At 47.1% G+C, this 71,236-nt stretch overlaps 3 protein-coding genes and 1 long non-coding RNA gene across 4 annotated transcripts; 1 reads left to right on the top strand and 3 right to left on the bottom strand.

The window, feature by feature from the left end:
• Positions 1 to 36,936: 36,936 nt before the first annotated feature.
• On the bottom strand, positions 36,937 to 41,228 carry LOC137913853 (BLOC-2 complex member HPS3-like). The gene is made up of 14 exons (XM_068757483.1): positions 41,032 to 41,228; positions 40,507 to 40,588; positions 40,262 to 40,419; positions 40,080 to 40,141; positions 39,668 to 39,771; positions 39,383 to 39,588; positions 39,136 to 39,313; positions 38,847 to 39,062; positions 38,413 to 38,634; positions 38,108 to 38,290; positions 37,931 to 38,035; positions 37,625 to 37,831; positions 37,458 to 37,545; positions 36,937 to 37,374 (listed from the first exon to the last, which is right to left on the bottom strand). Exons 1-14 carry the CDS (start codon positions 41,226 to 41,228, stop codon positions 37,247 to 37,249), a joined length of 2,136 nt encoding a protein of 711 aa, XP_068613584.1. The 3' UTR covers positions 36,937 to 37,246.
• Positions 41,229 to 45,295: 4,067 nt separating this feature from the next.
• On the top strand, positions 45,296 to 47,202 carry LOC137913860 (uncharacterized). Its single transcript, XR_011106392.1, has 3 exons — positions 45,296 to 45,356; positions 46,943 to 47,031; positions 47,177 to 47,202. It is a non-coding gene; the product is annotated as an uncharacterized lncRNA (long non-coding RNA).
• A 4,418-nt stretch (positions 47,203 to 51,620) lies between these two features.
• On the bottom strand, positions 51,621 to 52,896 carry LOC137913851 (BLOC-2 complex member HPS3-like). Its single transcript, XM_068757481.1, has 6 exons — positions 52,818 to 52,896; positions 52,511 to 52,693; positions 52,334 to 52,438; positions 52,028 to 52,234; positions 51,862 to 51,949; positions 51,621 to 51,778 (listed from the first exon to the last, which is right to left on the bottom strand). The coding sequence occupies exons 1-6, from the start codon at positions 52,875 to 52,877 to the stop codon at positions 51,651 to 51,653; spliced, it is 771 nt and encodes a 256-aa protein (XP_068613582.1). The 5' UTR covers positions 52,878 to 52,896; the 3' UTR covers positions 51,621 to 51,650.
• Positions 52,897 to 58,378: 5,482 nt separating this feature from the next.
• Positions 58,379 to 65,358, bottom strand: LOC137913850 (BLOC-2 complex member HPS3-like). The gene is made up of 24 exons (XM_068757480.1): positions 65,320 to 65,358; positions 64,737 to 64,822; positions 64,574 to 64,645; positions 64,410 to 64,503; positions 64,268 to 64,341; positions 63,985 to 64,197; positions 63,561 to 63,680; positions 63,373 to 63,487; positions 63,080 to 63,221; positions 62,914 to 62,996; positions 62,575 to 62,749; positions 62,260 to 62,341; positions 62,015 to 62,172; positions 61,833 to 61,934; positions 61,388 to 61,496; positions 61,103 to 61,308; positions 60,856 to 61,033; positions 60,549 to 60,782; positions 59,877 to 60,074; positions 59,572 to 59,754; positions 59,395 to 59,499; positions 59,089 to 59,295; positions 58,922 to 59,009; positions 58,379 to 58,838 (listed from the first exon to the last, which is right to left on the bottom strand). The coding sequence occupies exons 2-24, from the start codon at positions 64,785 to 64,787 to the stop codon at positions 58,711 to 58,713; spliced, it is 3,117 nt and encodes a 1,038-aa protein (XP_068613581.1). The 5' UTR covers positions 64,788 to 64,822; positions 65,320 to 65,358; the 3' UTR covers positions 58,379 to 58,710.
• Between the last annotated feature and the right edge of the window lie 5,878 nt (positions 65,359 to 71,236).

Below are 71,236 nucleotides of genomic sequence, written 5' to 3'. Positions count from 1 at the left end.
CAAATGTGAGAAGCCAAAAACCAGTAAATTGAATTTGCTTGACTTAAAAGAAAAGTCTATATTTATTTAAACATTTTTAAGTTTGCATGTGGGTCGCACAAATATGAAATATGCAGCATCCCATCTGATTTCTGGAATATTTGGACTGGATTTAAATCCACCTCAGACAACATCAAACGTAATGTTTGGCCTCCAATTCAGAGGTTTATTCTGTATCTGGCTTCTCAAATCTCATTTCAATCTTTCACTTTGTCTTTTCCATTCCAGTAGTCCGAGTTGACCCTGCAGTTTATTCTGTTGAGTCAACAGAAGGAGCGCCGCTGCTAGAAAGCAGCTTCATCGAGCACTGCTTCTCTTTTCACATGACTAAACCTTTTTTAATCTGCGCAGCCTCAAATCTCTTTTTGAATAATGCAAGAATGAAATGCAGCCACTGTTGAGCCCAACGATAAAATGCAAGAAAACAAGTATTAAAGTCTCAAACTGACCTAAAGATCATGAAGTAAAATGATAAGTTGTTCTGATGGTGGGCGTCTGGAGGATTTATGACCTCACAGACGAGTGTGATCAAACGCAGCAGGCTCCCGCCTCTGAATAACTCACTGATCATGGTGGTGCCTCCGGCCAACGCCGCTTTGGTGCCCTGGTAGAAGTCGTCAGCTGACGCCATGCCTCGATCGGGCATCTGGAAACGTGTATGCACGTCAATGCCGCCCGGGATCAACATGCGACCCTGGGCATCGATGGTTTTTACTCCGCCGGGCACGATCAGGTTTTCCCCAATTTGTCTGAGAAGATCATCAGAAAGAAACCAAAATAAAAATGTCTGCTCTGACTGTAAAGCACGGTGAAATCTGTGACTTTATTCGAGTGTCTTCAACAAGTCAAACCCCCAAGAACTCACTTGATGACCCCATCCCCCATGTAGATGTCAGCGCTGAAGGACTGGTCATCATTCACAATCTTCCCTCCTTTGATCAGGAGACGATCGCTCTGCGAAGCCAAAAAGATGATTACGAGCCTCCGTGAATTTCACAGCAGTTAGAAGAATTCAAACGCTGCCAGTAAAGCACACGCTCATAAGGGTGAAGCAGATTTAGGAGCATTTGATGGAAGACGTTTTAGGAAATGTCACAGAAATTGATGGATGCATGCTCTAAAGCAAAAAATGTGTACATTAAGCACATTGAAAGTCCACTGCACCCTCCGTTTGGCCTTTTAAGGAGGCATTGTGATAAGGAGAACATGGCTGTGCAGCATCCTCTGGCTGATACTGGCTTTCTTCACCTCCTCACATATGCATGCAGACACCTATAAAGTCATGACACACACTCTTAAAACACACTCATAATCCAAGGCGGGGAGCGAGACGCAGGCGCTATCCTGTCACGTTTGGATAAGCACCAGGTTTTTGTGAGGATCTGTGAATAATGACGCTGTTTATAAAATAAGAGAGCGAATAAGAGAAAGGGAAGGCTGGAGGAGGAGGAAAGGGGAGAAGTGGAATAAAAGCTGTGGATGGGAGGAGTCTGTGTGTGTACAGTCTGGCTGCAGAAACACAGGCTGGAGAGTTGATGACTAACGGCGACTGAGCTGCAGTCCGTCTCAGACGTTCTGTCCGTCCTGTTTTACTGCATTCTCTCCCATTGTTGCCCATTTAGAGTGATAAACACCACAATAATATCGCAGGAAGTAACGAGCCAAAGAAAGGAAATGAGCATAAAATACCCAGGATGCCACAGCGGCAAAAGCCCTGAACTGAACCAATGATGGGAAGTCAAGCAACAAAAGTCCATCAGCAGCAAAAGACACTTCTGTACTCGGCTGTCGGTGGGGGGGGGGGGGGGGACATTCCAAGAAGGAGTTGAAATTCAACTTGTAACCATGGAGATGGGGAGGAAAAACAACAACAGACAAATTCCTGAAGGGAAGAAAACATTACTCAGGCCCCACTCGAGATGCATTCTCATGGACGCGTTCATTACGTCAGAGAAGCCAACGCCTGCAGCCGAGCCGATTATTCTTTCATGCACTGTTCACGAATAGAAAGTCCATCCATTTAGGCCCGGCTCAACCACTGGAGTTGAATTACGAGTCTAATCTGTTTCTCAACCCAATTAAGAAAGTATAATTATTTATTTCTGTACAGTATGTCCCGATTGTTCCATATCATATATTTATGGGAAGAAAATTGTGCTTATATATTCGGGACCAAGCCAATAAAACTTGTTCATGAAAGGAGAGTTTTTCCTTGACGTTTGTCTCCATCAGGGGTCCCCAAACTATTTCCTGTGAGGGCCAAATAACTTTTCCCTTCTCTGATTGGGGGCCGGGGTCAGTTTGTAACGGAAAAAGTGTGATGATCGCAGAGGTGCGTAACATAAAACTTTATCGTTTTCCAGCCACACATAACCAAATAACCCTCAATGGGTTCTTCACAGAAAAAAGTCAAGAAATAAATAATAACACTATGAAATAAACAATAACCAAATAAGCCTCCATGGAACATTAACTTTCTGTCGTGCTGTGCACAATCTTAACAGAAAAACTTCAGCTTGGTTGTCAGAGCAGAATATCTTACTTATATTACTCATATGAGCAGCCACTCAAAGTTCTTGTGTTCATTCCTTATAATCCATTTGTAGGTTCCAGTAGGCTTGTAGCCACTGTTTGCAGCTCTCTCTCTCATTCCTGTGAAAACCACAAAGCAAGCAGGCTGAGAAACCAGACTAAGTGATACAGCACAATACATTTCACTACCAGTGTGGTTGTGGAGATGGATTTTACTATGTTTATATTTGTTCATACTCAGAATGACTCATTCAAGTCAGAAAAGTGAGCTTACCTTTGTATGTTTATCAGTGTGAGCTGTGGGCCTGCATCTGGCTGGTGAGAAGCTGAATGTCAGGTTCCATTCTGGTCACAGCCAGTCTCAGACACTGAGGCAGATGTTCATCAGTCAATCTTGATCTCATCGGATTTTTCAGCAGTTTCATGCGTGAAAAGGTTTGCTCGCAGACATATGTGCTGCCAAAAAGTGTGGACATCTTCATAGCGTGTTTCTTTATGTTAGGGTACGTGTCATTTGGGAGGACAGCATAGAAGACAATGAGACTGTTGGGATTAAATGCGTCTTTGAGAACATCACAGTTCTGCAACTCGGCTAACTCAAACTGATAAGAAGGCTGGGCTTCATCAATATCGGCAACAAAGGGTTTCTGGAAAAGACGGATTTCTTTTGCATTAACATGAAGTTCACGGAATCGCACACCAAACTCCTCCTTCAGCATTTCCAGTGCTCGCACACACCTTTCAGCTGGGAACGGGACGGCTGGGTTATCTGCAGAGAAGCTCTGTGTGACAGGGAGATGGATGAAGTTGTGCTTTTTCACTTGTTCCAAAAGCCGCACCAGTTTCACCTCGAATGCTTTTATGTGGGAATACATGTTGCAAATGAGTTTCCCCTGGCCTTGTAGCTGCAGGTTAAGGCTGTTCAGCATTTCTGTCATGTCTGTTAAAAATGCGAGGTGCCATTTCCACTCTGGGTCGATCAGCTCTGGGACCGTTTTGTCTTTTGAATGAAGAAATGCATTAATTTCGGGTAGCAGCTCGTAAAAACGCCTCAAGGTCAGTCAATAATACAGTAATCTCGAGCAAAGAAGAGATTACCTATTTGGGCCGTGTTCCCCCAAGGGTGGAACTGTGACTCCTGCCCTCAAAACATGCACCTCTTTGGCCTCATTCAAAACGGCCCTAAAAATACACCTTTCAGGGGGGCAGGAACAGGAACAGAAACAGAATCAGAATCAGAATCAGGTGTTTATTGCCATTGTCAGTGAAGGTTCACAGACTAGGAATGTTTCTCGGTGAAGTCGTGCTACATGTAACAGTAATGACGAATACACAAAAAACATAGAAGTACAGACACATCACAAAACAGCAGCAGCAAGAGTGGATACACAGATATATTATTATATTATATTAGCAGCAGTAAAACTAGCGTAATCGCGCAGTGCAAAGAGAACAGTGCAAGTTATCAGTTACGAAATGTTCAAGAGTCCGGGACAGAATTATTTTATTATTCTTTTTAATTTGTTATTTTGCGTCTGTGGTGTAATTTATTTTTATTTTATTTGTATTGTTAAATGTCGATGATTTATGTACAAAGGACTTTCAACAGAACCAAGACCGCAAGGGTGTTTGACTGTACGTGGACTCTAACATGCTATCTAATAAATATATTCATCATCACCATCACTGATTGATTATTAAATATAGATCAGAGCTGATCATTCATTGACGTTTCAGATATCATGAAACCAGGTGCAGCGGGTAGCACAGTCTCCTCACATCAACAAGGTTCGGGGTTCGATTCCTATCACTGCAGAGTTTGTATGTTCTGTGGGTGTGAGCGAACGTGCTGGCGACGCGTCCGGGGTGTGCCCCACCCCTCGTCAGCTGGGATAGGATCCAGAAACACGAGTGACCCTGGCGGCTGCAGACGAGACAAGGCCGACTCGTCTTACAAGAAAAAGGGAAGGACAAAGATGGCTGATATTTCCCAGCAGCCTTTGCAACATTAGGATTGATACAGACATTTTGATCAGCATGTTAAATGAATTTATTATTATAACATTCATTCATATTTAACCGTGAAGACGTAGATTTCTTTGGTATGATGCTAAATTAAGTCAGGGGTACGGCGATATCGCTTAATGTGACGGCATCACGTCACTGATGAAATTGCTGCCATACTGCGTTACTGTGCCTTTGATGTAGCTTGTCATACAACTGTCTTTGATGTACTTATTGAACTTTGATGTCTATGTCTTTGAAGTCATTGAGTGGGAACCTATTTATACAAGCAATCCTCTCAGTATATTTCTCAACACTCAAGTATGTACAACAAAGAGATGCAAGCACCCGTACGGCCCTCCAAGGACACGGGTCGGGTCCTCCCAGGAAAAACGACAAGTCTGCTCCTCCCAGCAAAAGTTACGAGTCTGGATCTCCCAGCAAGAGCGAGGAGTCTGGTCCTCCCAGAAAAAACTTCGTCCCTTCTCGGTGAGGTTTTCCAAGAATTTCTTGGGAAACTGTCCAACAAAGAGTGGGACGCCCTGCAGTCAGGGACCGCTGATAAGAAGACAGAAGCACGTCTTCTGGATATGGGTGCCGATATAATTAAAGTAGTGGCTGACTCAGTGACTCAGAAAATCACTTCCCCCCTGACATCAAAAACGTTAGGGAACAGCCTTCTTGTTGATTTAGAGAAAGTCCAAGAAGCGCTGGATGAAGTCCTTCCACCGGTCCTTGCCTCGACAATGGGCGTTCCAGAGGTGGTTGAGATGTTGGCCCCATACGAGATATCACGTCTGGTGTCTAGAGAGGTGATAAAGACCTTAAGCAGGAGCCCCAAAGAAGCTACAATCACAAGTGGGCAGATCTCCATAATGCGGCACTTCAGAAAGCTACTGCAGAGATTTGCTCAAAAGAGTCGCACATTTCTTTGCTGGTTGAAAGAGGAAGAGTCGGCAGCGAAGGACCTCGTCTCTCCGGAAGGATCCGAGACCGAGGACTCCATGATGGGAGATCTGATCCCTTCAGAATCAACCATAAACAACGCCGTCGATAAGGACAACATCGTCTGTGAACCCACAGAAGGCGAAAAGGAAATTCTTCCAGCGCTACCAGAGGCCCCTGCCATCATGGAAGGGGTGCCTTTGGTAGCTGTGGAAGAGGGAGACCTCCCCACTGCAAGGGTCTGTGGTCAAGAAGACAGGAGTGATGTCCAAACTGCATCGTCGCCGGAAGGCTTGGAGAAGCAGTGTCGCTGGATCATCACGGTGCTTCTCGCAAGGATCTTCCAGGGCAAGAAGATTCCTGTAACGGACATGATGGAGATCAAGGAGATGATGACGAGTGTGCTCGTCTCCAGTATCCAGGAGTCGTCCATCACTCTGGAGATGGACACGAAGCAGGTCGACAAGCTCGCCAGACGTGTCCTTAAGAAGTTATGCAAACTGATGGGCAACCATTGGACAGTTTGCATAAACATGATGGGGAAGAGGACGGGAATTTATAAGATCGTCATCGACACCCTAATCAGATGTCTGGAGAAAACAAGGAGACCGAACCCATTTGTTCGGGTCATTCGGTCTGTTTGTGGCCTCTTTCGCAGGTCCAAGAGCTCCGAAGAGCCATCCAAGTCCTGATGAGACGTTCGTGGCGTGAACGCCCGCTTCCCCAGCTTGCAGGTCGTAGGTGTTGCAGCGCCTATGACAGCTGGCTATGGGTGAGAGGCGGGGTGCACCCTGATCAAGTCGCCAGGGCACCGATACCGGACTGACTACAGATGAGTCCTTGTTTTTGACTCTCCTCTGACCTGCCATTCTCTCTCTCTCTCCCAACCCAGCCGGTCAGACAGATGGCCGTCCCCATGAGCCTAGGTTCTGTCCAAGGTTTCTGCCTGATAAAGGGCAGTTTTTCAAAGTGCTTGCTCTTGTGGGTCAAGTTGGGTTCTGTCGTTTCCACGTGATCGCGTCACGAATTCACGAAACACAAATGAATTGAATAAAACATTTAAAGGTTGCTATTATCGTCTCGTCTACTATATTGTTCTGTATCTGTAATAACTACTTGCAGTTCTCTGGTGGTTCTGCTGGATCCTAATGGGCTGTCAAAGTCTCGGCTCGATGATGAAACCATTAGAGGCGGCTACACCCTGGACGAGCCGCCAGTTCATCACAGAGTCATTGGCATGTTCTCCCCGTGTCTGCGTGGGTTCTCTCCGGGGTCTCCGGGTTCCTCCCACCCACGAAAACATGCTGAACATAGGAAATAAACACTTTGTTATGTTAATACTAAACCCGCTAATTAATATTTATTTGAATTAAACAGCTGATGAACTTCAGATTTTCTAATAAACCTGAAACAATCAAGTGGGTCTGAATAATTCCGCCCCGGACTGGAGGAGCTCTGGAACACACAAGTTGGACTTCTGTTCACTTTAAACTTTAAACTACCCTGCAAGTACTTCATTGTTCCGTTATCATTTGTATTTTATGTTGTTTTAGACACCAGACGGAGCTGCACTCCTAATCTCATTGTGTAGCTACTATGCCATGACAATAAAGGCTTTCTATTCTATTCTATTCTAGCCGCCAGAACTCAACGCTAACAGGCTAGCTTAGCAGCGCGCACGACCCGAACCCGAGTTCGTTATTAGCGGGTCCGAACGACACGGAAAACGGCGAGGAGGCGTCGGAGAGGTTTAACCGCCAGAAGCCATCAGCAGCAGCGGCGCTACACAGCACGTTAGCATTTAGCTGAGCAGCTTACCAGAGCGGCTAAATGGGTCGAATCCCAAAAGCAACACTTAGACAACAACCAAAAGACGAGTGTAGATTCAATAGGCGCGTTTACATGGACACGTGAAATCAGATTAAAATCCTGATCGGAATGAAAATGCTTCATGTACACACCCAAATCGATTAGTCGGACCCAATCAAGCTCGATCCGATCACAATTCTATTCCGATCGAGAGGGGTGGTTTACACCGATTTGTGATCCGATCAGGGCGCATGAAAACGCTTATTCCGAAGTATCGGTACAAGCCGCCCTTACTGCGCACGTCCGTGACGTCAGCTACACGCGCTGTAGACATGGCGAGCGGGAGGTATAATTGCTCGGTGTCTGCAACAAACACGTTGCTGGGTGTCCTACGATGCTTTAACATCGACACTATCAAAAATAAAAGTGCGGTCTGGAGGACACAGCGAAGCTCCGTTTGGAAGAGCGATGATTTGTTTACAACGGAAGTCGCTACGGCTTCTTCTATTATTTCCGGTGTTTTTGGTCAAACTGCGCATGTCAAAATAATGTACTCCGATCAAAAGTGTGATGCATGAACACGCAAATCCTAACCGGATCGGATTTTTAGGGTCCATGAACACGGTGCATCCGGTCACAATTTTACTCTGAACTCTGATCGGATTAAAGAAATGTTGTCCATGTAAACGCACCTTATTGCATCGGTTCTCAACTTACACCCCGGTAGAAGCAACGGCGCAGCTAGCTATTAGCAGTTAGCTTCCTTAAACCACCCAGTTAGACCACTTCTGTTAGCATTAGCGTTAGCCAGAGGGATAGCTATTCGCGTGCATGAGAAACCAGGGCAGCTTCTGGGCACTTATTCGCCGCCCCACTTTAAATGTTAACGACTCGCGTCAAGTTAACGGAGGGCGCTGCCACAAAACCGGGAAACTAGCGCGCAGCAGCGCCGAGAGAAAAGTACTATGCTTGGACTATGCTGGAGCTCTGTGGGTTCTGGGTGAGATGGACTAAGACTTTGCTGTAATGGTGCAGGAAGGTCAATAGAAAGACGATTAGGGGCATGAGTGATGGGTGGAGCCTCTGTCTGAGCCAGACTAGGTGGCTGTGTAATGCTAACAGCTGTGGCCTGTGCAGGACATGGGGGCAAGGCCACAGTGGGACTTTGTGGTCTTGAAGTGTGTGGGATTAGTTCCTCCTCCTGAAGCCTGCAGGTGGAGCAGACAACCTCTTCAGACCTCGCCCTGCCCTCCCCAGCCTGGACAATACACTCTGAACGGACACACCTGTAACCACACACAAAAATAACACTGGTATGCCTTCTCAGGAAAACAGCTGAGCCTTCAGGGAAATGTTCTACAACTGTTTCCTAATTAAGACGGTCGAGCGGGGGTTTCTGGTGGAGGATTAAAGAACGACTGCACCTACCGAGAGCAGCGGAGACAAGTCACATAGCCCTGTGGCGTGTGGAGGTCAGGGGCATGGTCACAGAGAGGGCAGGGCAGGGCAGGGTCACATGACTCGCACAGAAATGGGTGATTGGCCCACTGGCCAGAGGGGGGTCCAGGCAGCTGCCGTGGTAACGGTTACCACAGCTACAACACATCAACAGAAGGCTGACATCGCCACCACCCGAGCATGACCTGCACTGAGAGGACGCTGCAGAGAAAACGTGGCAACAGGTGACGCGTTAGTAGGGCGGAGCTCAGGTTTGGTCGGTCCACCTTAAAACAGGAAACAGTACGACGGCCGGTTGTGTCACAGGTGACCCTCTCATAGTGCAAGGAGCCAAACCAGCAGGTTGTGTGTACCTGCTAGTGTGTGTCTCTGGGTCCGGTTCTGGTGAGCTCCGGCAGCAGCAGCACAGGGAAGGTGGTAGCTCCGCCTACAGCTCGTCTCCCGGCAACGCAGTGACGCTCCAAACCGTCAACAGAAAGCACAAACCTGTACAGGAAACGGATGGGGCGGGGCTTAGCGAGGCTGTACGGCTGCGCTCCCTTTAAAGGTGTGACCAGATGCTACACACCGACCTGCACGCTTCCCGAGTCGATGTAGAGCAATGATTGGCCCTCGCCTCGACACACCCCTTCTGACCACGCTGCACACTCCAGGCGAGCACAGCACTGACCTACACACACACACACACACACACACACAGGTTTACACGGACCGATGCCAAGAGGGAAGCCAGCATTTAAAGGCGGGGTTAAGTAGCGCCGTGCTTCCTATACCTGTGGGGTCGAACAGTGATTGGACGCTGACGTCAGGTGGAAGGCCGATGGGTCCGAGCTGCTCCACGAACTCCGAGGAAGACTCCTCCTCTGAAACGTCAGACTCTGATCAGAGCAGGCGTGAGTTTTTATTGATTATTGATTTATTTGTCCAAAGTGGATGGAGAAGTTGTTTTCTGTCATATATAAAAAAGATATATTCATCTGTGGAGATTTTAATATAGATCTACTTAATCCAACTAAGCAAAATACCACTGATTACTTTCTTGACTCAATGTACAGTATGTCACTTTACCCATCTATTACCAAACCCAGTAGAATCACTTCTCACAGTGCTACAATAATTGATAACATTTTTTCTAATAACATGTTGAATCACGCACTCAGTGGCCTGCTCATTTGTGACATTACGGACCATTTACCTATTTTTACTGTTTATGACTGTGAGATTATGAAGATCAAGGAAAAGAAAAAAGTTAAATATAGACGTTTAAGAACAGAAGAAACGATCGCTGCTTTTGATAACAGTCTCATGTTACAGGATTGGGGCTCTGTCTATTGTGAAAATGATGTGGACAATGCATATAATAATTTTCTTGATATATTTATTTCGCTCTATAATAGATGTTGCCCTCTTCAAGAACACCATCAACACAGAAAATATTCTAAATGCCCTTGGTTAACCAAAGGACTCCAAAACGCCTGCAAAAAGAAAAATAAATTGTATGGAAATTTTGTCAAGCTAAAAACTGAGGAAGCAGCATTAAGGTATAAGGCATATAAAAATAAGTTAATAGACATTATCAGAATTAGCAAAGAGTCGTACTACAAAAAACTGCTATATGAAAATAAAAACAATATAAAAGGAACATGGAATATTCTAAATACTCGGTTCATCATACAGTTCATCACAGAGTCATTGGCATGTTCTCCCCGTGTCTGCGTGGGTTCTCTCCGGGGTCTCCGGGTTCCTCCCACCCACGAAAACATGTTGAACATAGGAAATAAACACTTTGTTATGTTAATACTAAACCCGCTAATTAATATTTATTTGAATTAAACAGCTGATGAACTTCAGACGGTTTGAATAATTCTGTTCCGGAACACACAAGTTGGACTCCAGCCGCCAGAGCGCAACGCTAACAGGCTAGCTTAGCAACGCGCACGACCCGAGCCCGAGTTCGTCATCAGCGGGTCCGAACGACGCGGAACTCGGCAGAAGATCAAACGGCGAGGAGGCGTCGGAGGTTTAACCGCCTGGGTCCTTCTGTCAGAAGCCATCAGCAGCAGCGGCGCTACACAGCACGTTAGCATTTAGCTGAGCAACTTACCGGAGCAGCTAAATGGGTCGAATCCCAAAAGCAACACTTTCGTGAGACAACCACCAAAAGACGAGTGTAGATTCAACGCGCCGGTTCTCAACTCACACCCCGATAGTAGCAATAGCTAGCTATTAGCAGTTAGCTTCCACAGACCGCCCAGTTAGACCACTTCTGTTAGCATTAGCGTTAGCTAGAGGGCTAGCTGTTAGCGCGCATGAGAAACCAGGGCAGCTTCTGGGCACTTATTCGCCGCCCCACTTTAAAGGTTAACGACTCGCGTCAAGTTAACGGAGGGCGCTGCCACAAAACCGGGAAACTAGCGCGCAGCAGCGCCGAGAGAAAAGTGAGAAAATGGTTCGATGCGATCCGCTTTTTCCTCTCCAGCTTTCCAGACAACTTAAACCGATCTCACATCCGTTTCACAAGGCTGGCACGATAAAGCTTCCCGACGAAACATGAGCGAAAAATGAAAGTTGAAGCGGCCGCTCCATCATGGAGGCCATGTTTAGGAGCGACCGAAGCACCGCCTGTCAGCGACAACAGGAGAAGTAGGTCCGGGGAACCCCTGAACTACTACACCGGAACAGGAAGTTCCACCGGGCAGAGTTGATTGTTTACGTTTGTAAATGCTGACTTTGACGTCTAATAGTTTAAAGCGCGTTCGTGTTTGTGTGCGCGTGCGTCAGAATGGGTTTATTTGTTTGTGTTGTTCAAAAAGTGTGTCTGACCTCGCGGAGCGATCTGTGGGAGGACCAATCCGGTGAAGCGGTCTCCGTCATCAGGTCTGAAATCCCGGACCGGAGCGGCGAGGAGCGGAACCGCTGCCGCACGTGATTCATTCTGATTACAATAATAACGAGGAAAGCGCTCAGACAGCACAGACCTCCGCCGAGCAGCTCGTTCCCATCCTAACTGGATCTACACCGTCCACATGGTGATCTGGATCAGCATCAAAAGGTTCTAGATCGTTCTTGGTGTCTTTATACTCCAACCATGAAGAGTAAACGTGAATCAGAGTCGATGTGTATTTTTAACTGATTTTTGAATCCATAAATGGAATAAAATGAAATCTTTTTTTATACTGACTCCATTCTGGATCCGATCCAGATGAGATCGGCTAGGATTGTTTCTTTTTATTTCTTCCTATCGTCATTGAGAATAATAGTTACATTACTCAAGTGAATTATGATTTAACTGTGAACCAACATCAGCAGCTGTGTTAAACCCGGCCAGCTGTTCTGTCGCTACAAGCTCTCCCTTGATGGCTGCCACCGGCCGGAGGTCCTCTTACCGAACTGTAGAGTCAATAGCAGGACAACCGATGCGAGCCTCGGCTGCAACATCTTTGTTCCTCTTCAACGCGAGCGATCTGAAGGTTCGAACGCAACCTAGAGCGTCTGCTGGTTGACTCTGACCCCTTTCTACAACAGATAACGCCCGGACTTTAAAATCTCCCAGCATGCAAGTGCAACAAACCATCATAAAACAACCTCCTCCAGTATACAGTAGTACCTCAGCTCACGAATGTCCCTACATCCGAAAGTTTCAGGTTACGAAGTATCTGAATGGGAAAATATTGCCTCTCGTTACGGAGGCGTTTCAGGCTACGAAGTCAAAAATAGCTGCTCGTAGCTGCTCTGCCATTGGCTATCGCCTAAAATCTGCCTGGCAACCCGTTGCGTATGCATGTATCCCAGCACGCTATTCGTGTCCCCCTCGTGTCACCCGGAAAAAGTGTTGACAAGTCGGGCTATTGCTCATTATGATGACGTCTGCCTCGCACATTTCCGACGGATTGTCAAAAGCCGGCAAAAGCAGACGTCATTGGATCAGTTTTTCAAGAAACGCGAGGCAGAAAACACCGCAAAGGACCAGTAAACAAAGAGGACAAAAAGTAACAGCTAACAGGTAGATTAATATTTTTAAAAAATATCATAATGTAGCGTCCGTCGGACGCTGGAATAAGCACACGACGGGTAACTCTCTGTGTGTGTGGGTGCCGCGAGGAGGAGGAGGAGAACGGGAGAGCTGCAGCTCTCCCGTTCTCCCACACACACACCGCCCCTCCTCCCTGGATGCCTTTGCGGACTCTCTGCAGCGTAGGAATAATGAACACTCCTAAAACATGAACCGTTACAATACTTTTGCGGGGCTTGGAACGGATTAGTGCATTTACATTCAAAATGCGTCTCTACTTACGAAGTTTTCACGTTACGAAGCTACTCCCAGAACGGATTAAATTCGTAAGTAGAGGTACCACTGTATATGGGAATGTATTGCACAACACCTCATGCAGATGCTACTTCCTTACAGTAACTTAGGGCAGCTCAAGATTGGGAAGTCTCCAGTTGCATTGGAGTCATTCTGGCAGAATAAATAACAACATAAAGCATAAGGCCGGTCAAATATTCAGACATTAAGCAATAAAGCAGACTGAAGAGTTGCTCTATTATTAACACATTCATATATATATGTAGAGCCGCTGCTCCTCCGCATTGAGAGGAGCCAGATGAGGTGGCTCTGGCATCGATTCAGGATGCCTCCTCCACCGGGAGGAGACCACGGGGACGGACTGAGGACACGCTGGAGAGACGATGTCTCTCGGCTGGCCTGGGAACGCATCGGGATCCCCCTCGGAAGAGCTGGAAGAAGTGGCCGGGGAGAGGGAAGTCTGGGCTTCCCTGCTTGGGCTGCTGCCACCTCGACCCCCCCGGATAAAGTGGTTGAAGATGGATGGATGTTACGTTGAGGGTGTCCCTCTTCAGTTTTGAGTGCAGCTCCTTAAGTTTCTGCCAGCATGTTAATTCATGACTTTTTTTTGGCAGAATATCTGTTTAAATCCTTTAACAGCAGTTTCCTGCAGCAGCATTTTTTTAACTCCATTGTAGAATACCTGCCCAGGTTATAACCGAAGGGTAACGACGCACTGGATTACATTCGGCTGAAAGAGATTGAATGGTAGTGACGGTCGTTTCGTTGGTGATACTTTTTACTTCTTTTGTGTTCAAATCCCTCGAAGCGAAACGGAAATGTTGCAATTGATTTAGAACACAAGACCCGTCAACCAGAGCATATGAGGCGTAAACCATCGCAGCACACCGAAGCGTACCCGCTGTACTGGGATCCATTTCAAATCGCCCGATTCTGGCCGGGGACTGATTCTGAAATTTGTCCGCCTACTGTTAATCATTAACGATCATCATATTCATTTGGACTCACTGACCCATATTTAATAAAGACCATTAACAGGATGCTCAGCAGCCACAGACAGGAAAACAAACGGCAGTTGTCACAGAGTAAAGTAGGCATCAGGGTACATTAATTATAATAGCCAGCCCAATGCTGGGCTATTGGAGTGTTGCCGGTCGTTCTCGGTTCGACGCGCTCTGTGGCTACGTCTTGGTTTCGCCGTATCCAAAGAAAAGGAGAGTCCAGGAGCGGGTTTAAGAGAATAAAATGTCACTAATTTATTACAAAATACAACAATCCCGATATATTCAATAATCCCGAACATCTGGGTGCAGCGATTCCGCCAGAGCGGTCAAAACCTATGTGCCCTTCCGGGTCAACACCTGTTCACCCCCTGATTGGCCCTGCCTTATATACCCCACATGGCCACAGTGCCACACAGTGCACAAAATAGGAACCGCACTCCATCAGTTGCATTTGGCTTCTACACACCGGCCCCTAATTGGCATGGTACCACACATGGCAATTCTCAACATTACATAAAATACAACAAATATTGAATCATCACAACAATAACTAGACCTCATACACCAGACACAGTTTGGAAATTGGTCTCTCCTCTGGCTGACATCGTCCCAGTGTCCAGCTCATCATTCCCATCCCTAACAGGAAGCACTGACAGCATGGTGCGACCTCTGCCGGCCCCTGTATGTCCATAAGTCGTATGAAAGACTGAGGTGGGTTCTGGTGATTCCAGTCCATCTTCTAAAGCAGTGGTCTGTCGATCTATGTGCAACACAGTCGGATGATATTGATTACAGATCTCACATCGCAATCTTGCTTCACAATTACGGCTGACATGGCCTCGACAAAGGCATCCAAAACACACTCCCCCTTTCCTCAATATGAACACTTTGTCTGTGTGTCTCTTCTCCTTAAACTGCTGACAGTTTTCCAGTGCGTGTTCCATAGAGCAGCAAACACAGCGTTCGTTCTCCTTGATTGGGCGTGACGGCTTAACTTCGTTGTGAGAGCCCATAGCGGTCACTGTGCTGGCGACCACATGCCCCTTCTCTCTATGGCTGGGTTGTGACTTTGGCTGGTTTAATGTTGTATTAGAGCTGTATTCTTGCAGATCTCCAAAAAAGGGATCTGAACGGATCCTCACATGACGCTCCATGAATCCCACCAGATCATTAAATCTAGCTCTGTGGCCAGTAGACTCCATGATGTCATGAGCCCTGCTCTGCCAGCGTTCTTTCATCCTATACGGGAGCTTTGCAAGGATTGCCCTCATATTCACAGGCATATCCAGTTCCTGCACATATTCCAGTTCCTCCATGACGTTGCAGCAGCCACGCAGAAATAGCGCATAGCTCTGAAGTGCCCCGGTGTCGTCTGCTCTTATAGTCTGCCATGACAAAGCCTTGCTGATGTATGCAGTAGCTGTTTTGTAAGGATTTCCAAATTGATCTTGCAGTAGAGCCTTGGCCACCACGTAGCCACGATCTGGGTCCATATGTTGGCAACTCCGCACCAGTTCGAGAGGCGGGCCTCTGGTGAATTGCTCCAAATAGTACAAACAGTCTGCTGCGGTTGCTTTACTTTCCACTCCTTGCTCAAATGTTTTTATAATAGGTCCTGTAATGCAAGGGATCGCCGTCAAAGATTGGAATGTCTCTTGGTGGGAGCGTCATTGACCGCTGCTGGTTCATTAAAGCTGCTATAATCTCAGTTTGTCTGCTCATGATCGTTAGAAGGTCTCCAGGTGTCTGCATAGCGGTGAGCGACTGACGTTGTGTTTCATTTTGTGTAAATCGATCATTTGTTTCCATCCTGTTTCTATTGCATATACCCTTCGTATTTGAGTACGCTTGTGACTGACACTTTTCTTCGGCATCATAAATTTCCAACCTTGCTTCAGATGCCGCCAGTTCAGCCTCCAAATCAAGCATCTCCTTTCTTCTTCTCAATTTTGCTTCCTCTTCTTCAATAACATGTCGCTCCTTCAATATTTTAACTCGAGCCAAAACTGCAGCTCTATCTGCTGCCGCCCGTAGTTTAGCAGACGAAGCACTAGACCTATTACTCCTTTGACTGCTTCTGCGACTTATATTTGAGATGCTGTCTTCAGGAGAGAGTTCATCGTTGTCACTATTTTCATTCATATTTGGCTGAGGTTGGGTTACAGTTTGAGAAAGCCATAAACTGACATTGGCAAAACACTCATTGTTTGGGATCATTTTTGCCTTAAACCATATTTCATGCTTTTCAGCCTCTTCAGCCGGCAGTAAACCCATAAATGACTCATGTACACCTTTAGCATCATCACAAATCATTTTCAATTCATCAAAAGCATTTATCACCTTTGTTTTATCACCATCAGACATTAAATCATCCAACTCCCTTCTAATGCTAGATGCCTTATTTAACTTGGACTTTCTAATATGTTGTAACTTGTCAAACTTCTCAGCTAAAGCCTTTTCTGTTAATTTCACAACACGTTTCTGAGTTACACTGTAGCAGGGGACACCACAGGGTGAATGTGCTGGAGGCCACCACAGGGTGTCGCCCTCTCCTGGGGCGCTTCTCCTTAAAAAGGGAGCGGCTGTTGGCCAAGATGATGCCAATTTCCTGTCGGGTGACCAGATTGTTTGCTGGGCCCACATGCATGGTTGAAGCATTTGATGAGCTAAGCCGGTGAATATTTTAATACGTTGATTTTATATATCATGTTTTAGGTTTTAAGTGTGTTTTACTTGATAGGGTCTGTTGAAGACCGGAGTGATTCGAGCTCGGGTTCGTAAGGGTTGAATGACTGGGCGTGGGAGAACGACGCCTCAGGTATGCGGTCTTTTAAAGTTTTAGACATATCTTATTAAATGTGTTTTAACAAATAATAATGTTGTATTTGTTTTGGTTATTTCAGTGTTCATGTCGCCGCTGCCTGCTGTCTTTTGTATTAAGTTTAGTTTGAGTTTTGTTTTGAGTTAGTCCGCTCAGTGTCGTACATCTGTGTTTTGTTTATTGTGTAAGCTTGTACGAGCGGACTAACTCCATTACCTATTTTTATTTTTTGTTTATTCTTTTGTTTCATTCTTTTCTTTTGTTTTGTCACTTCCCTCCCTTGTATCCCGTTAGCACTCCAATACCCACCATACCCGATCCTATTTTTACGTGTGGTTTTATTAGTGCATGGGTCTGTGGTGTGTTGCTTTTAAGTTTGCAGTGAGTTGGAGTGTTGACGTTGCGGGTTTCTTCCGCCTTGTAGTGCGGTGCTATTCGGGGTGGACTGGGGACTGGCAGGCCATACGGGATAAGGTGAAGAGTGACTTTCCACCTGTCATTATGAAATAAATACTTGTAACCTTTTGTCATTGTGCTTGTCCCTCTGTGCTCCCCGTAACATTTGGCGTTGTCGACAAAGCAGGGAGATCTAGTATACACACAAAATCATGCAGTTAGGGGTCGGAATAAGATTCAGGACTTTTGGGACCCAGCTCCATATCAAATAGTCCGTCCACCTCCGGCTCGAGGAGTAGTGTATTCTATAGCACCTGCAGGTCAGGACGGTCCTCTGCGACAGATACATAGGGCTGAGATGAGGAGTGTGCCTGAAAGTAGAGGGGCGGAGGAGACTGGAGCCGGGGGGATAGAGAATCCTCCCTCTGACGAGAATCCTCCCTTTGATGGTAACCCGACCAATGTTGTCATAGACCAGGATGAACTCGAATCCCTCCCTGGATCAGAGAGTGGAAACTGTAATGCTGGAAATGTGTCTGATCAGGTTCCTTCAGACCAAGAACCCATGGGAGAAACTGACACATCTTTAGTTTCTGGGCCCAGAAGGTCTGAGAGGAGAACAGCTGGGCAGCATTCAAATCCGCATCGGCTGCCTCAGTCGGTGCAGGTCAAGCCTTGAATAACTTGCTGATTGAGTACATCGTCGGGTCGCCGATGCACGCTGAGGGGGAGGAATGTAGCAGGGGACACCACAGGGTGAATGTGCTGGAGGCCACCACAGGGTGTCGCCCTCTCCTGGGGCGCTTCTCCTTAAAAAGGGAGCGGCTGTTGGCCAAGATGATGCCAATTTCCTGTCGGGTGACCAGATTGTTTGCTGGGCCCACATGCATGGTTGAAGCATTTGATGAGCTAAGCCGGTGAATATTTTAATATGTTGATTTTATATATCATGTTTTAGGTTTTAAGTGTGTTTTACTTGATAGGGTCTGTTGAAGACCGGAGTGATTCGAGCTCGGGTTCGTAAGGGTTGAATGACTGGGCGTGGGAGAACGACGCCTCAGGTATGCGGTCTTTTAAAGTTTTAGACATATCTTATTATATGTGTTTTAACAAATAATAATGTTGTACTTGTTTTGGTTATTTCAGTGTTTATGTCGCCGCTGCCTGCTGTCTTTTGTATTAAGTTTAGTTTGAGTTTTGTTTTGAGTTAGTCCGCTCAGTGTCGCAAATCTGTGTTTTGTTTATTGTGTAAGCTTGTACGAGCGGACTAACTCCATTACCTATTTTTATTTTTTGTTTATTCTTTTGTTTCATTCTTTTCTTTTGTTTTGTCACTTCCCTCCTTTGTATCCCGTTGACACTCCAATACCCACCATACCCGATCCTATCTTTACGTGTGGTTTTATTAGTGCATGGGTTTGTGGTGTGTTGCTTTTAAGTTTGCAGTGAGTTGGAGTGTTGACGTTGCGGGTTTCTTCCGCCTTGTAGTGCGGTGCTATTCGGGGTGGACTGGGGACTGGCAGGCCATACGGGATAAGGTGAAGAGTGACTTTCCACCTGTCATTATGAAATAAATACTTGTAACCTTTTGTCATTGTGCTTGTCCCTCTGTGCTCCCCGTAACAACACCATTAGCAAGTTGTTCATTTCCAGCATTTGGGTCCACGTCCAAAGCGCACGCCTCCATAGTTCGTATCGCGAGATTCAGCTCAAGTGAGCGCAAAGGAAAGTAGGTCAACGAGTCACGTGATCCAGCGCAATCTGCGAAAGCGCAACGCTTCAATGCGTAAAACGCGCTCAATGTTCATCAATGCGTTGGATTTAATGTGCGCGCACAATAGGCCTTTGGTGGTGGAGCGCTACACGTACCTCTCGTCGGGCGCCTTTATTGTAAATCCACGCGATGGTGTTCAACGCTCCAGTCCAGCTCCGTAATCCAGCTCCGGTCCACAGCGCTCTGCGGAACAGCTGACTGCTGTCAAATCTATCTTCGTGGGCCACTTCTCCACGCCGCAGCTCACACGATCATCACTGGCTGTCTCCCAAAGACAGGTCTCCTGAGGTTCCGAGTTTACTCCAATCGGGCAGGTTTTGACAGTATAATAGCCAGCCCAATGCTGGGCTATTGGAGTGTGTTGCCGGTCGGTCTCGGTTCGACGCGCTCTGTGGCTACGTCTTGGTTTCGCCGTATCCAAAGAAAAGGAGAGTCCAGAAGCGGGTTTAAGAGAATAAAATGTCACTAATTTATTACAAAATACAACAACTTATAATATTCAATAATCCCGAACATCTGGGTGCAGCGATTCCGCCAGAGCGGTCAAAACCTATGTGCCCTTCCGGGTCAACACCTGTTCACCCCCTGATTGGCCCTGCCTTATATACCCCACATGGCCACAGTGCCACACAGTGCACAAAATAGGAACCGCACTCCATCAGTTGCATTTGGCTTCTACAAAACGTAAACGCAGCTTTGATACAGTAAACGTGTTGAACTGGCATCTAACAATAAAACTGTGTCAACGCTTTTGGTGCAAACAGCTGCTTGTGCACGTGCGCTGCCTCCACCTGCTGTTTCTGTTGAAGCTCATGGCGTGTCAGGCCATGTGCCGGGAATGAATGAATTCATGGAAGAACGAAAACACGTTCATAGACCAGCATACGGATTTTTGTGGAGGCCACTGAGAGGTGATCATCTTATTAGCGGATGATATGGCCCAATTCAGCCTTTTATCATTATCAGTGCAAGCAGGAAGTGACTGGCTAGAAGTGCTGTGAATTAAGTATTGGTTTTCTTTACATCGATTTTTAAATCTATAATTGATCTCATTTGATTACGGCTTGATTCTAGTATTAGTACAACTAACCATCATGCTAAGGCCCAATCAATGCCCTGCATTCGAGCATGTGACGGCAGCTGCTGCCGTTAAATCCTACCAACAGTGTTGGCAGCGATGTGCTAACGCTAAACTAACCCAAGTACCACAGCTGATGGTGATTGGATGACAAAAATCATTTTGTGCATGTTTCAGAAATACATTAAACTGACTTTTTAACTCTGAATGTGTGTCAAAGGTGACTTTATATTAATTAGGCTAATATATTCTATCTACATGCATGGATCCATTTGTTCTCTTCGTATTCCACTCTGTGATTTGGAGGCTCCATCAGACCTTAAACTCAGACATGGGCAAACCACGGCCGTTATGCTTTTCAATACGGCCCGCCGAACTTGTCCAATTACCAAAAAATTCAAGATCATAACTTTCATTTTGTCCCCGCAATACCCGTGTTTCACCAGCAGATGGCGCACTGACCACCGGTGGCGTGTAGCGTGTTACTCTGCTTTCGTTTCTTTTTCCCCATTGCTATCTGAACCCCACTGGAGAAATGAGCGGACCAAAGAAAAGGAAAGTAGACGGTGAGGGCCGAGTGATTAATAAAGAGTGGACAACAAGATTTTTTTTCACCGAAATCCAACCTACGGCTGTATGTCTGATATGCCAAGAAGCCGTTGCGGTTTTTAAAGAATATAATATCAGCCGGCACTTTGCCACGAAGGATGCAAACTACGCTAGCAAGCAATCAACGCAAGAACGGGAGGCTCCTGCCGAGGTCTGCCGTCGCTTCTCTGATTTAGAAAGAATTGACGCATCACTCCCCGTCCCCTTATTTACATTTACATTTTACATTTCTCCTCACACTGTTGTGCTATTTTAATCTATTTACGTTTCTCCTCACACTGTTGTGCTATTTTAATCTATTTACATTTCTGCTCACACTGTTGTGCCAAAATATGTGTAAATGCTGCATCTTGCATATTCATTGAGACAAACGTACTACCTGGATAAAGGCTATTTTGCACATTTGAAAGACGCAGTCCTTGGTACACACTGTTAGTAAATCGGGTTGTACATCTATCTGTGTGTGTACTGTGCTATGAGGTTTGCACACTACACACAACGCTTTAGTATATCTGGGCCAAACACTCATCCAAATGCTTCTGGCCCGGCCCCTCTGTCAAAATTTCAAACCCAATGTGGCCCGCATGTCAAAAAGTTTGCCCACCCCTGCCTTAAGCTCCTTAAAAAGACCTTAAAATTTAGAATAATCTACCCTAATCGTCGCTAGAGCGCCCTCATGCGGCCACGGAAGGCACGGCACCCAAGACTGAGCCTGCTGCTGCTATGAGCCTGCTGCTCTGAATGTGCCGGAAAGAACTGTTGTGCACCCGATGTATAGAAAAGACTTGAAGATTAGTGGTCAAATTGGTGAACACGATCAAAAGGATAAGCTGGGATATGCAAGTTTGGACAGGCAAATTACAAAAGCAATGAAGAAAGGATATGAAGAGGGTGAAATTGTTGATGCAGTTATTCAGGCCATTATCCCTGGCACAAAGCTAAGAAGCTACTTGGAAAGTGGGGACGATCTGTCAATGCAAGCACTAAAACAAATACTTCGGACTCACTTTGTTGAAAAAGATGCGACTGAGTTGTACCACTTACTCACCCGTGTTGCACAAGAGCCCAGAGAAACTCCAGTCCAGTTTTTGGTTCGAGCGATGGACTTGAGGCAGCAAACACATTTTGCATCCGAACGAGCAGACACTGGATTAAAATACAGCCCAGAACTTATTCAAAATCAGTTTTTACAAACGATTCTTACCGGACTCCAGGACGACACCATCCACATGGACTTAAAACCACACTTACAGAATCCAAGGGTTGCAGACAAAGTCCTGCTGGAGAAAATGACAGCTGCCTACAACATGGAAACTGAGAGAAAGAGTAAGCTGGCGATAACATCCAGAGTTAAGGTGTCGGCGGCGAGTCATGAGTCCAGTACAATTTCTTCAGAGAGCTGTAGTTATGACAGTAGCCCTACGAGCACCAAGAGTCAAGAAAAGCCCCAAAAACGTGACACATTATTGGAAAAAGTGGATCAAGGAAATAAAGCTATATGTGAGGCCATACAGAACCTCACTGCACGCCTGTCGAGCCTGCAGCAGCCAGCATCGCCTCCCAGGGGACAAAGTGGCGGTAACTTCCACAGATCACAGAGAACACGCCCCAGCAGACGGTGCTTCCAGTGTCAGCAGACGAATCCACGGGGGAAATGCGACCACTGTTACAAATGTGGGAGCGCAGACCACTGGGCTATCGGTTGCCGCAGAGTACCCAGGAACATGCCAGCCTCCACCAACAGGATTAAGAGTGGCAATCCTGGAAAGGAAATAGATCTATTCTGCACGACAGCACCCCTCACTAGTAAACAACACCAGATTTTTTATGGGTGTTGTCTGGTATGTGAGGATTCTCATCGCTCCCCACCTCAGCCTCGAGAGCCCAGCTGGGGTTTACGAGGAGCAGGTGGTTGCCGTGGTGACGTCTCGGGGGCCGATCGGAGTTCCATCCGACCGCCAACTCCTCCGAAGCGGAGCTCACGACAACGGCGAGCGCTGGACGTCGAGCCGAACTGATTTCGGAGATGTTCTGTGTTCTCCTCCTCCATTCTCCTCAGTTGCCATAGCGATCTCCATCCTGCGACCCTGAGGGCCCCCGCCTCCTCTGAACGGTGACGGAGTGAATGGAGACTTCTGTCGGGTTGCACAACTAAATCTCATTATTTATGGCCGTATTAAACTCGGAGGGCTTAAAGCTAAACATGCTAATGTTCCCGTGGGAACAGCAGCACCGGCTTAGGGGATTTAAACTACCAACCTTGAAAACGCAGTCTTGGATTTGGGCTAATTGCCTCTTTCACTGGGGTTTATGCCTCAAGTAGGGAGCGATGCTAAGCTACGCTAATAAACTGAAGTATCAGCATGAAAGGAACGATTTGTACGTTTTAGCTACAGTTCAGTCCGGAGACTGTTGGTGGACGAAACAAGCGCACCTCCGCCAAGGTAACATGTCTGAAAAAATGTTGTGTGTGTGCGTGTGTGTGTGCGTGTGCGTGTGCGTGTGCGTGTGTGTGTGTGTGTGCGTGCTCTGACCTCTCTGGGAATTTGTCAGTGGACTCAGAAAGGCAGGCCTGATGTGTGTTATGGTGGGGGAGGAGAGAGAGAGGGAGGGGGGGGGGGGGGGCAGAGAGAGAGCAAGAGAGAGGGAGAGAGAGAGAGAGAGAGAGAGAGAGGGACCGTCTTACTTCAGGCAGCTCAACCATCATATTTCTGTCAGAGGAACTCGGAACGCTGAATTTCTGCGGCTGCTCCCGTTCGGTTTGGCTTTCTGCTAACGTGGATCCTCATCTGGATCAGAACCTTGAATTGGCTTTCTGCTAACGTGGATCCTCATCTGGATCAGAACCTTGAATTGGCTTTCTGCTAACGTGGATCCTCATCTGGATCAGAACCTTGAATTGGCTTTCTGCTAACGTGGATCCTCATCTGGATCAGAACCTTGAATTGGCGTTCTGCTAACGTGGATCCTCATCTGGATCAGAACCTTGAATTGGCTTTCTGCTAACGTGGATCCTCATCTGGATCAGAACCTTGAATTGGCTTTCTGCTAACGTGGATCCTCATCTGGATCAGAACCTTGAATTGGCTTTCTGCTAACGTGGATCCTCATCTGGATCAGAACCTTGAATTGGCTTTCTGCTAACGTGGATCCTCATCTGGATCAGAACTTTTAAACCTCCACTGGACAGAACCAAGCAGAAGAAGACGCAGCATCAGCACCGTCCCCACCGGATCATTTGAGGTCGTCGCGCCCCCTCCCTCGGGGACCCTGTAGGGGTTATTCCCCGACACACTGTGTAAGAAATAATTAAACGCACACAAAATGAATCGGGCAGACAAACTTCGATACTTTACCGGTAAGGAGGGACCCTGCTCGCCCAGCGGCTGCGACCAAAAGACCCCCCCCCCCCGAAACCTCGCGGTCTTTTTATTCACACGGTGAAAGTAGGTTGTCCCAGGTATTTACATAGATCCCTACCCCCTAGAGACAAAGGGATCTCTACCTAGAGAAACACTCATGGTCACCTCCATCTTAAAAAACTCTACAATGAAACAATGAAAATACAACTCTACTCTAACATTTCCCTCCTGGAATTTTCATTTCACATGGCCTAATACTTATACTGTAACACCTTATCTCTATGGTTACTACAAAACATTCGGTGATAACTAAACATGCTTCAAACACTATCAGAAAACAATCACAGAACAAGATCAATACAATCAAAATCAATACCTGAGTTATTACATTCATGATCTGAGTTCTTACATTCAAGATCTGACCTGAATCAGGGAGGAAGGCGAAAAACCCGTAGTTTGCAGATTCCATCTTCATATAGCATACATCTTTCAAACGGGAAAATTCCTTCCACAATCCAGCTGCACCTGCGATTATCTTAATGACCCCCAATTCAGGCATTTTAACAATCCTCCTAATACAATATCAAACATCTCATTCATCGTCAACAAGGAAAACAAACATGAAAAAACATAAAATCAAATCAGTACAAAAACAAACAACATTCATTTCCACAATCTAAATGTTACTGTCAAACCCTTTATTCACAAACCCTACGTTAGAGCATTACGGATATTTCTCCTAGTTTGAATTACTTTAATATTTTACCAGCATTATCTTTTCTATACTGTAATTTGAAAACAGTGACATGATTATTTTATCTTTATTGCTCCAAAGTTTTAACACATCTGGACCATTCTGAACTCTAAATTAAATTATTACAATGTCTATATTATGGATGGATAATCCTAACAATCTTTTACTGTCTTATTAACTCAACTTGTCACTATAATTTAGCTACTTTTACTTACTCTAATGTTATCAAAAGTCATATGCTTATACACTTTTACGTTGTTGTAGACTTATTACTTCTATTTTAGTATAATTGTTAACCTATCTTTCTATTAATTTCATGCCTATTGGAATATCAACAAATAGCAATTGTTTAGTTAAATTTAGTTTATGAATTTAAATCTACATCCTGCTCATTAGTGTTATTTGATCTATTTTAGGATTCTAATTGCATCGTACGCTTCTCCACTTAATCATAAATTACTGACAGTTGCAATTAATACAGTATAACGATACCAGGTGTTGGTTAACTACTCCTATGAAACTCTCCTAATCTGCATAGATTACTTTATGACGTTCTTCTAGTCACACATCTCTAAACAAACATTCAAACAGATTACACTTTGGGAAATGCAAACTGTTCTCGGTGTTAAGTCAGTCTCCTTCTCGTTCCTTGTCCATCAGCAAATCTTCTTGAAAGTGATTCAGCTTCACTGTCAGTGTTCTTGTCCTGCGTTACACTGTGAGGGTCTCTTCCTCACAGATCTTAAAATGAGTGTGATTCAATCTCTCACCACCTCTCTCTGATCAGACTTCCTGTCTGCATCTCTGGATCAGTTTGGCAAGAGACGTTTCCTCCTACAGTGCAACGGATGGATTCAGGAGGAACTCTGGATGTTCACGTCTCGTTGGGGTCGTCAGCATGACCCTGAGTGGTCCTCCGTTCCTCGGTCCGGACCGTCTGCTGCTTCCTGATGGTTTCCATGAAGACGCCGACACCAAACACGCTCTGTAGATTCGCCCTCCTGTCGGGACAAAGAAAAACTTCGGCAGATCATTTGCTCTCTGGACATCGTTCAGAAAGAGTGTGCTTCATCTTTTCACTCAACGCTTCCTCTTCATCAAATCGATGTACTGCATCCATGGCTTTTGGTTTCTTCCGTGCATTGGCCAAACCTCATTTTAGCCTTCTCTACACTAGCCTAGCGCTCTGATATACAGTGACATCTGATCTGCGTGTTGTTTCAAATCTTACCACCTGATTCACAAAATCATTACCGTTATAACTAGTTATTATGGCTACTGGAACAGGATTTAGTGATTCTACACATATATACAGCAAACAATTTTTTTTTTAGTATTATTTTTATTCTTCCAGAGTAATTATTGATTTAATTACTGCTGTGCAATCCCTCCTGTTTGAACTATGAAAGTATTCCATGGTTCAAACTCGCTTCCATTAGTAAATCTAGTCTACTCTATCAGCATTAGTCTAACTTGTTTAATACAATGTCTCAAAATAATTCCTACTCTTACATCACATTCACAACATATTATATACATCACTCAATTTGAGATGAAATAAGTTCAAAAGAGTTTCCATGTGCCTCTCACCCTATGCTCGTCTGAGATGCTCCTATTGAGGGTGCCATGTGTTGGCTGGAAGGTTCATCGCCTCCAGTCCGTCAGGCATCCCCTCTGCTGTTGTCTGAGATGTTCCTTCGACCGTACAGCGCTTCCGTTGGCTGTCGTTTCTGCATCACAGCTTAGCAGTCTCTCCTGGTGTTCCTGGAGCTGCTATCTGCATTCGCAACTCAGAACAAAACACATTTCTTTATTGACACACGATAAAATCTTTGAACCTCTTCCTTCCTTCCTTTCACGTTTCACTATTGAGAACCCATATGTTGGCAGAGTTTATCTGCTCCCAGTCCAGTCCGGGATCCCTCCTGCTATGGTAGAAAAAGCATTAAATTTACATGTTATATTCACAAATGTCAAGTTCCCAATTCACATCTGAATTGATTCAAGTCTGTCTCTAGTCGTCTCATCTTCCTTCAGTCTGAAGTCAGTCTCTAACCTCCTTATCTGTCTTGTACCGTAGTCAAAAGTCCCTTTAGATGTGTGCGTGTGTTTGTGCAATTACCTGTCCGCCGTTGAATCATCACCAATTATTTTAGATTTTATTTAGATCCTGAGATTACTTTAGTTTTTAATCTATCAACAAACTCTGAACTCCTGCTACATGTCTTCATGGATTCAGCTTTTGTTTCAGAAGACCTTTTGTGGCTATGCATTCCACAAAGCCATGGACAATGGGTCTACAACCAGCCGGTCTCTCTCAAACAAAAGGTGTCTCCAGAAAAATTTGCACATCAAATGGCTGTGCCGTAAGAGTTAGCTACGCTCTCACAGCACAGACATGGATGGTTCTGTCATGCTAATTTGGAATTCACAAAGACTTTTTCTGCTTAAGCCTCCATTTTGTGGTTGTCCTGGTCTCCATCTTGGAGCTCCCATGTGGTCTCAGCATGCCGTTTCGCCATGCTGCGTCTTTGTCTCTTCTGAAACGCTCAAAACAATCTTTACACATCATATTTCTTACATGTTACATTTCCAACACTTACCACATTCTGGTTTCTTTTCCTCAACTTAGCTGTTCCTCCACACATTTTCAATACTTTCCGTATACTCACCGGTTCCTGCTTCTTCCTTCTGACGTTCTTCTCCACTCCTCCATCTAAGCGACCTTCTCAATCCTTCTTAAATCTCCTCCATCATTAAACTTCCTCTTGTACCTTAATTACTAAAACATCACTTTTTCCTTCTTCTCTGCTAGAAATAATCTATTTACAAACAAACAGTCTACCTTCCTAGATGTCTATTTTCAACAGGGAAAGATATCCCCCCTTGCACGAACGTCCAGTCGAGGCCTGCAGAACTCAGAGACATTCTGCAACACGTGCAAGCACTTTGATGTGTGAGGTCTCCATTTATCCTGGTCGCCATTTTGGAGTTGTTGTCTGCATGAGGTTTCTGCGCAGCGTCCATCTTCAATTCACCATGCGGCGTGTCTTTGTCTGCTTCTGAAACATTCTCCATCATTTTGAAAACTGTTAAACATTTTTTCCTCTTTTTTCTTTTTATGGCATGATCTTGCAAAATGTCCTCTTCGGTTACAGTTCCAACACTTTGCTTCACTTACCTTGTTCTTTCTCCCATACTTACTGGTTGCCTTCTTGTTCCTTATTCTTTGGCGTTCTTCTTCCACCTCTCCATCCAAATCGTGCCAAAATACTTCACCTTTTCCTTTTGTTGCATTCTCCATTCCTGCATCAATTCTTACCAACCAACAATCCACTCCTGCTTTGCCACTCTGCTCATTTAATTTTAACATGTTGTGTGTTCTTTCTATCTCCTCTTTAATCCACAACTGGTGTAAACCTTCAACTTCCTCCTTCACTGGTTCATTTTCTGTTCTGACTCTCATGTGGATATGCATCTCCCTCAATGGTTCTACTTTCAAATGACCAGTGAATCCATAATTTGCTTCCCAAGGGTTTACATTCTCAGAAGAATCTGGGTAGCGATATTTCATATATTTTTTGTCCCCTGTTGGGATCTGTTGCTCACTAACAACAGGCTCTTTTTTCTTTTTCCCGTTACAAATCCCCATTATGCTAAATACAGAGTGTGGTTTATCAAAATACAAAGTTCTCACGGACCAATATTCAGATTCTGAACAGCAAGCTAGCCAGATGAGGCCTCAAATTCAGCCTTTCACCGGAGCTTTTGCTCAGAACTAATATTGTTTTCGATGCAATTGATAACCACCTAGATTCCTCATAAGCCAAAACAATATCAAGCCAAAATGATCTTCAGCCATTAACGGACCGTCAGCCAGATGACCAATAATGCTCAGACTTCATTCACGCAATATGCATTCAAAACACAGACACACTCCCCACGTGGCTAACCGCTCGCTCGCTCTCTCGCTCTCTCTCTCTCTCCCTCCCCCTCTGGCCAGACTAGTTCTCACTTATTTTTAAGGTAAACATTGTAATAATGATTCCTTCTTGCGCGTAACTTTTCATGCACACGACCGGCGTGAGCGAAACTCATACGCGTGAACCCGCACGCGCGTAACTATTCATGCACACGACCGGCGTGCGCGAAACTCATACGCGTGAACCCGCACGCGCGTAACTATTCATGCACACGACCGGCGTGTGCGAAACCCATACACGTGAACCCGCACGCGCGTAACTATTTGCGCGACCAGCGCGGGTTAAAGCAGCTGCAGTACTTTAACACAAGTTTGTCTTACCTTCTTTAAAACGTGCGTAGGATCGCTGTTCGGGCTCGTCAAACCGTCCGTCGGCGAACTGAAAGAGAAAGGCTGGCCAGTGAAGAAGTTGCTCCACTGGACTTTAGATCCGCTCCGTCGGAGCGCGTGCACGTTCAGCTTCCTCACCGCGGCTCGGAGACGTCGGTTATATTGAGCTCCGGCACTTCGAAGGACCAACTTATGTAGGGGTTATTCCCCGACACACTGTGTAAGAAATAATTAAACGCACACAAAATGAATCGGGCAGACAAACTTCGATACTTTACCGGTAAGGAGGGACCCTGCTCGCCCAGCGGCTGCGACCAAAAGACCCCCCCCCCCGAAACCTCGCGGTCTTTTTATTCACACGGTGAAAGTAGGTTGTCCCAGGTATTTACATAGATCCCTACCCCCTAGAGACAAAGGGATCTCTACCTAGAGAAACACTCATGGTCACCTCCATCTTAAAAAACTCTACAATGAAACAATGAAAATACAACTCTACTCTAACAGACCCGCTCGAGAGATGCGTTCCCTAAACAGAACCTTGTCTCTGTCTGTGTTCCCCAGGGAACCCGCTGCCAGCCCGGACGCCACCGTGGACTACGTGAAGGTAGGAACAACGAGCCGATTTCCTGCCTTTGATGTCGGGATTACGTGTTTAGCTAGTTTCATCTGGATATTCCTTTCCTTCCTGATGTTGACGTCGAGACACAAACAGAACATTCGGTTGAGCTTCCGGAGCCGCCGGATGTGATACGAGATGTTTTAACCCTCTGGGATCCAGAACCAGGGTGTTAACATCACATAAGTAGTCTCTCTCTCTCTTTCTCTCTCTCTCTCTCCATCCATCAGTCGCTTTCCTTTCTCATCCATCGCTCCATTAGCTTGAACATTTTTTGGATGCTGCCACCTCGGTCTGAAAAGCAAACTCCGTTGTTCCCACGAAAACGCATGTGGTGGAAAACCACACACACACACACACACACACACACACACACACACACACTGGATGCATGCACAAACAGCTTTTGTGTGCATTTCTTTGGTCAAATTAGCATTGTGACAAATGTCAACAGGGCGTGTGTGCTGACGGCCGGGCGCTCCAGCTGTGTGTGCGTTTCCACCGTGGAATGGCGTCCGGTGTTTCCACACGCATTTAAGATTTAAATATGAAATGATTCATTGTACGAGAAGAGGAAATGAAAATGAAGCCCCCCCCCCCCCCATTTACTGCTGCAGCATCTCCCAACCTTTTAAAGCTTGGTGATAAATAGAATCAGGATATTCACACTTCCCTTCGCGCGCGCACACACACACACACACACACTCTAAGGATCGCTGTGTTGTTAATACGGTTCTTACTTCATGACTTCTCCACAGTCTTGGTCCCCGGGGGATGAACCCGAATGTTCATCGATTCTTATCGAGTCTAAATCTTTCTCACAAACACACACTTTCTCACAGACACACACTTTCTCACAAACACACACTTTCTCACAAACACACACTTTCTCACAGACACACACTTTCTCACAGACACACACTTTCTCACAGACACACACTTTCTCACAGACACACACTTTCTCACAAACACACACTTTCTCACAAACACAAACTTTCTCACAGACACACACTTTCTCACAAACACAAACTTTCTCACAGACACACACTTTCTCACAAACACACACTTTCTCACAGACACACACTTTCTCACAAACACACACTTTCTCACAAACACAAACTTTCTCACAGACACACACTTTCTCACAAACACAAACTTTCTCACAGACACACACTTTCTCACAAACACACACTTTCTCACAGACACACACTTTCTCACAAACACACACTTTCTCACAAACACACACTTTCTCACAGACACACACTTTCTCACAAACACACACTTTCTCACAGACACACACTTTCTCACAGACACACACTTTCTCACAAACACACACTTTCTCACAGACACACACTTTCTCACAAACACACACTTTCTCACAAACACACACTTTCTCACAAACACACACTTTCTCACAGACACACACTTTCTCACAAACACACACTTTCTCACAGACACACACTTTCTCACAGACACACACTTTCTCACAAACACACACTTTCTCACAGACACACACTTTCTCACAAACACACACTTTCCCCTCCGTCCGACCGGAATAGACAGCGGCTCCGTGTTTTTCCAGGACATTCCTGGAGAGACGGCTGCGTGTATTTTAAGGTGCACTTTTAGACGAGCTGGTGATTTGGGGCCGCTGCGGCCACACGACTGTGCGTGTGTAACCGTGTTTGTTGCTCCGTGGTGCCTCGGGGGGGGGGGGGGGGGGGGTTCTGCGTGGAGTTCCTTTGTGGATCCTCAGAGAGTTCCTGCTGTAATTAGAGGCCCCTGCGCACGCACACACACACGCACGCGCATGAGAACTGGCGACATTAAATGTTATTGGCTCCCACTGGATCATGTGGCTCTTCCCTCACCCATATATGGGTTTTGGTTTGTGGAGGCGGGGCAGTGGAGCGGGGGGGGGGGGGGCATGCGAGGGAGCATCTCGCTGGGTGAGCTGCAGGAGAACGACAGGAGGAGACGGAGGGACGGAGGAGGAGGAGGATGAGGAGAGGATGAGGATGAGGAAAGGATGAGGATGAGGAGGAGAGGAGAGGATGGTGGAACCCGGACCCACTCCGGTCGGTGAAACTTGTTTAACTGAGGTTGAAGACTTTCCCCGGACGCTGTTGATGTTTTGATGCGTCGTCACGGTAACCGGAGGTTGGATTCTACGGTTCAGGATGTCGGAGCGATGCGACCTGAAGACTCACCCAGCAGGGCTGATGACGTCATCAGTCGATGACGTCATTAACATATTTGGGTTTTCCCAAATGACATGAAAAGTGTTCACTGAGCAGGAAGAACAACGCTGCCCTTACAGATAATCGATTATTGATTTGAATGAACTTCCCTTAATGTCAGTTAAACTTTTACAGAATCACCAAAACCCGCAGTCAGTGTTATTATTATTATTATTATTGTTATTATTGTTATTATTATTATTATTATTATTATTATTGTTATTATTATTATTATTATTATTATTATTGTTATTATTATTATTATTATTATTATTCAAACATGTCTGCGCCCCATCCTGCTGGCGGCGCAGCGACGCACTAATCGATATCACATGCAGGTCTTGTGAGCGACGGCAGCGCGATTCATTCCAGTTCAGATGGAAGTATTTGCGATTCCAATGGCTCTATCTAATCGATCTAATCGATCTAATCGATCTAATCAGAGAATAAACATTTATTTAAGACAACATACCAGCAGACCGATTCCGTCTCTCCTCCTACTCGGCTGTTTCCGTTGTTTTATTGATCGGACGCTGTGAAACAGGAAGCGTTCTGTCAGCTAAAGTCCCGCCCACTGGCGGATTTTCATTGGTTCAAATTCTAGCACAAGATCACGTCTTACTGAGACATTCCACACGAGGGCAGGAGTTTCCACGGATCGATCCAAGGAAAGTTCATGTCGCTTAATTTAGGGTCGATTCGGTTCTCATTTCACTCTAAAACAACACTCTGCTATATCTGAACTGTTGTATTAAAATAACAGTTTGATTTATTTGATATATATTTTCTGCACCAAGTTAAAAATTCAGTTATGAAAACACTCCCCCCCCAGGTACCCCTTCCCCTAGATCAGGGGTCGGGAACCTATGGCTCTTTTGATGATCGCACATGGCTCGTGCTCAGATTTAAAAAAAAAAAAAAAAAAAACTTTTTTTTTTTTTTACTCCCCTTGCCCGTGCTGACCGCAGCTGGTTTGCGCGCCCAGGTCGTGTTTCGTGTTTTTTGTTGTAAGTAACTTGTTCACTTGTGTCTGGATCTTATGTTCCGTTTTCTTTGCGGCACCAGCCAGTCGCCGTCTGTTAGTAGAGCTTGTGTTGCAGGGGCATTTTGCACGGCTGGCATTTTGCTGTGAAAAATCAAAGAGCGGAAGCACGCTGTCACGGTTCCGCCCTAAGCCTGGGCTGCCACTTTAAAAGTAGGCCGTCATCCCGCCATTAGGGGTGGGCGTGGCCAGCTGTGTGCCCGGTGGCAGAGTGGACTTTGTTTGGCTCCACCTTAATTTCCAATTTCCCTGAGAATTCTCCAAATACACAGTTCACAACAAGTTTTTTTTATTATTTTTTTATTTACAAGTTTACAAAAAATAAACAAAAATAAAACATCGGGTTCTGACTCCGGCTTCTATTGTGATGAACGAGGGAGCAGACGTTGAAGGTGAAGAGAGCGGCTGAACACATGAACACAGCGTGAACAGCAACAACACACACTCTGAGCAGCCCCAGGGGGCAACTAGTGCGCTGATGGGGTATTAGCAAAACGCCGACTGATCTCTGATCCTCTGAAGATTGGAGTCACAACGACTTTTATCCAGGACAATCTAATTATCGCCACAGATTATTTTTAGCTCTCTTTAACATCAGAGGTGCTTTTTCTTCAATTAAACACTTTATTTGCTCTTTTTTTTTTACTTTGTTTTTTGTGCATTCATATTCTTTGCTTCTAAAAAGCACGTCCAGGCAAACAAAATAATGGCAGTCTTGAGTCTTGTGATGGAACGACCAGAAATAATCCAGCACGAGAAAGTTATTTGGTAATAAATGTGATCGTTATGAGGGTTTAGGTTTAATTTTACAGTTAAAGTGACATATATTATCTGTTTAATGTCATTTAAGGCGGCAGCTAAATGATCATTTTGTTGCTTCTTTAAAAGAGCCGTCATCAGATTGCTTCTTGTGTCTGAGCAGCACTTTAAAACCCAAAGAAATGCCATTAATAATGAAGCAAAGCTGAGATGTGAGGAAGTCGACAGACTATAATCAGAACTTTTGAGTTATGAACTGTTTGTCAAACGAAACAACAAGTAATTCCGAGGTGGCACTTTGGACTTAACCCTTTAATCTGATAATAAACATTTTCAACTGAGCTCTGAAGAAATATTTCAATCTGGCATGTTCAATAGATCTGAAAGTAATAGTAATTTGCTATTTTTAGAAGAAAATAGCGTGGGCAGATCTTCTGAAATGATTCCCACGTTGATCTAATTTAATGCTTCTCACCTGTGTGGGTTCTCATGTGGAGTGCCAAGCTACCACTTTCTCTGAAATGTTTCCCACATGTTTTACAATTATAAGGCTTCTCACCTGTGTGGGTTCTCATGTGGACTGTCAATGCACCACTTTCTCTAAAATGTTTCCCACATGTTTTACAATTATAAGGCTTCTCACCTGTGTGGGTTCTCATGTGGCGTGCCAAGTCACCACTTTCTCTAAAATGTTTCCCACATGTTTTACAATTATAAGGCTTCTCACCTGTGTGGGTTCTCATGTGGGCTGTCAAGTCCCCACTTTCTCTAAAATGTTTCCCACATGTTTTACAATTATAAGGCTTCTCACCTGTGTGGGTTCTCATGTGGACTGTCAATGCACCACTTTCTCTAAAATGTTTCCCACATGTTTTACAATTATAAGGCTTCTCACCTGTGTGGGTTCTCATGTGGACTGCCAAGTTACCACTCTGTCTGAAATGTTTCCCACATTTCTTACAATTATAAGGCTTCTCACCTGCGTGGGTTCTCGTGTGTTTTAGACAGTCACTATTTCTTGTGAAAGCTTTGCTGCATGTTGTGCAAACATATGGTCTCCTTTTTCCATCCTTTTTGCTGTGGGTTTGAAGTGTGGGATCACATTCTACATCCTCTTGACCTGTTTCTCTTCTTTTATCATGGCTTCCAGATGCATGACAGCTGTTCGAGAACAGCAGCTGGTCAATGTCTGCTGCTCCTACCACAGAGGTAATAACTGGCATGAGAACTCCAGACTCTTCATCTGCATCTTCATCAGCTTTCAGGAACAGAGTCTGATCTTTGCTGTGGTCTGTTTCTCCACGAGTCGGACTCAACATGAAGGTTCCAGTCTCCTGCTTCAGTCCAAGCCGCTCTCTCTCCTGACTGGTGGGGATTTCTTCCTGCTCCTCTTTCACGCGTGGAGGCTCTGGCTCCTCTTTGACAATACTGGAGTTCATCTCCTCCTTCCAGAGCTGCTGATCAGCAGGAACCTCCTCCTCCTCCTCCTTACAGACATGTTGCTGTGGACAATCTGGAGGACAGATTGAAGGAATTGGACGCCGCTGTGATGAAGCAAGCATGCGAGGACAAACATACATACTTATTCTGGGTGATTTCATTCCGGGTCTCCAGGTGATATCTCGCAGTCTTCGCTGATGATCGATCTTCACTCCGTTTTGTTCACTCGGTTCTTTACAGGCAACCTTTGGTCGCTTTTTAAAAAGGCATCCAGTTCAGCTGAAATACCTGCAGACGAAACAAATGATTCCCTGTTATCTTCTGCTACAGCTGATTGTACCGTTAATTTAAAATCAATAGAAATGGAGAATCGCCTCCCTTTATTCCTCTAGAAACTACAAATATCATTTAAAGAACAGGAATACCAATGCAAAAATAAATGTCATGGAAAGCAGAAATATACATAAATACATGCAATATAACCGGAAAATACGAAATACTAATGACATCACTGTCTTTTAAACCTATTATATAAGGAATCGTCTTTTGTCTAAATATAATCTCAAAGCCTAAAAGTAGAATTTGTTCTTTAAAGTGTTCATGACACAAAATTGAGATTTTTAAACATAATAGATAATAGAGAAATCCGACCCCAATGAAATATTTAAAAGTTACAAACACACATTGCGTCATCCCACTGAGAACAAAGAACCGTTCTTGTGACTAGCATTTTAGCGGACTAGCATTTATCCCACTGAAAGACATCGACCCGGATATGACGTCAGTGACAGAACGAATCTCGGCTTCGTTTTAGTGTTGGGCAAATAACACCTAGTTCTGATCAAATAAACCAATCGGAGATATACCAGATATTTAGCAGTGCAATGGTATAGTTTATATAATCGAATGTGCAAAGAATGATTGGAAAAAAAGACGCTAATAGCGTTAGCGCGAAGCTAACGGCTAAGTTCAATGTCAAATTCAATATGAATGCTAACAGAGCAGCTGCTATCCAGTTAAGCTAGCTATCGCCCGGTTAAACTGTGATGACGCGATGCGGCATTAAAGACGCATCACACGCAGTTCAGTAAATTTTGAACGTTAAAATATATCCCGGTTTGTAAAGAGGATCCCGGTCAAGATGTCCAAATTCCATAAACCGGTTCTTCAGTTTTGGAAAATATCGTTAACGGCTAGTTTCCGACCCACCGTCTTCAAAAACCCAACAGAACGAACTCGGGCGTTGTTATAACGGAACATTCATTTCCCCAAGGACCCCTTAGCTGCCCAAGGTGCCTGATGTAAAAACACTAAATTCAGCGTTGGACAGTTACGGTACAAAACAAGCAATCATAATACAGTAGTCCCTCATTTTGGGGGGTTACGTTCTAAAAATAACCCGCAATAAGTGAAATCCAGAACGCAGAAGCAACGTCAGTCTGCGGCGGCGTTATTACGGCGTTATTACGCAAAGCAAGTCTGCTGCCAGAAGTTTATAACGCTGCAAGGAACTAGGTCAGAGTCACATGATGCAAATCGACTTGATAAAGAGATATGAAATATTAAGTTTACTAAATAGATTTAAGAGTGAAATAATTTAATCCTGTTTACAGACAACCAAAACTGAATTGTTCAGGTAACGTCAAGTTCCTGCGAGCAGAGAAAATCCAATCACAATCTAAAATCACTGTTTGTCATCTCGGTCATTTTGTAGAACAACAGTATCGGGTTGTCATGGAAACCACGAGTGATATGATCAATACTGAGCTCACTGGATGAAAGACGGATGCGACGGACCGTCCCGCTGTCAGATATTCTACTTTCACAGTTCGCTTATTTTAAAACTCTTATTGGACACTTTTCAACAATCTCAGCGACGTCCGTTCAGGTCCTTCGGAGCCGATCGGTGAGCCGATCGATTGATCCGGGGCAGCGGTTCCTCTGCTTCAGGTCAGCAGGTGTCTCTGGCAACATGTCAACAGGTGAGGCAGGAAGTACGAGGCGGCGCCGTCATCCGGGATCAGCTCAAGGAACTCGGCTGGGCTCATCTCCATGGCAACCACAACCACCGTCTCTATCGGGACGAGGGTGGAAATAAAAAATCCACGAGCGTTTAAAATCGGGGGGCGGGGTTTAAACACAGAGGGTCACGTCTACCTTTGAGAGCAGCCAATAGGATGCCGTTATCCGCTGCCGCTCTCGTCCTGTTGCAGAGCTCAGGGAGCAGCTTCGTCCACCACAACACCTGCACAGGTGAGACAAGGGGGGGGGGGCGATGCAGCGTGAGAAGGTCCACGGCGCGGGGGCGGGACGCCGCCGCTGACCTTGTCTTCGTCTTGGAAATGATGGTTGCCGTAGGCGACGATGGCCTGAGGACATCGGTCCAGCAGCTTTTCAATGCAGCTGTCGTACTGCCCCCTTCTGGTGGCGCGGAGCAGGTGCAGGCTGAACCCCCAGGAGGTCTCCTCCGGCAGGCCGTCCAGCAGGGGCGAGACGGCGCCCACAGACAGGGACGGTCCACACAGCAGGGACTGGAGACGCGGACAGAGACGTCACGAAAACGTCCCCGCTCATTTCCAGAGCTTCTTTAGCACGTCTTTGTATCGCCCTTCCTCCATGTTTGTACAGACCTGGAGTTTGTGTGGCGCCTCCTGGTGTTGGGCGTTGGACGTGCGAGCGGGATTGAGAACAGTCAGCCACGGGTAAAGAGCGCCGTAATGGCAGCACGAGTTGATCTGAAACGCACACAAACGTCTCAACATGGCCGACAGAGGGGGCGAGGGCGCTAAATCAAACCGTTCAGCTACCAGATCGTCGGCGCTCTTCAGCGGGCCGCGCCCCCGCGGAGGGTCCGGGCGCGCGTCCGTCAGCCGGTCGATGTAGACGGACGCCACCCTGAACAGAAGTTCCTGAACGACATCTTCCTGTGAGGAGGCCATGAGTATCGCCTCCCAGAAATCCACCTGGAGGCAGCGCTCGCAGCCCAGCGCCTACACGCACGCACGCACACACACACACACACATGCACACACACGCACACACATGACGGGAACGCTCTCAGACCCGGCGCCCGCTGGCCGTGGGACCGCCAGCGGGTTTGTGAATCGCACACCTTGAACACGTGATCGGCTTGTTGCAGCTGGACGCCGCCGCTGGCGTGTAACGCCACCATGGCGGCCACCAGCAGCCCGGGTTGGGAGTTAACCAGCTGGCGAGCCAGCGCCGTGGGACGGGCGTGTCCGTGTTGGCCTCCGCCGCCGCCGCCGCCGTGCAGCAACAGCCTCGGCTCCTCCATGAAGCCGTACACCAGCAGCATCTGAACACACACACACACACACGCACACACACACACACACACACACACACACGCACACACACGCTCACACACACACAAACACGCACACACACACGCACGCGCGCACACACACACGCAGTTTCATACGTTTCTATAAAAAGCACGCTCACACACGCTCACACACACACGCACACATGCTCACACACACACACACACACACACGCTCACACACACACACACGCTAATCTAACCTCCGCGTGTCTTTCCATCAGCTGTGTGAACTGCGGCAGCTCGTCCAGGAGCAGCATCATGGTTGCCACGGACACGCCAGCTGTAGCCTCCGCACGCTGTAAGGCCTGCAGCGTCCGGGCAGGACTCATGTTCGCCATGGCGGGGCCGACACACACACCCACCAGCTGCGAGGGCTCCGATTGGCTGAAGATCGCTACGACCTCGTCGGCTGCTTCCTGGAAACGAGATCGTTCTCTCTGATTGGTCTCTGGCTTCAGATTGCTTCTGTCCACGCGGTTGGTGCGTCACCTGACTCAGCCTCGGCGCCGTTTCCTCCAGCAGGTGGTGCTTCAGGTAGAACAGGAAGCCGGGGCCGTGGGAGCGAGGGCTGCTGGGAAGTGGGCGGTTCCTGGAGACGACCTCCTCGACGGACAGGCCGGACATCCTGTAATACGGCAGAGCGAGGTGGCAGTCCTTCTGACACGCCCTGAGAGCAGAATCAGCCTTTCAGTCGCTTCACATCAAAGAGGATTGGGATCCTGATGTGACCTCTGACCTGCTGAAACTGTCTCCCAGCTGAGCACAGTTCTGTCTGAAGGCGTCGTCCAGCTCCCGGCCGCCGGCCGTCCCCTCGGCCGCTCCGCCCTCCCGGTTCTGCTGCTGGAGCGCGGCGGCGCGGAGGAGGAGGTGCGCTTCACTGAGGAGGTGTCGGAGGCTTTGGGCCTGGGGGGTCGTCGCCACGTACCGCCGGCTGTATTCAACCTGAGGCCCCCCCGAAGACAGCCACGAGAAAATAATAAGAGTCATAAACGAAGACGCTAAAGAGCGTGCAGAGCGTTACCAGCTCTCTGTAAAGCGTGAGGGGCGGGACGGTGTCGATCACGTAGAGGTTCCATCCGTGTCCCGCTGCGCTGCTTCCTCTGGGGGGGGGGCTCGCCGCGATCGCTGCGATCAGAAGAAGGGAGGAGCAGATACATCATTTAAAATGCACACAAAGTTAGATTATTACACACGCACACGCACACACACACACGCACACACACACCGAGGGATCAGGCAGGTTACTGTCGGGCGAGTTTCCCTTTCAGACCAAGCTGTACATCCACGCAGTGAAGGCAGGGAGAGCCAATCACAAGCCAGAAAACCTTTCTGTGTGTTTTTATTTTGTTTAGTGTCCTGGTGTTGCAGCTTGGCCTTGAAGAGGCAACAGACAATTGGAGGGGGGGGGGGGGGGGGCTTAGGGTTCGTCTTACAGGAGGGGGCGTGATAGAAGGCTCCCCAGAGCCGGTGTGGTTGTGGGATCGATTCCCACCGCCTGGAAAATGCCAGTCAGCACATTGTGCTCTCTGAACTCACTAAAATAACGACACACACACACACAGTGAGCAGGTGTGTAAATGTGTGTAGCCCCGCCCCCTCCTGTGATGTTGCTTACAGGCTCCTGCGCTGTGGCGTGCGCCCACTTTCCTCCGGTGCCTCCATGTTGGCGGTGGACAGCAGGACGACGCGGCGGCCGTCGACACACACCGAGCGCAGGCCGATGAACAGCTGCATCCTGAGCGCACACGCCTCCAGGCTGCAGGGGGGGCAGGCCTTCAGCCAGAACACGGCGTCGGTTAAAGGGGGAAGCGGCGAGCAAGTGGGCGAAAGGAAGACGGCGCCGCGCGGCGAGGCTCGTACCTTCACGGTGGTGTCGATGTACGGGTCGTCCATCCTGGCTGCTACGGCGGCGCAGCGCACCGTGAAGCACTGCAACGCACTCCTGCCACACACACTCACACACACACGCACACACACACACACACACACACACACGCACACACACACACACACACACACACACACACACGCACACACACACACACACACACGCACGCACACACACACGCACACACACGCACACACGCACACACACACACACGCACACACACGCACACACACACACACACACACACACACACACGCACACACACACACACACACACACACACACACGCACGCACACACACACGCACACACACGCACACACACGCACGCACACACACACACACACACACACACGCACGCCGGCGGCGTTCAGAGGCGTTGCACAAAGCGTGACTCTTTACCAGAAAGCCCGCGTAAAAGCGGCGTGATTAAAACAGAAGGCTGCGGGCTACGCCGCGTCGCTCCCCCTGCTGGACGGAGGACAGAACGCGCGCCTACCTGGTGATGACGTGCAGAAGCTGGTCGGTCAACGCCGCCGCCAGCACCCGCTCTGGGTACTGATAGACCGACAGGCGCTCGACACAACCCTTCAGGCTGTACAGATAACCGGAGGAGGGCAGGGAGAAGAAGCAGAAGACGCAGGCCGGGCCGTCCGGGGGTGCCGACTGGTGTCCTGCCTCTAATGGTTTCATCATCGAGCCGAGACTTTGACAGCCCATTAGGATCCAGCAGAACCACCAGAGAACTGCAAGTAGTTATTACAGATACAGAACAATACAGTAGACGAGACGATAATAGCAACCTTTAAATGTTTTATTCAATTCATTTGTGTTTCGTGAATTCGTGACGCGATCACGTGGAAACGACAGAACCCAACTTGACCCACAAGAGCAAGCACTTTGGCGACGGAGCCAAGGAAAAACTGCCCTTTAACAGGCAGAAACCTTGGACAGAACCTAGGCTCATGGGGACGGCCATCTGTCTGACCGGCTGGGTTGGGAGAGAGAGAGAGAATGGCAGGTCAGAGGAGAGTCAAAAACAAGGACTCATCTGTAGTCAGTCCGGTATCGGTGCCCTGGCGACTTGATCAGGGTGCACCCCGCCTCTCACCCATAGCCAGCTGTCATAGGCGCTGCAACACCTACGACCTGCAAGCTGGGGAAGCGGGCGTTCACGCCACGAACGTCTCATCAGGACTTGGATGGCTCTTCGGAGCTCTTGGACCTGCGAAAGAGGCCACAAACAGACCGAATGACCCGAACAAATGGGTTTGGTCTCCTTGTTTTCTCCAGACATCTGATCAGGGTGTCGATGACGATCTTATAAATTCCCGTCCTCTTTCCCATCATGTTTATGCAAACTGTCCATTGGTTGCCCATCAGTTTGCATAACTTCTTAAGGACACGTCTGGCGAGCTTGTCGACCTGCTTCGTGTCCATCTCCAGAGTGATGGACGACTCCTGGATACTGGAGACGAGCACACTCGTCATCATCTCCTTGATCTCCATCATGTCCGTTACAGGAATCTTCTTGTCCTGGAAGATCCTTGCGAGAAGCACCGTGATGATCCAGCGACACTGCTTCTCCAAGCCTTCCGGCGACGATGCAGTTTGGACATCACTCCTGTCTTCTTGACCACACACCCTTGCAGTGGGGAGGTCTCCCTCTTCCACAGCTACCAAAGGCACCCCTTCCATGATGGCAGGGGCCTCTGGTAGCGCTGGAAGAATTTCCTTTTCGCCTTCTGTGGGTTCACAGACGATGTTGTCCTTATCGACGGCGTTGTTTATGGTTGATTCTGAAGGGATCAGATCTCCCATCATGGAGTCCTCGGTCTCGGATCCTTCCGGAGAGACGAGGTCCTTCGCTGCCGACTCTTCCTCTTTTAACCAGCAAAGAAATTTGCAACTCTTTTGAGCAAATCTCTGCAGTAGCTTTCTGAAGTGCCGCATTATGGAGATCTGCCCACTTGTGATTGTAGCTTCTTTGGGGCTCCTGCTTAAGGTCTTTATCACCTCTCTAGACACCAGACGTGATATCTCGTATGGGGCCAATATCTCAACCACCTCTGGAACGCCCATTGTCGAGGCAAGGACCGGTGGAAGGACTTCATCCAGCGCTTCTTGGACTTTCTCTAAATCAACAAGAAGGCTGTTCCCTAACGTTTTTGATGTCAGGGGGGAAGTGATTTTCTGAGTCACTGAGTCAGCCACTACTTTAATTATATCGGCACCCATATCCAGAAGACGTGCTTCAGTCTTCTTATCAGCGGTCCCTGACTGCAGGGCGTCCCACTCTTTGTTGGACAGTTTCCCAAGAAATTCTTGGAAAACCTCACCGAGAAGGGATGAAGTTTTTTCTGGGAGGACCAGACTCCTCGCTCTTGCTGGGAGATCCAGACTCGTAACTTTTGCTGGGAGAAGCAGACTTGTCGTTTTTCCTGGGAGGACCCGACCCGTGTCCTTGGAGGGCCGTACGGGTGCTTGCATCTCTTTGTTGTACATACTTGAGTGTTGAGAAATATACTGAGAGGATTGCTTGTATAAATAGGTTCCCACTCAATGACTTCAAAGACATAGACATCAAAGTTCAATAAGTACATCAAAGACAGTTGTATGACAAGCTACATCAAAGGCACAGTAACGCAGTATGGCAGCAATTTCATCAGTGACGTGATGCCGTCACATTAAGCGATATCGCCGTACCCCTGACTTAATTTAGCATCATACCAAAGAAATCTACGTCTTCACGGTTAAATATGAATGAATGTTATAATAATAAATTCATTTAACATGCTGATCAAAATGTCTGTATCAATTCTAATGTTGCAAAGGCTGCTGGGAAGTATCAGCCATCTTTGTCCTACCCTTTTTCTTGTAAGACGAGTCGGCCTTGTCTCGTCTGCAGCCGCCAGGGTCACTCGTGTTTCTGGATCCTATCCCAGCTGACGAGGGGTGGGGCACACCCCGGACGCGTCGCCAGTACGTTCGCTCACACCCACAGAACATACAAACTCTGCAGTGATAGGAATCGAACCCCGAACCTTGTTGATGTGAGGAGACTGTGCTACCCGCTGCACCTGGTTTCATGATATCTGAAACGTCAATGAATGATCAGCGCTGATCTATATTTAATAATCAATCAGTGATGGTGATGATGAATATATTTATTAGATAGCATGTTAGAGTCCACGTACAGTCAAACACCCTTGCGGTCTTGGTTCTGTTGAAAGTCCTTTGTACATAAATCATCGACATTTAACAATACAAATAAAATAAAAATAAATTACACCACAGACGCAAAATAACAAATTAAAAAGAATAATAAAATAATTCTGTCCCGGACTCTTGAACATTTCGTAACTGATAACTTGCACTGTTCTCTTTGCACTGCGCGATTACGCTAGTTTTACTGCTGCTAATATAATATAATAATATATCTGTGTATCCACTCTTGCTGCTGCTGTTTTGTGATGTGTCTGTACTTCTATGTTTTTTGTGTATTCGTCATTACTGTTACATGTAGCACGACTTCACCGAGAAACATTCCTAGTCTGTGAACCTTCACTGACAATGGCAATAAACACCTGGTTCTGATTCTGATTCTGTTTCTGTTCCTGTTCCTGCCCCCCTGAAAGGTGTATTTTTAGGGCCGTTTTGAATGAGGCCAAAGAGGTGCATGTTTTGAGGGCAGGAGTCACAGTTCCACCCTTGGGGGAACACGGCCCAAATAGGTAATCTCTTCTTTGCTCGAGATTACTGTATTATTGACTGTGACCTTGAGGCGTTTTTACGAGCTGCTACCCGAAATTAATGCATTTCTTCATTCAAAAGACAAAACGGTCCCAGAGCTGATCGACCCAGAGTGGAAATGGCACCTCACATTTTTAACAGACATGACAGAAATGCTGAACAGCCTTAACCTGCAGCTACAAGGCCAGGGGAAACTCATTTGCAACATGTATTCCCACATAAAAGCATTCGAGGTGAAACTGGTGCGGCTTTTGGAACAAGTGAAAAAGCACAACTTCATCCATCTCCCTGTCACACAGAGCTTCTCTGCAGATAACCCAGCCGTCCCGTTCCCAGCTGAAAGGTGTGTGCGAGCACTGGAAATGCTGAAGGAGGAGTTTGGTGTGCGATTCCGTGAACTTCATGTTAATGCAAAAGAAATCCGTCTTTTCCAGAAACCCTTTGATGCCGATATTGATGAAGCCCAGCCTTCTTATCAGTTTGAGTTAGCCGAGTTACAGAACTGTGATGTTCTCAAAGACGCATTTAATCCCAACAGTCTCATTGTCTTCTATGCTGTCCTCCCAAATGACACGTACCCTAACGTAAAGAAACACGCTATGAAGATGTCCACACTTTTTGGCAGCACATATGTCTGCGAGCAAACCTTTTCACGCATGAAACTGCTGAAAAATCCGATGAGATCAAGATTGACTGATGAACATCTGCATCAGTGTCTGAGACTGGCTGTGACCAGAATGGAACCTGACATTCAGCTTCTCACCAGCCAGATGCAGGCCCACAGCTCACACTGATAAACATACAAAGGTAAGCTCACTTTTCTGACTTGAATGAGTCATTCTGAGTATGAACAAATATGAACATAGTAAAATCCATCTCCACAACCACACTGGTAGTGAAATGTATTGTGCTGTATCACTTAGTCTGGTTTCTCAGCCTGCTTGCTTTGTGGTTTTCACAGGAATGAGAGAGAGAGCTGCAAACAGTGGCTACAAGCCTACTGGAACCTACAAATGGATTATAAGGAATGAACACAAGAGCTTTGAGTGGCTGCTCATATGAGTAATATAAGTAAGATATTCTGCTCTGACAACCAAGCTGAAGTTTTTCTGTTAAGATTGTGCACAGCACGACAGAAAGTTAATGTTCCATGGAGGCTTATTTGGTTATTGTTTATTTCATAGTGTTATTATTTATTTCTTGACTTTTTTCTGTGAAGAACCCATTGAGGGTTATTTGGTTATGTGTGGCTGGAAAACGATAAAGTTTTATGTTACGCACCTCTGCGATCATCACACTTTTTCCGTTACAAACTGACCCCGGCCCCCAATCAGAGAAGGGAAAAGTTATTTGGCCCTCACAGGAAAAAGTTTGGGGACCCCTGATGGAGACAAACGTCAAGGAAAAACTCTCCTTTCATGAACAAGTTTTATTGGCTTGGTCCCGAATATATAAGCACAATTTTCTTCCCATAAATATATGATATGGAACAATCGGGACATACTGTACAGAAATAAATAATTATACTTTCTTAATTGGGTTGAGAAACAGATTAGACTCGTAATTCAACTCCAGTGGTTGAGCCGGGCCTAAATGGATGGACTTTCTATTCGTGAACAGTGCATGAAAGAATAATCGGCTCGGCTGCAGGCGTTGGCTTCTCTGACGTAATGAACGCTTCCATGAGAATGCATCTCGAGTGGGGCCTGAGTAATGTTTTCTTCCCTTCAGGAATTTGTCTGTTGTTGTTTTTCCTCCCCATCTCCATGGTTACAAGTTGAATTTCAACTCCTTCTTGGAATGTCCCCCCCCCCCCCCACCAACAGCCGAGTACAGAAGTGTCTTTTGCTGCTGATGGACTTTTGTTGCTTGACTTCCCATCATTGGTTCAGTTCAGGGCTTTTGCCGCTGTGGCATCCTGGGTATTTTATGCTCATTTCCTTTCTTTGGCTCGTTACTTCCTGTGATATTATTGTGGTGTTTATCACTCTAAATGGGCAACAATGGGAGAGAATGCAGTAAAACAGGACGGACAGAACGTCTGAGACGGACTGCAGCTCAGTCGCCGTTAGTCATCAACTCTCCAGCCTGTGTTTCTGCAGCCAGACTGTACACACACAGACTCCTCCCATCCACAGCTTTTATTCCACTTCTCCCCTTTCCTCCTCCTCCAGCTTTCCCTTTCTCTTATTCTCTCTCTTATTTTATAAACAGCGTCATTATTCACAGATCCTCACAAAAACCTGGTGCTTATCCAAACGTGACAGGATAGCGCCTGCGTCTCGCTCCCCGCCTTGGATTATGAGTGTGTTTTAAGAGTGTGTGTCATGACTTTATAGGTGTCTGCATGCATATGTGAGGAGGTGAAGAAAGCCAGTATCAGCCAGAAGATGCTGCACAGCCATGTTCTCCTTATCACAATGCCTCCTTAAAAGGCCAAACGGAGGGTGCAGTGGACTTTCAACGTGTTTAATGTACACATTTTTTGCTTTAGAGCATGCATCCATCAATTTCTGTGACATTTCCTAAAACGTCTTCCATCAAATGCTCCTAAATCTGCTTCACCCTTATGAGCGTGTGCTTTACTGGCAGCGTTTGAATTCTTCTAACTGCTGTGAAATGCACGGAGGCTCGTAATCGTCTTTTTGGCTTCGCAGAGCGATCGTCTCCTGATCAAAGGAGGGAAGATCGTGAATGATGACCAGTCCTTCAGCGCTGACATCTACATGGAGGATGGGGTCATCAAGTGAGTTCTTGGGGGTTTGACTTGTTGAAGACACTCGAATAAAGTCACAGATTTCACCGTGCTTTACAGTCAGAGCAGACATTTTTGTCTTCATGATGCAATAACCTAATTTTTTATTTTGGTTTCTTTCTGATGATCTTCTCAGACAAATTGGGGAAAACCTGATCGTGCCCGGCGGAGTAAAAACCATCGATGCCCAGGGTCGCATGTTGATCCCGGGCATCGGGTTGATCCCATTGACGTGCATACACGTTTCCAGATGCCCGATCGAGGCATGGCGTCAGCTGACGACTTCTACCAGGGCACCAAAGCGGCGTTGGCCGGAGGCACCACCATGATCAGTGAGTTATTCAGAGGCGGGAGCCTGCTGCGTTTGATCACACTCGTCTGTGAGGTCATAAATCCTCCAGACGCCCACCATCAGAACAACTTATCATTTTACTTCATGATCTTTAGGTCAGTTTGAGACTTTAATACTTGTTTTCTTGCATTTTATCGTTGGGCTCAACAGTGGCTGCATTTCATTCTTGCGTTATTCAAAAAGAGATTTGAGGCTGCGCAGATTAAAAAAGGTTTAGTCATGTGAAAAGAGAAGCAGTGCTCGATGAAGCTGCTTTCTAGCAGCGGCGCTCCTTCTGCTGACTCAGCAGAATAAACTGCAGGGTCAACTCGGACTACTGGAATGGAAAAGACAAAGTGAAAGATTGAAATGAGATTTGAGAAGCCAGATACAGAATAAACCTCTGAATTGGAGGCCAAACATTACGTTTGATGTTGTCTGAGGTGGATTTAAATCCAGTCCAAATATTCCAGAAATCAGATGGGATGCTGCATATTTCATATTTGTGCGACCCACATGCAAACTTAAAAATGTTTAAATAAATATAGACTTTTCTTTTAAGTCAAGCAAATTCAATTTACTGGTTTTTGGCTTCTCACATTTGAGAATTTGCTGGTTTGCAAATCCCACGATGCGCTGGCGACACGTTCGGGGTGCATCCTGCCTCTCGCCCACAGCGAGCTGCGATAGGCTCCGGCGGAAAGGTGGAAAGGAGGAAGGAAATGGATGGATGGATTGTAAATCAATGCTTTTTGGTTTCAGGCTGAGGAAAATAAGCACCTTGAAGACGTCACCTTGGGCTCTTGATTTTCTTTTTTAAACTTAGGCGAAATATAAACTATATATTTAATAGAACAAACCTTCAAATGTCTGTTGAGCTTATATGACCTGAGTCTCACCCCTTCAGAAACAGTTAACAGGGTCTTCCTTGGCCTGTGATCCATCCCTCCACTATGTTTGAATGAAAAACAAAAATCAAGCCGCAAACGGATACGAGGAAAACAGAACCTCCCAACCTGGAGGTAATGACTGTATCTAACCCCGAACAAGAAGGTTCTGGTTTTTGCTGGCCTTTATCAACACACTGTGGAATTAGTAGTGCGCAAAAGCTATGGAGGAGAAGTGTTCTGGGGCCGATTGTCACGAAGAAGGGAGACATACAGAGTTGAGGGAACTATAGGGGGATAAAGCCGATGAGTCATACGATGAAGTTACGGGAAAAAGGTGGTTGAGGCTAGACTAAGTACAGAAGCGAGTATTTGTGAGCAGTGAGGTTCTCCTTGGGAGTGACCAGGTTGGATTAGAGATGAGACAAAAAGAGGGACAGTGAAGGTTAGACGTTTTGGAGACGAGGTCAGAGAGTCCAGACTTTGATGGTTTGGACATGTCCAGAGGAGAGACGGGGACCATATCGGTAGAAAGATGCTGAGGATGGAACTGCCAGGGAACAGGACTAGAGGACGACCCAGGAGAAGAGACATGGACGTAGTGAGGGAGGACATGAGAGTGGCTGGTGTTGGGGAGAACGATGCAAAGGACAGGGCTAGAGGACGACCCAGGAGAAGAGACATGGACGTAGTGAGGGAGGACATGAGAGTGGCTGGTGTTGGGGAGGACGATGCAAAGGACAGGGCTAGAGGACGACCCAGGAGAAGAGACATGGACGTAGTGAGGGAGGACATGAGAGTGGCTGGTGTTGGGGAGGACGATGCAAAGGACAGGGCTAGAGGACGACCCAGGAGAAGAGACATGGACGTAGTGAGGGAGGACATGAGAGTAGCTGGTGTGTTTTTTTTTCACCAACTTTTTTTAACCTATTTTTACCTTCTTGTTTCCCGTTTCTTTCTGTCTTTCACTCACTGTAGTATGGCATTGTCTTGGACGCTGGATCCTCACACACAGCTCTATACATATACGAGTGGCTGGCAGACAAGCAAAATGGAACGGGCGTGGTCACCCAGCACAGTGAATGTGTTTGCCTTTTCCAGTAAAGGCGATGTGTTTAGATGAAACTATGAATGGTAAATAATGTAATTTTAATGTAATTTCATAATGACAATAAAAGCATCCTGAATAGATGCCAGAGCCACCTCATCTGGCTCCTCTCAACGCGGAGGAGCAGCGGCTCTACTCCGAGCTGCTCCCGGATGATGGAGCTTCTCACACGATCTCTAAGGGAGAGCCCAGCCCCCCCACGGAGGAAGCTCATTTCAGCCACTTGTACCCGCAATCAATCATATATATATATATATATGAATGTGTTAATAATAGAGCAACTCTTCAGTCTGCTTTATTGCGTAATGTCTGAATATTTGACCGGCCTTATGCTTTATGTTGTTATTTATTCTGCCAGAATGACTTCAATGCAACTGGAGACTTCCCAATCTTGAGCTGCTCTAAGTTACTGTAAGGAAGTAGCATCTGCATGAGGTGTTGTGCAATACATTCCCATATATACTGGAGGAGGTTGTTTTATGATGGTTTGTTGCACTTGCATGCTGGGAGATTTTAAAGTCCGGGCGTTATCTGTTGTAGAAAGGGGTCAGATCAACCAGCAGACGCTCTAGGTTGCGTTCGAACCTTCAGATCGCTCGCATTGAACAGCTGGGAATCGGTGCAGGTCTGGGTACAGACCTCTGCCTGCAGCACTGACTTGTGTTTGCTTGCGTGATGGAGTTGTTTGGGTTCTGTAAGTCAGGTTTTGATCTTTGGTTTCATTCTATAATACTGAAACAATCTATTTAGATTAGTGCCTGACTGTTAAACGTGTATAAAGTGTGTGGTGAGGGGTTTTACAGCCTTAAAACATTTATGTACATGTATAATAATTGTAAAATAATAAAGAAAATGTTTATTATCAGATTAAAGGGTTAAGTCCAAAGTGCCACCTCGGAATTACTTGTTGTTTCGTTTGACAAACAGTTCATAACTCAAAAGTTCTGATTATAGTCTGTCGACTTCCTCACATCTCAGCTTTGCTTCATTATTAATGGCATTTCTTTGCGTTACAAACACACATTGCGTCATCCCACTGAGAACAAAGAACCGTTCTTGTGACTAGCATTTTAGCGGACTAGCATTTATCCCACTGAAAGACATCGACCCGGATATGACGTCAGTGACAGAACGAATCTCGGCTTCGTTTTAGTGTTGGGCAAATAACACCTAGTTCTGATCAAATAAACCAATCGGAGATATACCAGATATTTAGCAGTGCAATGGTATAGTTTATATAATCGAATGTGCAAAGAATGATTGGAAAAAAAGACGCTAATAGCGTTAGCGCGAAGCTAACGGCTAAGTTCAATGTCAAATTCAATATGAATGCTAACAGAGCAGCTATCCAGTTAAGCTAGCTATCGCCCGGTTAAACTGTGATGACGCGATGCGGCATTAAAGACGCATCACACGCAGTTCAGTAAATTTTGAACGTTAAAATATATCCCGGTTTGTAAAGAGGATCCCGGTCAAGATGTCCAAATTCCATAAACCGGTTCTTCAGTTTTGGAAAATATCGTTAACGGCTAGTTTCCGACCCACCGTCTTCAAAAACGCAGACAGAACGAACTCGGGCGTTGTTTATAACGGAACATTCATTTCCCCGAGGACCCCTTAGCTGCCCAAGGTGCCTGATGTAAAAACACTAAATTCAGCGTTGGACAGTTACGGTACAAAACAAGCAATCATAATACAGTAGTCCCTCATTTTGGGGGGTTACGTTCTAAAAATAACCCGCAATAAGTGAAATCCAGAACGCAGAAGCAACGTCAGTCTGCGGCGGCGTTATTATGGCGTTATTACGCAAAGCAAGTCTGCTGCCAGAAGTTTATAACGCTGCAAGGAACTAGGTCAGAGTCACATGATGCAAATCGAGTTGATAAAGAGATATGAAATATTAAGTTTACTAAATAGATTTAAGAGTGAAATAATTTAATCCTGTTTACAGACAACCAAAACTGAATTGTTCAGGTAACGTCAAGTTCCTGCGAGCAGAGAAAATCCAATCACAATCTAAAATCATTGTTTGTCATCTCGGTCACTTTGTAGAACAACAGTATCGGGTTGTCATGGAAACCACGAGTGATATGATCAATACTGAGCTCACTGGATGAAAGACGGATGCGACGGACCGTCCCGCTGTCAGATATTCTACTTTCACAGTTCGCTTATTTTAAAACTCTTATTGGACACTTTTCAACAATCTCAGCGACGTCCGTTCAGGTCCTTCGGAGCCGATCGGTAAGCCGATCGATTGATCCGGGGCAGCGGTTCCTCTGCTTCAGGTCAGCAGGTGTCTCTGGCAACATGTCAACAGGTGAGGCAGGAAGTACGAGGCGGCGCCGTCATCCGGGATCAGCTCAAGGAACTCGGCTGGGCTCATCTCCATGGCAACCACAACCACCGTCTCTATTGGGACGAGGGTAGAAAAAAAAAATCCACGAGCGTTTAAAATCGGGGGGCGGGGTTTAAACACAGAGGGTCACGTCTACCTTTGAGAGCAGCCAATAGGATGCCGTTATCCGCTGCCGCTCTCGTCCTGTTGCAGAGCTCAGGGAGCAGCTTCGTCCACCACAACACCTGCACAGGTGAGACAAGGGGGGGGGGCGATGCAGCGTGAGAAGGTCCACGGCGCGGGGGCGGGACGCCGCCGCTGACCTTGTCTTCGTCTTGGAAATGATGGTTGCCGTAGGCGACGATGGCCTGAGGACATCGGTCCAGCAGCTTTTCAATGCAGCTGTCGTACTGCCCCCTTCTGGTGGCGCGGAGCAGGTGCAGGCTGAACCCCCAGGAGGTCTCCTCCGGCAGGCCGTCCAGCAGGGGCGAGACGGCGCCCACAGACAGGGACGGTCCACACAGCAGGGACTGGAGACGCGGACAGAGACGTCACGAAAACGTCCCCGCTCATTTCCAGAGCTTCTTTAGCACGTCTTTGTATCGCCCTTCCTCCATGTTTGTACAGACCTGGAGTTTGTGTGGCGCCTCCTGGTGTTGGGCGTTGGACGTGCCAGCGGGATTGAGAACAGTCAGCCACGGGTAAAGAGCGCCGTAATGGCAGCACGAGTTGATCTGAAACGCACACAAACGTCTCAACATGGCCGACAGAGGGGGCGAGGGCGCTAAATCAAACCGTTCAGCTACCAGATCGTCGGCGCTCTTCAGCGGGCCGCGCCCCCGCGGAGGGTCCGGGCGCGCGTCCGTCAGCCGGTCGATGTAGACGGACGCCACCCTGAACAGAAGTTCCTGAACGACATCTTCCTGTGAGGAGGCCATGAGTATCGCCTCCCAGAAATCCACCTGGAGGCAGCGCTCGCAGCCCAGCGCCTACACGCACGCACGCACACACACGCACACACATGCACACACACGCACACACACACGACGGGAACGCTCTCAGACCCGGCGCCCGCTGGCCGTGGGACCGCCAGCGGGTTTGTGAATCGCACACCTTGAACACGTGATCGGCTTGTTGCAGCTGGACGCCGCCGCTGGCGTGTAACGCCACCATGGCGGCCACCAGCAGCCCGGGTTGGGAGTTAACCAGCTGGTGAAGTGATGGTGACGAGGTAATCTCCTGGATGGGGGGGGGGGGGCGTTACCCAGGTGATGACCTGTGTTGATGCGATTTGTGCTCATTCTGACCCATCTTGCTGTGCTGAATGCTCGCCACGGCGCCCATGGTGGCGAAGCGGCAGATGAGCGGGCAGCTCCCCTGCTCCAGGTCGTAGGCCTCCACCTTCGAGAGTCCGACACATCGCGTCACAACAGGGTCGCCGCGGCAACGCTACGTTTCAGAATAAGATGACCTTGCATCCTCTGGTTGCCACGACGAACAGCGCCCCGCCTCCACAGCAGACGAGCCCAGGCTCCTGCTCCACCTGAACCGCAGGGGGGGGGGGGGGGGGGGGGGTAAGACTCGATGGGGGGGGGGGGGGGGCATGGTCTGAATCAGCACCTTCCACTCACCTGCACGATGTGCTGTGAGGAGAACGGGTGGCAGTTGTACACGTGCACCATGTTCAGGCAGGACCCTTCAGCTTCACCCAGCAGGGCTGATGACGTCATTAACATATTTGGGTTTTCCCAAATGACATGAAAAGTGTTCACTGAGCAGGAAGAACAACGCTGCCCTTACAGATAATCGATTATTGATTTGAATGAACTTCCCTTAATGTCAGTTAAACTTTTACAGAATCACTAAAACCCGCAGTGTTATTATTATTATTATTATTGTTATTATTATTATTATTATTATTATTATTATTATTATTATTGTTGTTATTATTATTATTATTATTGTTATTGTTATTATTATTATTATTATTATTATTCAAACATGTCTGCGCCCCATCCTGCTGGCGGCGCAGCGACGCACTAATCGATATCACATGCAGGTCTTGTGAGCGACGGCAGCGCGATTCATTCCAGTTCAGATGGAAGTATTTGCGATTCCAATGGCTCTATCTAATCGATCTTATCGATCTAATCGATCTAATCAGAGAATAAACATTTATTTAAGACAACATACCAGCAGACCGATTCCGTCTCTCCTCCTACTCGGCTGTTTCCGTTGTTTTATTGATCGGACGCTTTGAAACAGGAAGCGTTCTGTCAGCTAAAGTCCCGCCCACTGGCGGATTTTCATTGGTTCAAATTCTAGCACAAGATCACGTCTTACTGAGACATTCCACACGAGGGCAGGAGTTTCCACGGATCGATCCAAGGAAGGTTTATGTCGCTTAATTTAGGGTCGATTCGGTTCTCATTTCACTCTAAAACAACACTCTGCTATATCTGAACTGTTGTATTAAAATAACAGTTTGATTTATTTGATATATATTTTCTGCACCAAGTTAAAAATTCAGTCATGAAAACACTCCCCTCCCAGGTACCCCTTCCCCTCCCAGGTACCCCTTCCCCTAGATCAGGGGTCGGGAACCTATGGCTCTTTTGATGATCGCACATGGCTCGTGCTCAGATAAAAAAAAAAAAAAAAAAACTTTTTTTTTTTTTTACTCGCCTTGCCCGTGCTGACCGCAGCTGGTTTGCGCGCCCAGGTCGTGTTTCGTGTTTTTTGTTGTAAGTAACTTGTTCACTTGTGTCTGGATCTTATGTTCCGTTTTCTTTGCGGCACCAGCCAGTCGCCGTCTGTTAGTAGAGCTTGTGTTGCAGGGGCATTTTGCACGGCTGGCATTTTGCTGTGAAAAATCAAAGAGCGGAAGCACGCTGTCACGGTTCCGCCCTAAGCCTGGGCTGCCACTTTAAAAGTAGGCCGTCATCCCGCCATTAGGGGTGGGCGTGGCCAGCTGTGTGCACGGTGGCAGAGTGGACTTTGTTTGGCTCCACCTTAATTTCCAATTTCCCTGAGAATTCTCCAAATACACAGTTCACAGCAAGTTTTTTTTATTTTTTTTTTATTTACAAGTTTACAAAAAATAAACAAAAATAAAACATTGGGTTCTGACTCCGGCTTCTATTGTGATGAACGAGGGAGCAGACGTTGAAGGTGAAGAGAGCGGCTGAACACATGAACACAGCGTGAACAGCAACAACACACACTCTGAGCAGCCCCAGGGGGCAACTAGTGCGCTGATGGGGTATTAGCAAAACGCCGACTGATCTCTGATCCTCTGAAGATTGGAGTCACAACGACTTTTATCCAGGACAATCTAATTATCGCCACAGATTATTTTTAGCTCTCTTTAACATCAGAGGTGCTTTTTCTTCAATTAAACACTTTATTTGCTCTTTTCTTTTTTACTTTGTTTTTTGTGCATTCGTATTCTTCGCTTCTAAAAAGCACGTCCAGGCAAACAAAATAATGGGAGTCTTGAGTCTTGTGATGGAACGACCAGAAATAATCCAGCACGAGAAAGTTATTTGGTAATAAATGTGATCGTTATGAGGGTTTAGGTTTAATTTTACAGTTAAAGTGACATATATTATCTGTTTAATGTCATTTAAGGCGGCAGCTAAATGATCATTTTGTTGCTTCTTTAAAAGAGCCGTCATCAGATTGCTTCTTGTGTCTGAGCAGCACTTTAAAACCCAAAGAAATGCCATTAATAATGAAGCAAAGCTGAGATGTGAGGAAGTCGACAGACTATAATCAGAACTTTTGAGTTATGAACTGTTTGTCAAACGAAACAACAAGTAATTCCGAGGTGGCACTTTGGACTTAACCCTTTAATCTGATAATAAACATTTTCAACTGAGCTCTGAAGAAATATTTCAATCTGGCATGTTCAATAGATCTGAAAGTAATAGTAATTTGCTATTTTTAGAAGAAAATAGCATGGGCAGATCTTCTGAAATGATTCCCACGTTGATCTAATTTAATGCTTCTCACCTGTGTGGGTTCTCATGTGGAGTGCCAAGTTACCACTCTGTCTGAAATGTTTCCCACATGTTTTACAATTATAAGGCTTCTCACCTGTGTGGGTTCTCATGTGGAGTGCCAAGTTACCACTCTGTCTGAAATGTTTCCCACATGTTTTACAATTATAAGGCTTCTCACCTGTGTGGGTTCTCATGTGGACTGCCAAGTCACCACTCTGTCTGAAATGTTTCCCACATGTTTTACAATTATAAGGCTTCTCACCTGTGTGGGTTCTCATGTGGACTGTCAATGCACCACTTACTCTAAAATGTTTCCCACATGTTTTACAATTATAAGGCTTCTCACCTGTGTGGGTTCTCATGTGGACTGCCAATTGACCACTCTGTCTAAAATGTTTCCCACATGTTTTACAATTATAAGGCTTCTCACCTGCGTGGGTTCTCATGTGGACTGTCAATGCACCACTTCCTCTAAAATGTTTCCCACATGTTTTACAATTATAAGGCTTCTCACCTGTGTGGGTTTTCATGTGGACTGCCAATTGACCACTCTGTCTGAAATGTTTCCCACATGTTTTACAATTATAAGGCTTCTCACCTGTGTGGGTTCTCGTGTGTTTTAGACAGTCACTATTTCTTGTGAAAGCTTTGCTGCATGTTGTGCAAACATATGGTCTCCTTTTTCCATCCTTTTTGCTGTGGGTTTGAAGTGTGGGATCACATTCAACATCCTCTTGACCTGTTTCTCTTCTGTTATCATGGCTTCCAGATGCATGACAGCTGTTCGAGAACAGCAGCTGGTCAATGTCTGCTGCTCCTACCACAGAGGTAATAACTGGCATGAGAACTCCAGACTCTTCATCTGCATCTTCATCAGCTTTCAGGAACAGAGTCTGATCTTTGCTGTGGTCTGTTTCTCCACGAGTCGGACTCAACATGAAGGTTCCAGTCTCCTGCTTCAGTCCAAGCCGCTCTCTCTCCTGACTGGTGGGGATTTCTTCCTGCTCCTCTTTCACGCGTGGAGGCTCTGGCTCCTCTTTGACAATACTGGAGTTCATCTCCTCCTTCCAGAGCTGCTGATCAGCAGGAACCTCCTCCTCCTCCTCCTTACAGACATGTTGCTGTGGACAATCTGGAGGACAGATTGAAGGAATTGGACGCTGCTGTGATGAAGCAAGCATGCGAGGACAAACATACATACTTATTCTGGGTGATTTCATTCCGGGTCTCCAGGTGATATCTCGCAGTCTTCGCTGATGATCGATCTTCACTCCGTTTTGTTCACTCGGTTCTTTACAGGCAATCTTTGGTCGCTTTTTAAAAAGGCATCCTGTTCAGCTGAAATACCTGCAGACGAAACAAATGATTCCCTGTTATCTTCTGCTACAGCTGATTGTACCGTTAATTTAAAATCAATAGAAATGGAGAATCGCCTCCCTTTATTCCTCTAGAAACTACAAATATCATTTAAAGAACAGGAATACCAATGCAAAAATAAATGTCATGGAAAGCAGAAATATACATAAATGTATGCAATATAACCGGAAAATACGAAATACTAATGACATCACTGTCTTTTGAACCTATTATATAAGGAATCGTCCTTTGTCTAAATATAATCTCAAAGCCTAAAAGTAGAATTTGTTCTTTAAAGTGTTCATGAAACAAAAATGAGATTTTTAAACATAATAGATAATAGAGAAATCCGACCCCAATGAAATATTTAAAAGTTACAAACACACATTGCGTCATCCCACTGAGAACAAAGAACCGTTCTTGTGACTAGCATTTTAGCGGACTAGCATTTATCCCACTGAAAGACATCGACCCGGATATGACGTCAGTGACAGAACAAATCTCGGCTTCGTTTTAGTGTTGGGCAAATAACACCTAGTTCTGATCAAATAAACCAATCGGAGATATACCAGATATTTAGCAGTGCAATGGTATAGTTTATATAATCGAATGTGCAAAGAATGATTGGAAAAAAAGACGCTAATAGCGTTAGCGCGAAGCTAACGGCTAAGTTCAATGTCAAATTCAATATGAATGCTAACAGAGCAGCTATCCAGTTAAGCTAGCTATCGCCGGTTAAACTGTGATGACGCGATGCGGCATTAAAGACGCATCACACGCAGTTCAGTAAATTTTGAACGTTAAAATATATCCCGGTTTGTAAAGAGGATCCCGGTCAAGATGTCCAAATTCCATAAACCGGTTCTTCAGTTTTGGAAAATATCGTTAACGGATAGTCTCCGACCCACCTTCTTCAAAAACCCAACAGAACGAACTCGGGCGTTGTTATAACGGAACATTCATTTCCCCAAGGACCCCTTAGCTGCCCAAGGTGCCTGATGTAAAAACACTAAATTCAGCGTTGGACAGCTACGGTACAAAACAAGCAATCATAATACAGTAGTCCCTCATTTTGGGGGGGTTACGTTCTAAAAATAACCCGCAATAAGTGAAATCCAGAACGCAGAAGCAACGTCAGTCTGCGGCGGCGTTATTACGGCGTTATTACGCAAAGCAAGTCTGCTGCCAGAAGTTTATAACGCTGCAAGGAACTAGGTCAGAGTCACATGATGCAAATCGAGTTGATAAAGAGATATGAAATATTAAGTTTACTAAATAGATTTAAGAGTGAAATAATTTAATCCTGTTTACAGACAACCAAAACTGAATTGTTCAGGTAACGTCAAGTTCCTGCGAGCAGAGAAAATCCAATCACAATCTAAAATCATTGTTTGTCATCTTGGTCATTTTGTAGAACAACAGTATCGGGTTGTCATGGAAACCACGAGTGATATGATCAATACTGAGCTCACTGGATAAAAGACGGATGCTACGGACCGTCCCGCTGTCAGATATTCTACTTTCACAGTTCGCTTATTTTAAAACTCTTATTGGACACTTTTCAACAATCTCAGCGACGTCCGTTCAGGTCCTTCGGAGCCGATCGGTGAGCCGATCGATTGATCCGGGGCAGCGGTTCCTCTGCTTCAGGTCAGCAGGTGTCTCTGGCAACATGTCAACAGGTGAGGCAGGAAGTACGAGGCGGCGCCGTCATCCGGGATCAGCTCAAGGAACTCGGCTGGGCTCATCTCCATGGCAACCACAACCACCGTCTCTATTGGGACGAGGGTGGAAAAAAAAAATCCACGAGCGTTTAAAATCGGGGGGCGGGGTTTAAACACAGAGGGTCACGTCTACCTTTGAGAGCAGCCAATAGGATGCCGTTATCCGCTGCCGCTCTCGTCCTGTTGCAGAGCTCAGGGAGCAGCTTCGTCCACCACAACACCTGCACAGGTGAGACAAGGGGGGGGGGGCGATGCAGCGTGAGAAGGTCCACGGCGCGGGGGCGGGACGCCGCCGCTGACCTTGTCTTCGTCTTGGAAATGATGGTTGCCGTAGGCGATGATGGCCTGAGGACATCGGTCCAGCAGCTTTTCAATGCAGCTGTCGTACTGCCCCCTTCTGGTGGCGCGGAGCAGGTGCAGGCTGAACCCCCAGGAGGTCTCCTCCGGCAGGCCGTCCAGCAGGGGCGAGACGGCGCCCACAGACAGGGACGGTCCACACAGCAGGGACTGGAGACGCGGACAGAGACGTCACGAAAACGTCCCCGCTCATTTCCAGAGCTTCTTTAGCACGTCTTTGTATCGCCCTTCCTCCATGTTTGTACAGACCTGGAGTTTGTGTGGCGCCTCCTGGTGTTGGGCGTTGGACGTGCGAGCGGGATTGAGAACAGTCAGCCACGGGTAAAGAGCGCCGTAATGGCAGCACGAGTTGATCTGAAACGCACACAAACGTCTCAACATGGCCGACAGAGGGGGCGAGGGCGCTAAATCAAACCGTTCAGCTACCAGATCGTCGCCGCTCTTCAGCGGGCCGCGCCCCCGCGGAGGGTCCGGGCGCGCGTCCGTCAGCCGGTCGATGTAGACGGACGCCACCCTGAACAGAAGTTCCTGAACGACATCTTCCTGTGAGGAGGCCATGAGTATCGCCTCCCAGAAATCCACCTGGAGGCAGCGCTCGCAGCCCAGCGCCTACACGCACGCACGCACACACACACACACACATGCACACACACGCACACACACGACGGGAACGCCCTCAGACCCGGCGCCCGCTGGCCGTGGGACCGCCAGCGGGTTTGTGAATCGCACACCTTGAACACGTGATCGGCTTGTTGCAGCTGGACGCCGCCGCTGGCGTGTAACGCCACCATGGCGGCCACCAGCAGCCCGGGTTGGGAGTTAACCAGCTGGCGAGCCAGCGCCGTGGGACGGGCGTGTCCGTGTTGGCCTCCGCCGCCGCCGTGCAGCAACAGCCTCGGCTCCTCCATGAAGCCGTACACCAGCAGCATCTGAACACACACACACGCACACACACACACACACGCACGCGCGCGCACACACACACACACACACACGCACACACACACACACACTCACACACGCACACACACACACACACACACACACATGCTCACACACACACACACACACACACACGCTCACACACACACACACGCACACACACACACACGCACACACACACACACACACACACGCGCGCACACACACACACGCAGTTTCATACGTTTCTATAAAAAGCACGCTCACACACACACACACGCACACACACACACACGCACACACACACACACACACACGCGCGCACACACACACACGCACACGCACACACACACACACACGCACACACACACACACACACACACAAACACACACACACACTCACACACACACACACACACACGCTCACACACGCACACACACACACAAACACACGCTCACACACACACACACGCTAATCTAACCTCCGCGTGTCTTTCCATCAGCTGTGTGAACTGCGGCAGCTCGTCCAGGAGCAGCATCATGGTTGCCATGGCGATGGTCCGCGCCACAGACACGCCAGCTGTAGCCTCCGCACGCCGTAAGGCCTGCAGCGTCCGGGCAGGACTCATGTTCGCCATGGCGGGGCCGACACACACACCGACCAGCTGCGAGGGCTCCGATTGGCTGAAGATCGCTACGACCTCGTCGGCTGCTTCCTGGAAACGAGATCGTTCTCTCTGATTGGTCTCTGGCTTCAGATTGCTTCTGTCCACGCGGTTGGTGCGTCACCTGACTCAGCCTCGGCGCCGTTTCCTCCAGCAGGTGGTGCTTCAGGTAGAACAGGAAGCCGGGGCCGTGGGAGCGAGGGCTGCTGGGAAGTGGGCGGTTCCTGGAGACGACCTCCTCGACGGACAGGCCGGACATCCTGTAATACGGCAGAGCGAGGTGGCAGTCCTTCTGACACGCCCTGAGAGCAGAATCAGCCTTTCAGTCGCTTCACATCAAAGAGGATTGGGATCCTGATGTGACCTCTGACCTGCTGAAACTGTCTCCCAGCTGAGCGCAGTTCTGTCTGAAGGCGTCGTCCAGCTCCCGGCCGCCGGCCGTCCCCTCGGCCGCTCCGCCCTCCCGGTTCTGCTGCTGGAGCGCGGCGGCGCGGAGGAGGAGGTGCGCTTCACTGAGGAGGTGTCGGAGGCTTTGGGCCTGGGGGGTCGTCGCCACGTACCGCCGGCTGTATTCAACCTGAGGCCCCCCCGAAGACAGCCACGAGAAAATAATAAGAGTCATAAACGAAGACGCTAAAGAGCGTGCAGAGCGTTACCAGCTCTCTGTAAAGCGTGAGGGGCGGGACGGTGTCGATCACGTAGAGGTTCCATCCGAGTCCCGCTGCGCTGCTTCCTCTGGGGGGGGGGCTCGCCCACTTCCTGCTCCTGATGGCAAAAGGGAAGCAGGAAGTGCGATCAGAAGAAGGGAGGAGCAGATACATCATTTAAAATGCACACAAAGTTAGATTATTACACACGCACACGCACACGCACACACACGCACACGCACACCGAGGGATCAGGCAGGTTACTGTCGGGCGAGTTTCCCTTTCAGACCAAGCTGTACATCCACGCAGTGAAGGCAGGGAGAGCCAATCACAAGCCAGAAAACATTTCTGTGTGTTTTTATTTTATTTAGTGTCCTGGTGTTGCAGCTTGGCCTTGAAGAGGCGACAGACAATTGGAGGGGGGGGGGGGGGCGGGGCTTAGGGTTTGTCTTACAGGAGGGGGCGTGATAGAAGGCTCCCCAGAGCCGGTGTGGTTGTGGGATCGATTCCCACCGCCTGGAAAATGCCAGTCAGCACATTGTGCTCTCTGAACTCACTAAAATAACGACACACACACACACAGTGAGCAGGTGTGTAAATGTGTGTAGCCCCGCCCCCTCCTGTGATGTTGCTTACAGGCTCCTGCGCTGTGGCGTGCGCCCACTTTCCTCCGGTGCCTCCATGTTGGCGGTGGACAGCAGGACGACGCGGCGGCCGTCGACACACACCGAGCGCAGGCCGATGAACAGCTGCATCCTGAGCGCACACGCCTCCAGGCTGCAGGGGGGGCAGGCCTTCAGCCAGAACACGGCGTCGGTCAAAGGGGGAAGCGGCGAGCAAGTGGGCGAAAGGAAGACGGCGCCGCGCGGCGAGGCTCGTACCTTCACGGTGGTGTCGATGTACGGGTCGTCCATCCTGGCTGCTACGGCGGCGCAGCGCACCGTGAAGCACTGCAACGCACTCCTGCCACACACACTCACACACACACGCACACACACACACACACACACACACACACGCACACACACACACACGCACACACGCACACGCACGCATGCCGGCGGCGTTCAGAGGCGTTGCACAAAGCGTGACTCTTTACCAGAAAGCCCGCGTAAAAGCGGCGTGATTAAAACAGAAGGCTGCGGGCTACGCCGCGTCGCTCCCCCTGCTGGACGGAGGACAGAACGCGCGCCTACCTGGTGATGACGTGCAGAAGCTGGTCGGTCAACGCCGCCGCCAGCACCCGCTCTGGGTACTGATAGACCGACAGGCGCTCGACACAACCCTTCAGGCTGTACAGATAACCGGAGGAGGGCAGGGAGAAGAAGCAGAAGACGCAGGCCGGGCCGTCCGGGGGTGCCGACTGGTGTCCTGGGGGGGGGGGGGGGGGGGGGGGAGACAAGCAGCCGCCGCGTCGGTTCAATCGTTCACGTGCAACGCTGCTAGTCAGCAGTAAGGATCGTAACGTCCTGCAAACAGCGAAGCTGGAGAAGACATTAGAGGCATCAAAGGTTAGCGTTAGCGCCGCTACTGACGGGTGAAGAGCGGACGAAGCTGAAGGGACTGGAGCAGAATCTCCTCGGCAACGCCGCCCGGGGACGAGTCCGGGGTCAAACTCCTGCAGGACGGAAGAGAAAACAGCTGGGCTGAGAAAAGGAGGCTCGCCACGAGGAGGAGGACGTCTCGCTGGCGTGGACGCACCTAAAGAGGACGTAAGACACCGAGGACCGTCCCCCGTCCTCCAGCCCGGTCCTCTCAACGCTCACGTGGACGCCGCAGTCTTTAGCTCGATCCCCGAGCAACTCCTGGTGCCGCGGGAGGACCAGGAAATCAGGCTGGTCGTCTACATGATGCGCCGCGCACGCACGCACACACACACACGCACACGCACACACACACACACGCACACACACACACGCACACACGCACAGGAGGTGAAACTGTCGCAGCGTCCAATAGAAACCGGGATCCGACGAAGGTGGTTTGAGACCAACCTTGATTTGTGTCGGGCGATTCTTCCTGGACTTCGGGCTCGGATGACGCCTCGAGTTTCAGAACCAGCACCTCCAGCTCCGTCTGCATGGCCACGTAGCTGTCACACAGCGCCACCTGGTGGGCGGAGGACGCAGAGGGATGACGACGGGCTTTCAATTTCAGCCGTCAGACAGCAAATCGGAAGTACCTGCTTCGGCGTGAGCTCTGACAGATGCAGGATAACCGAGCGTTCGAAATCCAGGATGGAGACGGTCTGACTCGGACCGGGGTTCTGGTGAGCGCCGGGCCCGGCGCCCTGGAGGATCTGCTGGGTTTAGGAGAAAGAAACATTTGGTCGTTTCAAGCTGAGGCCGCGGGTCGGCGCCCTGGGTCCTTACCAGGCTGTGCTGGTTCTGGTCGGCGCCCTGGGTCCTTACCAGGCTGTGCTGGTTCTGGTCGGCGCCCTGGGTCCTCACCAGGCTGTTCTGGTTCTGGTCGGAGCTCTGGGTCCTTACCAGGCTGTGCTGGTTCTGGTCGGCGCTCTGGGTCCTTACCAGGCTGTGCTGGTTCTGGTCGGCGCTCTGGGTCCTTACCAGGCTGTGCTGGTTCTGGTCGGAGCCCTGGGTCCTTACCAGGCTGTTCTGGTTCTGTCTCCTCAGAGTAAACAGAACCAGGGTGTTGCCACACCCGACCAGAAGGTCTCCCGTGACGGCGCAGCACGCCACGGCGACGGGGCGCTCCGACAGAGGGATCTCGATGATCTCCATCTGGGCTCCGCCCCGCATGGACCCGCCCCGCAGCAGGTGGCCTAACAAGCGCACCCCGACCCGGGCCCGCTCCTCTGCCTGAACAGAAAGCCAGGCAGACATGTCTAAGCGATCCCAGATGACGTCACGTAAACGGGAGAAAGCGTACCTGGTGGCGCCAGTTAGTGTAAACCCTCAGGTAGGTGGCGCTGTTCTTCTCCTCGATGGTGACGAGGTAATCTCCTGGATGGGGGGGGGGGGGCGTTACCCAGGTGATGACCTGTGTTGATGCGATTTGTGCTCATTCTGACCCATCTTGCTGTGCTGAATGCTCGCCACGGCGCCCATGGTGGCGAAGCGGCAGATGAGCGGGCAGCTCCCCTGCTCCAGGTCGTAGGCCTCCACCTTCGAGAGTCCGACACATCGCGTCACAACAGGGTCGCCGCGGCAACGGTACGTTTCAGAATAAGATGACCTTGCATCCTCCGGTTGCCACGACGAACAGCGCCCCGCCTCCACAGCAGACGAGCCCAGGCTCCTGCTCCACCTGAACCGCAGGGGGGGGGGGGGGGGGGGGGGGGTAAGACTCGATGGGGGGGGGGGGGGGGGCATGGTCTGAATCAGCACCTTCCACTCACCTGCACGATGTGCTGTGAGGAGAACGGGTGGCAGTTGTACACGTGCACCATGTTCAGGCAGGACCCTTCAGCTTCACCCAGCAGGGCTGATGACGTCATTAACATATTTGGGTTTTCCCAAATGACATGAAAAGTGTTCACTGAGCAGGAAGAACAACGCTGCCCTTACAGATAATCGATTATTGATTTGAATGAACTTCCCTTAATGTCAGTTAAACTTTTACAGAATCACTAAAACCCGCAGTGTTATTATTATTATTATTATTATTATTATTGTTATTATTATTGTTATTATTATTATTATTATTATTATTATTGTTATTATTATTGTTATTATTATTATTATTATTATTATTATTGTTATTATTATTATTATTATTATTATTCAAACATGTCTGCGCCCCATCCTGCTGGCGGCGCAGCGACGCACTAATCGATATCACATGCAGGTCTTGTGAGCGACGGCAGCGCGATTCATTCCAGTTCAGATGGAAGAATTTGCGATTCCAATGGCTCTATCTAATCGATCTAATCGATCTAATCGATCTAATCAGAGAATAAACATTTATTTAAGACAACATACCAGCAGACCGATTCCGTTTCTCCTCCTACTCGGCTGTTTCCGTTGTTTTATTGATCGGACGCTGTGAAACAGGAAGCGTTCTGTCAGCTAAAGTCCCGCCCACTGGCGGATTTTCATTGGTTCAAATTCTAGCACAAGATCACGTCTTACTGAGACATTCCACACGAGGGCAGGAGTTTCCACGGATCGATCCAAGGAAAGTTCATGTCGCTTAATTTAGGGTCGATTCGGTTCTCATTTCACTCTAAAACAACACTCTGCTATATCTGAACTGTTGTATTAAAATAACAGTTTGATTTATTTGATATATATTTTCTGCACCAAGTTAAAAATTCAGTTATGAAAACACTCCTCTCCCAGGAACCCCTTCCCCTCCCAGGTACCCCTTCCCCTAGATCAGGGGTCGGGAACCTATGGCTCTTTTGATGATCGCACATGGCTCGTGCTCAGATAAAAAAAAAAAAAAAAAAGACTTTTTTTTTTTTTTTTTTTTACTCGCCTTGCCCGTGCTGACCGCAGCTGGTTTGCGCGCCCAGGTCGTGTGTCGTGTTTTTTGTTGTAAGTAACTTGTTCACTTGTGTCTGGATCTTCTTATGTTCCGTTTTCTTTGCGGCACCAGACAGTCGCCGTCTGTTAGTAGAGCTTGTGTTGCAGGGGCATTTTGCACGGCTGGCATTTTGCTGTGAAAAATCAAAGAGCGGAAGCACGCTGTCACGGTTCCGCCCTAAGCCTGGGCTGCCACTTTAAAAGTAGGCCGTCATCCCGCCATTAGGGGTGGGCGTGGCCAGCTGTGTGCACGGTGGCAGAGTGGACTTTGTTTGGCTCCACCTTAATTTCCAATTTCCCTGAGAATTCTCCAAATACACAGTTCACAACAAGTTTTTTTTATTATTTTTTTATTTACAAGTTTACAAAAAATAAACAAAAATAAAACATTGGGTTCTGACTCCGGCTTCTATTGTGATGAACGAGGGAGCAGACGTTGAAGGTGAAGAGAGCAGCTGAGCCGGCGGGTGAACACATGAACACAGCGTGAACAGCAACAACACGCACTCTGAGCAGCCCCAGGGGGCAACTAGCGCGCTGATGGGGTATTAGCAAAACGCCAACTGATCTCTGATCCTCTGAAGATTGGAGTCACAACGACTTTTATCCAGGACAATCTAATTATCGCCACAGATTATTTTTAGCTCTCTTTAACATCAGAGGTGCTTTTTCTTCAATTAAACACTTTATTTGCTCTTTTTTTTTTACTTTGTTTTTTGTGCATTCATATTCTTTGCTTCTAAAAAGCACGTCCAGGCAAACAAAATAATGGGAGTCTTGAGTCTTGTGATGGAACGACCAGAAATAATCCAGCACGAGAAAGTTATTTGGTAATAAATGTGATCGTTATGAGGGTTTAGGTTTAATTTTACAGTTAAAGTGACATATATTATCTGTTTAATGTCATTTAAGGCGGCAGCTAAATGATCATTTTGTTGCTTCTTTAAAAGAGCCGTCATCAGATTGCCTCTTGTGTCTGAGCAGCACTTTAAAACCCAAAGAAATGCCATTAATAATGAAGCAAAGCTGAGATGTGAGGAAGTCGACAGACTATAATCAGAACTTTTGAGTTATGAACTGTTTGTCAAACGAAACAAGTAATTCCGAGGTGGCACTTTGGACTTAACCCTTTAATCTGATAATAAACATTTTCAACTGAGCTCTGAAGAAATATTTCAATCTGGCATGTTCAATAGATCTGAAAGTAATAGTAATTTGCTATTTTTAGAAGAAAATAGCGTGGGCAGATCTTCTGAAATGATTCCCACGTTGATCTAATTTAATGCTTCTCACCTGTGTGGGTTCTCATGTGGCGTGTCAATTTACCACTTTCTCTAAAATGTTTCCCACATGTTTTACAATTATAAGGCTTCTCACCTGTGTGGGTTTTCATGTGGACTGCCAATTGACCACTCTGTCTGAAATGTTTCCCACATGTTTTACAATTATAAGGCTTCTCACCTGTGTGGGTTCTCGTGTGTTTTAGACAGTCACTATTTCTTGTGAAAGCTTTGCTGCATATTGTGCAAACATATGGTCTCCTTTTTCCATCCTTTTTGCTGTGGGTTTGAAGTGTGGGATCACATTCAACATCCTCTTGACCTGTTTCTCTTCTGTTATCATGGCTTCCAGATGCATGACAGCTGTTCGAGAACAGCAGCTGGTCAATGTCTGCTGCTCCTACCACAGAGGTAATAACTGGCATGAGAACTCCAGACTCTTCATCTGCATCTTCATCAGCTTTCAGGAACAGAGTCTGATCTTTGCTGTGGTCTGTTTCTCCACGAGTCGGACTCAACATGAAGGTCCCAGTCTCCTGCCTCAGTCCAAGCCGCTCTCTCTCCTGACTGGTGGGGATTTCTTCCTGCTCCTCTTTCACGCGTGGAGGCTCTGGCTCCTCTTTGACAATACTGGAGTTCATCTCCTCCTTCCAGAGCTGCTGATCAGCAGGAACCTCCTCCTCCTCCTCCTTACAGACATGTTGCTGTGGACAATCTGGAGGACAGATTGAAGGAATTGGACGCTGCTGTGATGAAGCAAGCATGCGAGGACAAACATACATACTTATTCTGGGTGATTTCATTCCGGGTCTCCAGGTGATATCTCGCAGTCTTCGCTGATGATCGATCTTCACTCCGTTTTGTTCACTCGGTTCTTTACAGGCAATCTTTGGTCGCTTTTTAAAAAGGCATCCTGTTCAGCTGAAATACCTGCAGACAAAACAAATGATTCCCTGATTGTACCGTTAATTTAAAATCAATAGAAATGGAGAATCACCTCCCTTTATTCCTCTAGAAACTACAAATATCATTTAAAGAACAGGAATACCAATGCAAAAATAAATGTCATGGAAAGCAGAAATATACATAAATGTATGCAATATAACCGGAAAATACGAAATACTAATGACATCACTGTCTTTTAAACCTATTATATAAGGAATCGTCTTTTGTCTAAATATAATCTCAAAGCCTAAAAGTAGAATTTGTTCTTTAAAGTGTTCATGACACAAAATTGAGATTTTTAAACATAATAGATAATAGAGAAATCCGACCCCAATGAAATATTTAAAAGTTACAAACACACATTGCGTCATCCCACTGAAAACAAAGAACCGTTCTTGTGACTAGCATTTTAGCGGACTAGCATTTATCCCACTGAAAGACATCGACCCGGATATGACGTCAGTGACAGAACGAATCTCGGCTTCGTTTTAGTGTTGGGCAAATAACACCTAGTTCTGATCAAATAAACCAATCGGAGATATACCAGATATTTAGCAGTGCAATGGTATAGTTGATATAATCGAATGTGCAAAGAATGATTGGAAAAAAAGACGCTAATAGCGTTAGCGCGAAGCTAACGGCTAAGTTCAATGTCAAATTCAATATGAATGCTAACAGAGCAGCTATCCAGTTAAGCTAGCTATCGCCCGGTTAAACTGTGATGACGCGATGCGGCATTAAAGACGCATCACACGCAGTTCAGTAAATTTTGAACGTTAAAATATATCCCGGTTTGTAAAGAGGATCCCGGTCAAGATGTCCAAATTCCATAAACCGGTTCTTCAGTTTTGGAAAATATCGTTAACGGCTAGTTTCCGACCCACCGTCTTCAAAAACGCAGACAGAACGAACTCGGGCGTTGTTTATAACGGAACATTCATTTCTCCAAGGACCCCTTAGCTGCCCAAGGTGCCTGATGTAAAAACACTAAATTCAGCTTTGGACAGTTACGGTACAAAACAAGCAATCATAATACAGTAGTTCCTCATTTTGGGGGGTTACGTTCTAAAAACAACCCGCAATAAGTGAAATCCAGAATGTAGTCATCTTTATTATTTTACAATTATTATACATGTACATAAATGTTTTAAGGCTCTAAAACCCCTCACCACACTTTATACACGTTTAACAGTCAGGCACTAATCTAAATAGATTGTTTCATAGCGTGTTTCTTTACGTTAGGGTACGTGTCATTTGGGAGGACAGCATAGAAGACAATGAGACTGTTGGGATTAAATGCGTCTTTGAGAACATCACAGTTCTGTAACTCGGCTAACTCAAACTGATAAGAAGGCTGGGCTTCATCAATATCGGCAACAAAGGGTTTCTGGAAAAGACGGATTTCTTTTGCATTAACATGAAGTTCACGGAATCGCACACCAAACTCCTCCTTCAGCATTTCCAGTGCTCGCACACACCTTTCAGCTGGGAACGGGACGGCTGGGTTATCTGCAGAGAAGCTCTGTGTGACAGGGAGATGGATGAAGTTGTGCTTTTTCACTTGTTCCAAAAGCCGCACCAGTTTCACCTCGAATGCTTTTATGTGGGAATACATGTTGCAAATGAGTTTCCCCTGGCCTTGTAGCTGCAGGTTAAGGCTGTTCAGCATTTCTGTCATGTCTGTTAAAAATGTGAGGTGCCATTTCCACTCTGGGTCGATCAGCTCTGGGACCGTTTTGTCTTTTGAATGAAGAAATGCATTAATTTCGGGTAGCAGCTCGTAAAAACGCCTCAAGGTCACAGTCAATAATACAGTAATCTCGAGCAAAGAAGAGATTACCTATTTGGGCCGTGTTCCCCCAAGGGTGGAACTGTGACTCCTGCCCTCAAAACATGCACCTCTTTGGCCTCATTCAAAACGGCCCTAAAAATACACCTTTCAGGGGGGCAGGAACAGGAACAGAAACAGAATCAGAATCAGAACCAGAACCAGGTGTTTATTGCCATTGTCAGTGAAGGTTCACAGACTAGGAATGTTTCTCGGTGAAGTCGTGCTACATGTAACAGTAATGACGAATACACAAAAAACATAGAAGTACAGACACATCACAAAACAGCAGCAGCAAGAGTGGATACACAGATATATTATTATATTATATTAGCAGCAGTAAAACTAGCGTAATCGCGCAGTGCAAAGAGAACAGTGCAAGTTATCAGTTACAAAATGTTCAAGAGTCCGGGACAGAATTATTTTATTATTCTTTTTAATTTGTTATTTTGCGTCTGTGGTGTAATTTATTTTTATTTTATTTGTATTGTTAAATGTCGATGATTTATGTACAAAGGACTTTCAACAGAACCAAGACCGCAAGGGTGTTTGACTGTACGTGGACTCTAACATGCTATCTAATAAATATATTCATCATCACCATCACTGATTGATTATTAAATATAGATCAGAGCTGATCATTCATTGACGTTTCAGATATCATGAAACCAGGTGCAGCGGGTAGCACAGTCTCCTCACATCAGCAAGGTTCGGGGTTCGATTCCTATCGCTACAGAGTTTGTATGTTCTGTGGGTGTGAGCAAACGTGCTGGCGACGCGTCCGGGGTGTGCCCCACCCCTCGTCAGCTGGGATAGGATCCAGAAACACGAGTGACCCTGGCGGCTGCAGACGAGACAAGGCCGACTCGTCTTACAAGAAAAAGGGAAGGACGAAGACGGCTGATATTTCCCAGCAGCCTTTGCAACATTAGAATTGATACAGACATTTTGATCAGCATGTTAAATGAATTTATTATTATAACATTCATTCATATTTAACCGTGAAGACGTAGATTTCTTTGGTATGATGCTAAATTAAGTCAGGGGTACGCCGATATCGCTTAATGTGACGGCATCACGTCACTGATGAAATTGCTGCCATACTGCGTTACTGTGCCTTTGATGTAGCTTGTCATACAACTGTCTTTGATGTACTTATTGAACTTTGATGTCTATGTCTTTGAAGTCATTGAGTGGGAACCTATTTATACAAGCAATCCTCTCAGTATATTTCTCAACACTCAAGTATGTACAACAAAGAGATGCAAGCACCCGTACGGCCCTCCAAGGACACGGGTCGGGTCCTCCCAGGAAAAAC

Source organism: Brachionichthys hirsutus, unplaced genomic scaffold (assembly GCF_040956055.1).
Source record: "Brachionichthys hirsutus isolate HB-005 unplaced genomic scaffold, CSIRO-AGI_Bhir_v1 contig_445, whole genome shotgun sequence".
In the NCBI taxonomy this organism is placed as follows: Eukaryota; Metazoa; Chordata; class Actinopteri; order Lophiiformes; family Brachionichthyidae; genus Brachionichthys; species Brachionichthys hirsutus.
The sequence above is the reverse complement of the archived record's forward strand: the minus strand, read 5'-3'. Positions and strand labels throughout refer to the sequence as shown.

Bases quoted from the DNA above. Each gene is read 5' to 3' on its own strand.
- LOC137913853 (XM_068757483.1), bottom strand. From the start codon at position 41,228: ATGATGAAACCATTAGAGGCAGGACACCAGTCGGCACCCCCGGACGGC. The intron at 40,589-41,031 runs GTAGGCGCGCGT...TGTGTGTGGCAG, and splicing joins CTTCTGCACGTCATCACCAG to GAGTGCGTTGCAGTGCTTCA. The intron at 38,635-38,846 runs GTTAGATTAGCG...GTGTGTGCGTGT, and splicing joins TGATGGAAAGACACGCGGAG to GTGTGTGTGTGTGTTCAGAT.
- LOC137913851 (XM_068757481.1), bottom strand. From the start codon at position 52,877: ATGGTGGCGTTACACGCCAGCGGCGGCGTCCAGCTGCAACAAGCCGAT. The intron at 52,439-52,510 runs GTAGCTGAACGG...TGTGCGTTTCAG, and splicing joins TGAAGAGCGCCGACGATCTG to ATCAACTCGTGCTGCCATTA. The intron at 52,235-52,333 runs GTCTGTACAAAC...CCGCGTCTCCAG, and splicing joins AGGCGCCACACAAACTCCAG to TCCCTGCTGTGTGGACCGTC.
- LOC137913850 (XM_068757480.1), bottom strand. From the start codon at position 64,787: ATGGTGCACGTGTACAACTGCCACCCGTTCTCCTCACAGCACATCGTG. The intron at 59,500-59,571 runs GTAGCTGAACGG...TGTGCGTTTCAG, and splicing joins TGAAGAGCGGCGACGATCTG to ATCAACTCGTGCTGCCATTA. The intron at 59,010-59,088 runs GTCAGCGGCGGC...TCACCTGTGCAG, and splicing joins ATTTCCAAGACGAAGACAAG to GTGTTGTGGTGGACGAAGCT.